Source organism: Tamandua tetradactyla, chromosome 18 (genome assembly GCF_023851605.1).
Source record: "Tamandua tetradactyla isolate mTamTet1 chromosome 18, mTamTet1.pri, whole genome shotgun sequence".
Lineage (NCBI taxonomy): Eukaryota > Metazoa > Chordata > Mammalia > Pilosa > Myrmecophagidae > Tamandua > Tamandua tetradactyla.
This window is the reverse complement of record NC_135344.1, coordinates 11,907,497-11,979,585: the sequence shown is the minus strand read 5'-3', so window position 1 is coordinate 11,979,585 and position 72,089 is coordinate 11,907,497. Positions and strand designations below refer to the sequence as shown.

At 39.3% G+C, this 72,089-nt stretch overlaps 1 protein-coding gene and 1 long non-coding RNA gene across 2 annotated transcripts; one reads left to right on the top strand and one right to left on the bottom strand.

Annotated features, from left to right (window-relative positions):
- Nucleotides 1–16,972: 16,972 nt before the first annotated feature.
- Nucleotides 16,973–59,045, top strand: SOCS6 (suppressor of cytokine signaling 6). Its single transcript, XM_077135251.1, has 2 exons — nucleotides 16,973–17,073; nucleotides 56,515–59,045. Exon 2 carries the CDS (start codon nucleotides 56,640–56,642, stop codon nucleotides 58,245–58,247), a length of 1,608 nt encoding a protein of 535 aa, XP_076991366.1. The 5' UTR covers nucleotides 16,973–17,073; nucleotides 56,515–56,639; the 3' UTR covers nucleotides 58,248–59,045.
- A 5,634-nt stretch (nucleotides 59,046–64,679) lies between these two features.
- On the bottom strand, nucleotides 64,680–66,743 carry LOC143662520 (uncharacterized). The gene is made up of 3 exons (XR_013165383.1): nucleotides 66,601–66,743; nucleotides 66,216–66,299; nucleotides 64,680–64,827 (listed from the first exon to the last, which is right to left on the bottom strand). It is a non-coding gene; the product is annotated as an uncharacterized LOC143662520 (long non-coding RNA).
- Between the last annotated feature and the right edge of the window lie 5,346 nt (nucleotides 66,744–72,089).

Below are 72,089 nucleotides of genomic sequence, written 5' to 3'. Positions count from 1 at the left end.
TTAACCATTAAATAATTCATTTTAAGCCTCTTATGTAAGAGACTAAATGGTATAAATAAGATTAGGGGGAAAATGACTTTTAGACTCTTCAACTCCCTAATTCAAATGTACAATAAAATAAAACTTCTACCAAAATCTTTTGAGACAAAGGGTGTTCTAAATTGACATTAACATTGAAATATTTAACCACAGTATTTCTGAAAATTAGCTGAAATCTAAATCTAAACCTGTGTTTGTATTTCTCTATTTGTAGTATATGGATCCACACCTCTTTTTTCAAAATAACAAGGTATAAAAAAGTTTATAATCAGAAAATAGTAACTAAGTTATAGAAAACAAAAACGGAATTTATTTCATCTCCCAGAAAATGGCTGAATTCTGTGTTCCATTACATGTGTTTAAAAAATATTTTAGGCTACTTATGTAATTTCACTTCCTATGAATAAGTAAAAAGATAGAACAGAGAGGAAATTACAAGTTGTCAGGGGTTGGGGGAAGTAGGAATGTGGAATTATTGTTTAATGTGTACAAAGTTTCTGTTTGAGGTAAAAAAAAAATGGGAGTTTGGGAAATAGATGGTGGTGATGTAGCATACTATTATGAATGTAATTAATATCACTGAATAGCACATATGACAGTGGTTAAAATGAGAAATTTTGTGTGGTATATATCTGTCACAGATTCATGTGTCAGCTTGGCCAGGTGGTGGTACCTGGTTGTCTGGTCAGGCAAATGCTGGCCTGTCGTTGCTGTGAGGACACTTCATGAACTTAAATCATGATTACATCAGCTGCATCCATTGTAATCAGCTAAGGGGAGAGTCTTCTGCAATGAGTGATGCTTAATCTAATCACTGGAAGGCTTTTAAAGAGGATTCAGAAGAGGCAATCACTCTTCCTGCTTCAGCCAGCCAGCCCCTGTTGTAGAGTTTGTCCAGACCCTTCATTGGAGTTACCAGCTTCACAGCATGCCCTCAGATGAGAGAGAAACCTGAACTTTATCAACCTTTTTGAATCAAGGTATCTTTCCCTGGATGCCTTAGATTTCACATTTCTATAGATTTTGGTACCGAGAGTGGGGTGCTGCTGTGGTTTGAAAATACCAAACATGTTGGAACAGCCTTTTATATGGTTAAGGGGAAGATTGGAAGAGTTGTGAGGCACTTGATAGAGAAGGCTGAGAATGCTTTAAAGAAATTGTTGGTAGAAATGTGGACTCTAAAGATACCTCTAACAAGGCTCTAGACAGAAATGAGGCATGTGTTATTGGAGCCTGGTAGGAAGGCGATCCTTGTTTTAAAATAGCAGATAATCTGGCAAAGTTGACTAGTGGCTTTGGCTGGAAGGCAGATTTTAAAAGCCATGAACTGGGCGGGCCGCGGTGGCTCAGCGGGCAAAGTGCTTGCCTGCTATGCCGGAGGACCTCGGTTCGATTCCCGGCCCCAGCCCATGTAACAAAAAACGGAAAAACAAAATACAATAAAACAAGAAAATGTTTAAAGATGTTTCCCTTTCTTCCTTCCTTCCTTCCTTCTATCCTTCCTTCCTTCTCTCTGTCTTTCCTTTAAAAAAAAAAAAAAAAAAAAAAAAAGCCATGAACTTGGATATTTAGCAGAAGCGATATCCAAATTAAATGTGAAAAGTGCAGCCTGGTTTCTCCTCACAGCTTGTAGTAAAAAGTAACAGGAAAAGAGATAAGCTGAGAACTGAACTCTTGGATATAAAGAAACCAGAAATTGATGTTCTGGAAAATTCTGGGCTTACAGGAAGGGAGACCCCAGAGAAAGTGCCCCATGTAAGGATTTGGCCAAATGTGGAACCAGTCAGCCATTTCAGAGAAAGCCAGGATTGGACATGGAGTTTTCCAGGAAGAACCTGTAGAAACTCCTTATGTCTGATGGGCATGATCTGAGGCTACTGCATAGAAAGCCAATGAGAGTGTTGCGTGATCTGTATAAAGAGAACCACTGCCATTCTGGACTGGGGGACTCAGAAAAGGGACAAATGTGAAGGTAAAATAACTTCAGAGGCAGAACCGTTGAGGCTGAAGTCTGAAGTCAAGGAGTCTTGGGCTACTAGAGTGGACCCACCAAAGCACGTAGAGAGGGTGAGTTTGCCCCAAAGACAGAGGATGGGCCTTCCACCTCATTGCAGTGGAAGAATGGTGCTGCCTCAGGCCTTGGAGAGGGTACAACCCATTCCTTGGGGACTGGGGAGAGCCTGGCTGCCACTATATGGAGGGGTTGAGCATGTGCCCCGGAGATGGCAGAGAGTCTGGGTGTGGCTCCAATGCTTGGGAAGGGTGGAGCCAAGAAAAAGGTGGTCTCCTCGGTGTCTCCCAAGGTTGCATTCGGAGAGAGGTGAGCCACTGCCAAAGACCCTGGAAAAGGTGGGACTGCCGCTTTCTAAATCCCCAAGTATAAATGACTCTCAGGCTTTGAAATCTAATGGAGTTGGCCCTGCAGGTTTTTGAGACTGCTTGGGTCCTGTGACTTCTGTGTTCCTTCCTCCCTATGGAAATGGGTATATGTATCCTATGACTGTTCCTCCTTTGTATGTTGCAGCAAATAACTTATTCTGAGTTTTACAGGTCCGGAGCCAGAGGAGAACCTTGCTTTAAGGACAGACCATGCCTGTAACTGACTTTGTATTGATTTTAACCTTGTATTGTATTTGTATTGTTACTGAAATGGTTTAAGGATTTTTGATATTGTGATGGAATTAATGTATTTTGTATATGGGAAAAACATGTCTTTTTTACGGTTCAGAGGGTGGAATGTGCCAGTTTGAAAGGATTTAGTACCCTAGAAAAGTCATGTTTTAACCCTAATCAATCTTGTGGGAACAACCGTTTCTTCTAATCCCTATTCTGTACTATAGGTTGGGAACTTGATTAGATTATCTCCACAGAGACGTGACTCAATCAATTGTGGGTATTAAACTTGATTAGGTGGAGATGTGTCTCCACCCATCCTAGATGGGTCTTGATTAGTTTACTGGAATCTTATAAAAGAGGAGACATTTTGAAGAGAGTTTCATTTTGAGGATGAGGAGAGAGCTGCAGAACCCATGACAGAAGGAGGAAAGAACCACAGAGTCCACTAGCCAGTGACCTTTGGAGATGAAGAATGTCCCCAGTGGAGCTTCATGAGGCAAGAAGCCCAGAAAAAAGGTAGCAAACTGATGCCATATTTCCCACGTGCCTTCCCCAGTTGAGAGAAACACTGACCTCATCAGCCTTTCTTGAATGAAGGTAACCTCTTGTTGGTGCCTTGGTTTGGACATATTTACAGATTTGCTTTAATTTGGAGAGTTTTTACAGCCTTAGAACTGTAAAATTGTAACTTATTAGATTCCCCTTTTAAAAAACCATTCTGTTTCTGGTATGTTGCATTCCGACAGACAGTATCTTACCAAATAAAATTTTTAATGTGAAAAATATAGATATCATGGTCATTGCAAAAGTATCTGATCATGTTCTGATCATGTCCACATTAAAGAGAAAACCTGGGAGGTAGATTAGAACAAGCACAGGGTCAAGGTGCGAGTTTCTTATTATGGGGAAATTGAGTTAAAAAATCAAACAGGTTTTGTATTTTGAATCCTCACAAGTAGATGATGAATGTTATTTTCTTAAAATGTTAATCAGGTTATGTAAATTAAACATCCAGTCTGTTAAAAATTAAATTAAAAAAAATCCAGGTTAATATTAATGGAGCTAAGTCTGGATAAGAGAAATACATTCCAAAAAAATTTCTTAAATAAAAAAGAGCACAGAAAAATCTTTTTTAAAAAAGCTGAATTATTATCAGAATCTAATTAAATTCAAATACATACAAAGCATGACTCTAAAAAATAATAAGGTACTTCTAATGTGCATACTTAAGTAGTGTCAGCCTCTTAGAAATCCTAAACAATCTCTTCTAGCACGCACCCCTCTCTTTAAAAAGACACAAAGTGTAATGCTTAAAGAAGGGTGCTAAACCAGAGCATGTGGGTTCAAATCTTGCTTTTCCCAGTTTTAGCTGTCCATCGCTGGGCAAGTTTTTTAACCTCTCTGTGACTGATTTTCCTCTTCAGTAAAATGGGTTGTACTAATTATCACTGGATAACAAATCCCCCCAAAATTCTGTGGCCTAAAACATGACTAATCCTACAATGCCTTAGCTGGGTGGTTCTGACTTACCATGTCTGGTAGTCGTGGTTGCAGCCAAGATGTGGGCTGGGATACAATTTTATAAAGGCCTGTTTGGGACTGAGGGGTCCAAAGCGGCTCCCCCGGGAGGTGCTGGTTGTTGGCAAGGGCCTCAGTTCCTGCCCACCTGGGCACGGCCCGGCGCGGTGACCGGTTTCCTGCGTGAGCGCTCCACACAGCAAGATGGAAGCCACATGGTTTCTCGTGATCTGGCCTTGGAAGACCCCTCTCTCCTGTTGTCAGGATCGTTGGCTGCACGCTCCACTCTCCTCACTGTGGTGGAGAATGAAATAAGGATCTGATGACCGAAAGGGACTCTCCAGGACCACGGTAGAGTCTGGCTACCAGGTGAGCATAATAACAGTACTCACACCTCATGTTTGTGCTGGGGAACACACACATTTAGTGGGTAAGTGCTTATTTAATATGCAAATCACTCAGTAGCCATGACCTATTATTATAGTGTTTATTTTCTCCTCATTGCCTCTTTTCCCTTTTCAGGGCTAACTATTTTCGGCCCATAATCAACCATTTTTCACATTAATTGAAGTTACCTGAACAAAACATCGTGCTACACTTAGTAAATGACTAAGCACGTTACACTTTATTCATTTATCAACTGCCTATTTAACATTTCACCTACATATGTCAAAGGAATTTCAAACTCATTCAAACCAAGATCAAGCATGATATTCAGTCAAAAAAATAAAAGCCAGTATCTCCTTTCTTTCTAACCAAAGAAAATACTATCCACCCAGTTATACGTATCTGAAACCCAAGTGTCAACCTTAACTCCTTCCTCTCCCCACCACTATTGTGTTTTCCATAACCAACTAAATGTGTTCCAACCCCCTTTCCTTTTCTTCATAATAACCATTCTTGATCAGTTAATGGTCATTTCCATTGAAGTACTGCAGTAGCCTTTTAACTGACCTTTTTGCTTCCACTCATGGCCCTTTTCAATCCATTCTATGGTCTGAAGGTAGATCAATATTTATTGCTTTATTGTAGCCTTCTATGACCAACTCAGATTACGTAGTTTTATAGCACCATGCATCACTACTTTATAGCACTTAGCACATTTATTTGTGTTATTTTTTAGGATCATGTTATCTTCCCTTCTAGACTGTAGATTCCATGATATTCAGGAAAACCATGGTTGCATCCTCAATGCTAACATAAAGTAGATGCCCATTATGCACTTGCCAGTGAAATAAAAGAAGCTTGATTTTCAATATCATGATAGTGTATTTGCTTTTTTCTTTTTTCTCATTTTTAACCAAAAAGGAAAATAGTTGACAATATGTGTTACTGTGGAATTTCTGTATGTTCACAAGTTATTTATACTTTAATAATGATTTGTTTATTGTGGTTACTATTGCAAAGGTATTTATTATTGGGAAAAAATAATTTTTAATTAGGGAATTCTCTCAGAAAAAAACATGACCTATTCCACAGCATTTCCCCTGTGCCTATCATTTCTAATCTCCAGGCCCAGTAGAAAGAATTTTAAACCAAGCCACACTTCCCCCATCTTTCTGCACCCAACCCTTCCCTCTAGCTGCCTTAGCTGGTTAGGCCCTCAGGGCAAGGATAGATGGGACAGAAAGAATGAGGCCTGGTTTTAAAAGATTTAAGTGAAGGTGGTGGGATTTAAGACCACTAAAATGACTTTAGTGTTGACAAGAGTCCTATGCCCTTCTTTGAATTGTTTCCAGTTACTAGATCTATGCTGCCTAAAGCTGTGACTCGTACAAATGGAAGTCTACCTTTTCCAGAGGTAGCCCTCTGCTGCCTTTGAGAAATTCCAGGGGGCAGTTTCTTTCCAATGTCCAGGTTTCGTTAGAGTAATTACAAAATCCAAGGCCTTGAACTCTGGCGCCTTGAGGGTTTGTTTTCTTTTTTTCCTTTTCCTTTGGGACTCGAGGGGTACATATATATATATATATATTTATATATATGCACTTATCATTAAGCAATTTAGATAGAGCTCTTTTAAAAATTTTTGTTTAGCTATTTGGTATTATAGTGTACAGGTAGGAAAATATACATTGCACAAACAGATACAAATAGAAAGTTAGACATACAAAAACTAGAAATACAGAACTATAAAACTCACTGATTTGAACCCTACTTTTTCATCTTTTTGGTATGCTTGAGTATTATCCCAGTTTGGGTTATAAGTTGAACTAGCTTCTGTTTTCTTTGGGTCTTCTCTATCGAGTAGGGTATTACTTTCCCAATTATTGAAATCCAGCATGGATAATGTGGTGTGCACCCTTCCAGGGAGGTAGAATAACTGAGAAATTGGATTTAACAAATGACTATGACTACTGACTCATTAAATGATTCTTTTTAGTTTCTAGTCCAGAAGGAAATACCTGAAATTGGTGAACCGTAATCCGTAATCGAGTAGCTTTGATCTTTGATAATGATTATGTAACTATATAGTATTTATTGTGATGACCATGTGATTGTAAAAACCTTGTGCTGGGTACACCCTATATCCAGTGTATGGCAGATGAGTAATAAAATAAAGACATGCATGAAAAAAAAAATTATAGGTTGGGAATATGGGGAAACTACCCCTTTGTAAACTGTAGGCAACACTTATAGTACTATTTTAATAATTTTTCATCAATTGTAACAAATGTTAACTACTGTTAAATTGAAAGCAGTAAAATTACAAAAAAATTACAAAAAATTACAAAAAAAAGTGTTATCATCAACTGTAACAAATTTTTATCATCAACGCAAGTGTTGATGGTGAGGTGGTATATAGGAATCCTGTATTTTATGCATGATTATTCTGTAAACCCACAACTTCTCTAATTAAAAAAAAAGTTCTTATTAAAAAAAAACTTTCAGAGTTACTACAGTTCAGGACAGATTATTAGGCCAATAGGCTGTTTGATCTCCTGTTTCATGCCTAAAATAAAGTCTTTCTTTGAAACCAGTTAATATCCTCTGAAAAAGAACAGTGGAAAAATAAAAGAATTAGTAAGTAATTAAGTTTTTTAAAAAAATCATGAATTTCAAACACGTGTTCTCTTTCTAATCTATCATCTTATTTATAGGTGACTTAAAATAAAGGTATCTGATTTGAAAATATGTATTGTACAGATGGGAAAGACTGACTAAATTACAAGCAACTCAAAGTTTAGTCAATTTAATGATGACTGTATAATCATACAAGACCCATCAATAAATTTCTCATCCTATTCTTATTCATAAATTGGCAATAATTTTACTAAGCACATCAAGAAATTTTGATAACAGAAATTATAAAGACACTATAACAAATGTAATGTCTATTTTTTTTTCCTTCTCTCCATTTGGTTCCATCCCAGATTTGCATTTTGACATGTACATCTTCAAGCTAAATGCATTGGCCGCATTTTTTAATTGTGCATTTTTTCAATAATTTTCTACTAAACACCTTCTGGTGCCCACTACTCTATTAGATGTTGCAGTGGTGGTTCCCACCTTTGCACTCTTGGATTTAAAGTCACTTAGGTGAGAAAGACATCTGTCCTAGTTTGCTAGCTGCTGGAAAGCGATGAACCAGAAATGGAACAACTTTTAAAAGGGGAATTCAATGAATGGTTGGTTTACAGTTCTAAGATTGTGAAAATGCCCAGACTAAAGCAAGGCTATAGAAATGTCCAATCTAAGGCACCAACAAGAGGGTACCTTCACTGAAGAAAGGCCAGTGAAGTTCAGGGTTTCTCTCTAACTGGAATGGCACATGGTGAACATGGTGATGTCTGTTAGCTTTCTCTCCAGGCCTCTTGTTTCATGAAGCTCTCCGGGGCGGCATTTTCCTTCATGTCCAAAGCTCTCTGGCTATGTGGGCTCTCGTGGTTCTCATGGCTCTGTCATGACTCTGAAGGATTTTCCAAAATGTTTCCTCTTTTAAAGGATTCCAGTAAACTAATCAAGACCCATCAGGAATGGCTGGAGTGACATCTCCCTCTAATCAAAGATCAGTACCCACAATTGGGTGGCTCACGTCTCCTTGAAGATAATCTAATCAAGTCTCCAACTACAGTACTGAATAAGGATTAAAAGAGATGCCTCTTTTAGGGTACATAATCCTTTCACACTGGCACAACATCTAACAATCTGATAAATAATTAAATAGTTGCAATCAGAAGGCCCAGGAAAGAGCAGTAACTGATAACTGCCATTTATTGAGGATTTACCATATGCCCAGCTCAGTGCTAAGTACATTAGATAGTCATTTAATCTTCTTGGCAACCAAATGAGGTAAGTACTGTTGTTAGCTTGACCCATGTCTCTTGTATGCTTTTTTTCTTACGGGAAGACCATTTCATATTGCATTTAAATGGACCACTCCATGCCTAACTCCAGGCAGGGAAGACACAAGGCTCAGGCTGGTCAGTTAGAGAAGCATTCCCTGGTTATGTTAGTATTCAAGCCAGGCTGATGAAAGCCTTCTCTTTTGGAGAAAGGTTGGCTCTCTTCTCTGGGATCACCAACAGAATGGATCAAAAGCAAAAATGACTGGAGATGCGTGCAAAGGGAACACAAAAGGAGGCTGGACCCCAGGATCCAGACACAGAGCCAAGAGTCCCACTCCCAAGCCTGCTGTCTAGGGCTCCTTAGTCCTGCATGAGAATGTGTCCAGGAGCATGCTGATGAGTGGGAGATGAGTGGGCTCTTGGTCTCCAGGAATCCCCTTAGCCCCATGGATTCTTGTGTATACCTAGAGAAGGAGGAAAGCAACTCCCATTCTCAGTAACAATACAAACTAAAGTTTCTGTCAGTCCAGTAAGATAAACACTCTGAACTATATAAAGAAATTTTAAAGTAGGACTTTTCCTGCTCATATGTGTAGTTGCTTATTCATATCTTCTCTAGGAGTAGAACTAGTATTTATATACCAGGAAGAGCAAAGAGAAGATTTAAATTTAGGTTTGACTTCAGAATCCACATGTAAACATTAAAAAAAAATTTTTTAAATATTTCAAACATGCTGAAAAAGACTGATAGAGTGAAAACCCACATACCAACCACCCAGATTTAACAAATGGTTACCATTTGCTGATTTACTTCATTTTTTTTTTCTAAAAGAAAGAATATATTATAAGCAATACAGCGGAAATCCCCTTTGTGCATCTCTCTGATGATTCTTCTCTCTGTTCCCAAAAATAACTATCTTAAGTTTGGTGTATATTCTTCAATTTATGTTTATATGCTTTTTCCATGTATGTATGTGCCCATAAAAATCTTTTATTATCAGTTTGAATGTTTCAAACTTTATTTGGTATCATGCTGCAAGTATTCTCCTAGAACTAGTATTTTTTTCATTAAATGATGTTTTGCTACATATCCATGTTGGATACATAAACTATAGTTTACTCATTTTTTGTTTGACTGTAAGTCATTTGATTTACTCCATTATCTGATTGATATACATTTGTACTGTCCCCTATTGTGCTGTCTTGACATAAACAGGGCCTCGTTGGGCAACTATACTTTATTGGCCATTCCTTGCTTTCATATAGAAGGGTTTCTTGAAAGTGTATACCCAGAGTAGGGTTTCTTGGTCAGAAAATATTTACGTCTTCAAATTTACTGAATATTTCAAGGTTGCTCTTTAAAGTGGTTAACCAATTTGTAATCCCATTAGCATTTTTAAATTTGTAAACAGGATTATAAATTTAGCTCGGAGTGTTTATCTTACTGGACTTACTGGCAGAAAATTCAATTCACCAACACCTGGTATCGTCAGTCTTTTTAATTTTTTTTTCCCAGTCCTGACTGTGTTGATTTTTATTTTGTAGTTAACTAGTTGAGTCAAGAAAATTTAGATTTTGTTTTTTGAGTTTCCATTTTTGTCTCTGAAGTCTTTGCCAATTGTCTTAGTTGATTGTCTTTTTCGTGTGTGTGCGTGCGTGCGTATGTGTGTGTGCACACATGTGTGTTCATTTGTCTTTTTATTTAGTTTGGATGTCTTCATAATATGGTAGTCTCAGGCCATTTGGACCCCTTATATGGAGGTGTTAGCTCCAGAACGAATGTTTGAGCAAATACAGCAGAGGTTACTTCCCCTTTTATGACCTTACTTCAGAAGTCGTGCAGGGTTCCTTCTGTAGCATTCTAAGGGTTTAAAGTCCATCACTATGAATAACCCAGATTCAAGGGATGGGACATAAAGAAAGAGTGTCAAACAACTTCAGGACTTATTTTATAACCTCCCAGACTCCTCTGTCCTGCTTTTAAATGAGTTGTACTCACCTGTTAGTTAGCTGTACTCCCCTGTCACCTCTTAACGTGAACCAAATCCATTCACTTTAGTTCCAAGGCCATACCTTAGTCCAAATCAGCATCACCTCATATCTGAACTCACAACTCTTCTCTTTACTTCCAACCTTTTTCTGTTAAAATCTATTCTCCATTCAGCAATGAGAGAGACTGTTTAAAAATGTAAATTAGTTTTCATCATCTCCTGATTTAAATACTTGTTACTTCCTATTGCTCTTCGAATAAAATTAAAACTGCTTACCTATAAGATCTGACAAGATTTGATCCCTGGATCCTTTCCAACCTGGATGCTGGTTTCAAAATGGCTCTCTCAGCTCCTGTGGTTCCTTTCTTCACATCTCCTGGGCGTTTTCTTTCTCTCTGCGTCCTTCGCTTGGTTTCATCAGCCTGCTCTCCGTACCTCTCTCTCTGTGTTTTCTATCTTTATTCTCTTCATGGAGGACTCCAGCCAAAGGATTAATACCCACTTTGAATTGCGTGGGGCCCCATGGCCATGGGAACAACCTAATCACAAGGTCCCACCACAGTAGGTCTGCTTGCACAAGAATGGATTAAAAGAACGTGGCTTTTCTGGGGTACATGACAGATTCAAACCAGCACACTTAGTGAGGCCTTCCTTGATCAATTCATGTAAGTTTACCAAAGCCTTCCCCAGGTACTATCTACCCCTATTTATTTCCTTCATAGCACTTTAATAATATAGATTTTTTTTTGTTCATTTATTTGTTTAATTATTTAGTGTTGGGTCTTTCCACTCCTCTCCTCCCCCAATACCATTAAATTAATCTCTTTGAGGGCAGGCACCTTGTCTTTCACATTCATTGCCATTTCCGCTGCACATACCTGGAACATATGGATGTTCAATAAAGGTTTCTTGAGTACTGAATGGATGAAAGCTGCAGTTTTGTTCTATGCATCTAACCCATCTACATGACTGGGTTTCTGCCTTCTTGAATGAAATGGCATTTGTAAGGGACCTAACACAATACTGATAACATTTTGGAGGCTCCAAAGGGAAAATTCCCTTCCCAACTCTGACTTTTCTGTGACCCCTACTTGAGTTTCTTTGCTTAGAGAGGAAGCTAGACTCAGGACTTAGATATACCCTCAGAGTCATTCCAACCCTCCTGGGAATTGAGGCCTGACAGTTAATTTCTCTGTTCCAGACCCTTTGGTTCCAGCTGCTACTTATTCTCAAGTGCCTACCACTAATGCACTGAAATACTTTCCACATAGCATCCAACATATTAGAGCCCAAGAAAGATCTAATATTCATTCTAGTTGTATAATTTAATTGCATTATAAGCTTTTTTGTTGGGGAGGATGCTTTAATCTGGGAATGTAGTGACCATTTATAACACTGCACTGTTCCTTAGAAACGTTGAATTGTAAATCTTTAAATTACAAATAAACTTGCTTAGGTAAATTGGGGAAAATTTAGATATGAAAATTAGATATGATATAAGAATCAAACAATAATATGGCAATAATATATGATCAGAAGGTAATAAACAACTGATGAAGTCCAAAAGGGCTATTGCTCCCAGGGGTTTATTTGGACTTTAATAAAACCCCAAATCTAAAGGAACAAAGCCCTAAAATAGAATTTTAGTCCGTGTCATGAGAGACACAGTATTTTTTTTCTGGATCGTTCAGGCCTTCTCAATGCTTTAGAATCACAACGGGTAGAAGTGTACTTTTTCTGTAAGTGCTGACCCTGCTATAGGTTTCTAGCATTTGAATTCAGGGAGTTAACTCACTGTCTTGTCATAGAGATGAGAATTTTCTTAAGAACTGAATTCTGCCCAGCTTGCAGTCTCACTGGGAGGGGGCTGAGGGATGGAGTTGAAGGCTTACCCTGAGCTGGCCACAGGCTTTCTGGCTCTCTTTTTTTGGTAGGGAAGAATTCCAATACTTTCTTTCATAATTGGGTTCACAAGCGAGAATTGTAGATGGTGTTATTCTGTACTGTAGGACACATCTCCTAAGTTTCCACGTGTGGCATATTCATGTTACCCTCCTCACCATTATGGAGACTTGCTAGATTTTCTCATTAACTCAGTAGGGTCTCCTCACATAGTTTAAGACTGCCTAAGCATCAGAGGAAGCCCTAGATCTGGGGAGAGGAGAGAGCAGGTCAGAGCAAGGCATTTTTTTTTTTTTTATTGTCTACAAATAGGAATCTTCGGCTTGAAATAGAAGACAGGGTAAAGCCAAGCCAGAAGTACCAGGACCCTTATCACGTGGGGAAAAGTATTTTGCTGAATTGCTGTTTTTTTGAGTAAACAAATAAGTATACATGTACTTTCTGCAGGTCTTAAAAGTCTTCCGAGTCCATTGCTCTGAATGACAAGCATCACTTTTCTGACGCCAGCATGTCCTCACCCAGCAGAACCTACCTGCTGATTGGGGTAACCCTGACTTTTCCACTCAGTGATTATACTCTGGAAAGCAGGGATTTGTCACTTCTCAGAGTATGAGCAGGACAGCCCAATGTCCTGATGTGGATATTTAAAAGGGTTTTGAAGTACATTTATCACAAGGCTATTCTCAAATAGATGGAACGAGTAGTGAAATATCTATGTTTATTCATATAGTGCAAAGATGAAAAAGACAAAGCATCTGCGTTCAAAAGAAGAGAGAGGGAAGGATTACTGTAATTCTGGGTAAAGTGTGAAGTATACTCTAAAAGAGATCGAAACCAAGGTGGAGCTTTTCAAGAGGATTGCATAATTTCTGACTGTGTAGGTCTGAGGAATCGGTATTTGATTGTACCTTGACTCATGATGAGTGAGATTTCAAACACTGAGAAGCAAGCAGGGGATAGAGGGTGAGGTGGAAGAAAATTCTAGGCAGACAGAAAAGCATGAGTTAAGTAAGGCCCTGGGCTGGGTCTGCTAGAGGACTTCCAGGTAGGACTAGTAAAGCATAGTCTAAAGAAGTAGTGAACTGGAGAGATAGGTGGGGTCCAACTCTTGGAGAGCTTTCTGCCAGGTAACTGAGTCACTATTTTACTCTTTAGGTGGAAGGTGGGTGTCTTAATTTGTGAGGCTGTGGCAAATACCATACAATATTGGCTTAAACAACAAGAATGTATTGGCTCGTGGTTTTAGAAGTTAGAAGTCCCAAATCAAGACGTCGGCAGAGCCATGCTTTCTTTGAGGTCAGCAGCATTTTGGTGATAGCAGTCCTCCATTAAATGACCATGTTCTTGGTTTCCTCTTGTGTCAATTTCTCTGACTTACTGCATCTGGATTTCTTCTGCTTCTAAAGAATCCCGATGTTATAGTCTGCTAGCTGCCAGAATGCAATATACCAGAAACGGAATGGCTTTTAAAAAGGGGAATTTAATAAGTTGCAAATGTTCAGTTATAAGGCTATGAAAATGTCCAGATTAAAGCAAAGCTATAGAAATGTCCAATCTAAGGCACCAAAAAGAGGTTACCTTCACTCAAGAAAGGCCAGTGAAGTTCAGGTTTTTTCTCTCAGCTGGAAAGGCACATGGCAAACATGCTAGCTGTTTTTCCAGGTTCTTGTTTCATGAAACTCCCAGGGACGTATTCCTTCTTCATGTCCAAAGGTCTCTGGTGGCCTGGGTTCTAGCCCTCATCATTTTTGTGACTCTAAAAGGGACTCTCTCCAAAATGTTTCCTCTTTTAAAGGATTCCAGTCAAGAACTGCCTGGAATGGGTGGAGTCACATCTCCATCCAATCAAAAGGCCACACCCACAATTGAGTGTGTCACATGTCCATGGAAACAATCCAGTGAAAAGGTTCCCACTCCACAATATTGAATTAGGATTAAAAGAAACATGGCTGCGCACACAAAATTGGATCAGGAAAAAGGACATGCTTTCCTGGGGTACATAGTAGCTTCAAACTGGCACAAGGACCCTTTGCCATCACTTTCTTTTTGTAACTGTATCACAGCATTTGTGGTCATAAACAGAAATTGGCTATCTTGAGCAAAACAGGGACTGTTTTAGAAGGCTACTGGGGGCTGGCACCAGGAACAACCTGGTCCAGGATCTGCCCCCTCCTCTCTGGCTCCTGGGCAGTCCATGCTGGCATCATTTGCTGAACAAAGTCCTGGGCAAGAGTCTGATGAGTTGGATCTTACTTCTGGGCACAGGTCTTAGCAGTGCTGGGTGTGGGTCAGCCAGAGACAAGATTCCCCCCACAGGGAGACTGAGTTGCCCACAGAAAGACAGGTTCGATGGTGAACAGCCAGAAGTATTTGGAATTTGGCCAAGCATGGAAAGTTTAATAGTATATTTAGACACTACTACGTATCTAAACTAAAGTTGTTGCTATGTTATGCATATTAACTCTATTAATTGAATTTAGTGGTTAAGAGCTGATTTTCTGAAGTTAGAATGACTAAGTCTGAATTCCAGCCCTGCTCCTTAGGTAGCTGGTGTGACTTTGGGAAAATTATTTATATTCATATGCTAAAAGCCTCCGTGTCCTCATCTATAAATTGGGGATGATGATACTGACCTCATAGATTTGCTGTTAAAATTAAAGGAGATAAAATATACAAAAAAGTTTAATGTGATGACTGGTCAACAAAATATACATTACTTAGTAGTAATCATAATGGTTCAGGCATCAAGTCTTCATGCAGCATCTCATGTAATTTTCTCAACTGTATGATATTAGAACCTCCCCTTTCCCCCTTCTACAAAATTAGAAGTTGAGGTGACACTGAGAAATTTAATTTAAGGTCACATGGCCGGTTTCAAGCCGGGATGGTGGACCAGCTCTGCAGAAGCTCAAGTCTTTATTATGCATTCCATGGTCTCCCTGGTGTTAGCTGGCTTCTGCAATCCTTCTCTGTCCCTTCCCTGCCACAATGCTGGGTTTGGTGCTAGGGGACCCTGTCGGCCCTGACGCCCATCTATTCCCCAATTTCTAATTCTGAAGGGCTTTCAATAAAGAGTGATAAGGGTTTGGAAAGTGTGCTCTTTTTCTATTATTTATAAATGCCATCAGCCTCTCACCATTCTATTTCAATCAACATTCTGCTGTGCACTGTGATTAAATATTTGAAAGTTGACTTGCATTTAAATCAGAGTAATAATAAAAGTAGCAGTTTATTGATGAATTCAAGATAGAACCAAATGACTGTGGTCAGACTGGTGACTAATACACAACCAATGACATCAACTTTATATATATTATTCAGTTATGAAATGGGTTGAATCACTGGATGATACAAGTTTTGTTATTAACCCAGATTTTGTGTTTAGATGAATATTGTACATAGGACAGTTAGAGGGATTAAGATCAATTACTTGAACATTTTTCTTAAAGTAAGAGCTTTATTGAGATGTTATGCGGATATAAATTCACATTTAAACTTTTAAAACTTTTTTCTTTAGCTTTATGTCTTTGCACTGTATTTTTCTTTTCAAAGGCCCATAATTTTTAAGAAACAACTTTTAAGGTAATGAGTCTTAAACTAGATTTTATTGCTTATCTTTAATCACTTTTCATCAAAATGAAAATTAAAATTTTCCTGTTCTCATAGACAAATTAATGCTATATAGTAGAACATTCAGCCAATATCTAAAGAAATGAGACAAAAAAAAGGGTTGATAAGATCTGGTTTAGCTGTCTAAACCCTGGATGGAGTCCTAACCATCCAGAAGGGTAATTTCTGCGTGGGGAAAAAAAGTTACGCAACTTTCCACCACACCACCTCGGAAGCCAGCGGCACTAACCATAGTGAAATACAATTTGTATAAAACCCCACTAAAGATGACTAAATGGAAAAGTAGGTGGTTGGAAGCAAGGAATAGGTGATTCCTCATCAATAAGCTAGAGGAGGTGTGGGAAGGGCGTGCCCACCAGTGGCCCGGGTCTCCCGGCCAGGTGCGGGGACCTCGCTCGCGGGGGCTCAGCTGCCGGAGCCAGGGCGGGGCGGGAGCCGCAGCCAGCCCGAGGGTCCAGAGGGCAGAAAACGTTCTTTTCCGCCTGGCCTTGCCCAGGGCCACCGAAGAGGAGAGGGAGAAAAGGATGAAGTGGGAGCGGGGGCGGGGCCGAGCGCAGGGCGGGGGGCGGCTCAGGGGGCTCAGGCTCGGGCTGCTCCCCGCCCGTCCGGCCTGCTCACCCCTCGACGCACCGGGACGACTTCGGGGTCGCCCGCCCGGCCGCTCGCCCCCACACCCCGGACCCCAGATCCTCGCACCCGCTCCGCCCCGCTCGGCTCCTCAGTCCACCACCCCGGCCCTTCCCCCCACTCGCATCCTCCGCCCCCGGCCCCTCTCTTCCCCTCGGCCCCCTCCCCCCACCCTCCCCCACCCGCGCGGCCCCCCTCCTCCCCGCCCAGCACCCCCGCCCCTCGCCCCGCCCCGCCCCGCGCCCCCCGCCTGCGCCGCGGGCCGAGTGGTGGGCGCGGGTCCGCCCGCCCGGCTCCGCCGCCGCTCCCCGCTCGGGTCGAGGCGCCGCGGCGCGCCCTCCCGGCGGCGGCGGCGGAGGAGGAGGAGGAGGAAGGAGGCGGGAGGAGGAGGTGCCCGGGAGGAGGGCCGAGCGCGGCAGTCGCGCCGGCGCTGGGCGAGGAAGCGGAGCTGCGGCCGCCGCGGGGTGAGCGTCTGCGGAGCCCGAGAGGGAGGCCGGCCCCGGCTGCGCTCTGCCTCTCGCTTCCCCGTCACCGGAAACCGGCCCGGAGACCCGGCCTCCCCTCGGCGGGGTGGGCGGGGGACAGGCGCCGGGCCGGGCTGCGGCGGGGCGGCGGCCGGGGGGCCTGCGGCGGGCCGGGGGCGCGGGGCGCGGGGGGCGCCGGCCGGGGGTACGTCCCGGGGAGGGCCGAGGCCTGCGCGGCCGCCGCTTCCGCCGCGCGCCGCTCCCTCCCGGGCCGCGCGCGAGGCCCGGCCGCCGCCTTTGTTGCCCGGCGCCCGCGGACAGAGGCCGGGGAGAGGCCGGGGCTCGGCGAGGCCTGGGGCCGGTGAGGCCTGCCTGGCTGCCCCGCCGCCGCCCGCGAGCCCCCGGCTGCAGCGCGCTGGCCGGCCCCGCCAGGTGGGCTGGGGGGCGTCGGTTCACATGCTCTGGCTGGGACCCGAGTTCCTCTTTTAAGGTGCGCGGCGGTGGTAATTTAGTTCCACGGCTGTAGGGAATGCAGGATTGGGGAGTTTTTAACCGCCCCTGGAACCGAAGCAGGCCCTACTTTCAGTTGCCTCAGTAGTTGGCAGTTTCTGGGACACCATCGTGGCCCATTTATGTAGCAGAACTACAGACATTTCTCAGCGTCAGGTCCTGGCACAAAACTTGGAATGTACAGGAGTCAGTATGCCAAGTTAACAATTAAGCAGAATGCGAAATTTGGGGTTCCTGTTCCCACTCTTTCTGAAACTAAGGGCAAGATGGGAATAGGTGGTAGAACAGCTTTCCGGTAATCAGATAATGTTGAATTCATCTCAACAAACGTTTCTTGAATGTCTACCTTCCATAAGGCAACATGCTTAAGTGTATAAGGAAGAGCTTAATAGACACGATGATAATGTGAATAAGATGCAAGATATTTTCCAAATAATTCTTTTAAAATTTTACTGTGTTCCTTCGAATAAAGATACATCTGTAATGAAACAAAAGTAAACTACCATCCATTTACAGATGAAATATCAAAGGTACCTTGACTTCTTTTGAACCCAACAACTCCCAAAACGAAATCCACTTAGATTACTTGAAGGAATTTTAACTGGGGTATTGGGTATCAAGGAGAATTAGTGTTATTTGAAAACATGAATGACATTTTTATCAGGTTTCATAGATAAAACCCTGAAAAATAATCCGTGATGCTTTCTCCTGTGCTTTCTAACCTATTCTCCTGCATCACTTAGCATGGGCATGGTGTCTGAATCCATCCTACAAAATATGTGACTGACCCTTGGTTACCAAGGCCCACTCCCTCATCCTTTTTTGTTGCCTTTGAGGGAGCTGTATGACAGTGAGGGCTTGATAGAATTTCTTAGAAGATCTCAGTATCTGTGGGTACTCCTTATGGGTAAGGGGTTTATACCCCTGAACCTTTACCCCTTTTAGGGTCCCCTCCACATCTCTTTTGAAACACCTTTTCCCCTTTTTTTTTCTTCCTTCTTGTCTTCCTAAGATACCTTCTGAATTTCTGGGACACATCTGGCCTGTTCCTTTCCTCTTGTAGTGGGAGATGGGTCGTCCTCAGGCACTGCCTCCACACCCGAGGGCACACCCTTAGGGTGTCACCTGGCCACCTGGCAACCCTGGAGTGGCGGTGCAGGGATTGGGTGGAGAAGCTCTGCTGTACTGACCGCATTCTCAGGCATTCACATTCCTGTGCTTTGATCCAATCTTGCTTTAGAACTGAAAATGTGTTCTTTTCAGTCACCCCCTTTTTAGGAAAGAGAAGGCAAGTATATTTTTACTACTGTCTTTTTCTGTGACTTCACTTATGAGAGAAACCCTAGAAGTTTTCTCCATTGAAACTTGTGTTGCTGATAGTATCTTTTATTTTGTTTATAGAAATAGTTGTGTGATCTTATTTAATTTAATATGCTCTAAAAAGGGGGAAATATGTCCATTTCTGAATTTGTGGCAATTACTGTTATACTTTTCCAAAAATGTGCAATCATGTGAAAAAGGATGATACACGCATACATATGTTGAGGTATGAGGTCAGATGCCCTCTGTTATGTATAATCTTGTATAGTTAATGGATATGTATGTGTGTGTGTGTGTGTGTGTGTGTGTAATTTAAATAATAAGGTAGGGAGGTAAATGACCTAGAGCTAAGAATATTACTTTTTGCAGTTTTCTGTTTGTGCAACTTTTATAGGAAGTGAAGATTGTCTTTTTCAGTTGTCTGTCCTCATCTCTCCTCCAGTTTTGGAAATGGCACTTACCTCTGTGGTGCCTGTGAGCACTTTTGTAAAATTATTCTTTTCACAAGGGAGAACTTTCTAATACTAGTATATGTCATTTAAAAGGGAAACCTTGCGTGAATATGTTGTCAAGATAGTAGTAAAAGAGAAACAGCGGTGAGACATACTTGTTTTTGGGTTGTATTGAGAGTGAAATTGTCACTAATGTTTTTATGGGTGATTATGCTGCTCAGCATGTTGGTTTAGCTAGTGGGTAATGGAAAGTTTAGGACCAAGGGCATGCTTTACTTTACACTGAGTACGCGCTCTTTTGGTGATCCACACAAAAATTAAATTGTACTTTAATTGGAATAATTGATTTAAGGTGGCTATTGGAAAATAGATTTAAAGAAAGTATCTGTGTCTTGGTCTTGTTTAGAGAGACTCAGATAAAGTCATTTAAGATTTCAGCCCCCACGTTACACATAGAGGGCATTTTGGAGGTGTTAGATCTGTGGGAAAAAGCATGCTTTTGCTAGCTATGTGACCTTGAACAAGTTTATATCCCCTCTCAGAGTTATTGTATGTTTTGTTTAGGGTAAAATCCAAGCCTTTTGCCCCAGGCTTCCAGGCTTCTGCCTAGTTCTGGAATGTTAACTCATTTCTGCCTTCTTCTGAGCCTCATCTTGAACAGCCCTCTGCCTTAAAAAGTTAAGCTCTAGACTTTGTGTTCCTCCACATCCCAAGCTGTGTCCTGCCTCCCCATGTCTGACGTGTCCTTCGGTTTGCCTAGATGGTCTCTTTTTAGTGGCTCCTCCTATGTTTGGTTCATTCTGGGATCTCAGTACAAGCATCACCTCTCAGAGAAGGCGCCCCTGACTACCTTCATGTTTCTTCAGTAATTTTCTTTCATCAAGTTGTATGTTTCCCTCATAACATTTATTACTGTATAATTACTTCATTTACCTGTCATTGTCCCTGTCCCACTACCACCACCCCACAGTCCCTTCCAGTGTAAGTTCCATGAGGGCAGGATGTGGTCTGTGGTCTTCTCCCTTGTGTCCCCCACACACTGCGCGGGGCGGACTGCTGAGGAGGGGCATGATATACAGAAGGTGCTCAGCCAGTTCCGCCTCCGGCACATAGGAGTTTGATAAATGGTAGCTGTAATATTGTCATCTATACATTAAAGACAAAGATGTGCTGTGTTCCTCTTAGAAATCTGTTGGGTTTTTGTATTGTTTATTTACCGCTGTCTGAGCTGGCGTGCACAGCTGAATAAATCATAGCAGTAATAAATCCAGCGTCCTTATAAACGCTGGCCCATGAGAACTGTCTGCGGGTGGGGCTGGTAATAGAGACCCAGCGGGCAGCACTCCTGGAAGAACGGTTATTTATGGCATGTGGAGAGTAACCCTTGGCGTTAACTTCCATAGCTTCTAAAGTAAAACTTTTAACTACCTGGCACTTTATGATAAGCTCTATTATCTGCAGAATCAAGCAGGAAGGAGTTAGATAAACCAAAGATCTGGAAGACTCAGGTTACAGTTGGTGAAGGCTGTCTCAGGAATTCAGATCTAGGTTTGAAGTTCAGCAGTTTGATTTTATAGGATTGGTTTTAAAAGAACGCTTTAAACCCTATTTGCCTTATCTGTAAATAAGGCGTCTTCAGGGTTGGTGTGCAAATTAGATGAGATCATGCATGCAAATTTATTAGGTCAGTGCCTGGAATATAGCAAGTGTTGATGGTAATAATTAGTTCAAAATGTTCCGTATCAGTTAAAGGGAGTGTTCTGATTAATCAGCAATATATTTAATACTCAGTGTTTCTTGTTAAGGAAGCCAAATGTGGGAAAAGGATGTGAGACCAAAGATGAGAAGAGAAATGGAAATACAAGGGGGAAGAGAGTGAAAGTTTAGAGACTCTCAGTGGTGCAGGAGTTGTGAGGATGACAGGTGGTCACACGGTCCGCAGTGATGGGCGCGCTGGGCAGTGGGTGCTGGCAGTTGGAGGTCCAGGACCCAGAGAACCACCCTTTGCCTTCTCTGCAGAGCTCCTCCTCTGGTTTCATCCTGTTTGTTCTAATGTTGTCTCATCACTCTGAGCAGTCATCACTCTAAAATATTTTTTTTAAGTTATTAAAAGGGCATCACATTTGAAGACTGTATTTGGGGACCAGAGGTGATCTCGTTTTTCCTAGCACCAGACAGTAGAGAATAAGAAATCCAGCATGTAAAAGAGAAAGGACAGAATCTCTCTGAAGGCCTGGGAGACAAGCAGTTATCTAAACATCAATAACCTCTGATGGTATCACCACTCCACCCTGAAAATTTTCAACAGGTGAATTGGGTCATCTGTAGAGTCCTCTTTCTATGCTCAGCAGTTTAATAACAGCATAAGGTAATTAATACACACATTTGTATCTGAAGTATTTGTTTTGAGAAGGCAAAAGAATATATGACTCCTAATAGGTAAGATTTCCATCAAAAAATTTCTAATATTTTAATGTTAATTTTTAGAACTCCCTAGTCAAATCATATTCACCAAGTACTGTGATAGCCAGTCATTTGGTACTGCCTAAGCTTGTACTTGTAGTGATTGTTTGCAGTAGATATTCTGACCACACCAATAACAAGCTGGGTAATTGAAATAACATAGTCAATAGACTTTTTAAGTAAGGTGAATTCTCACTGGTAGATTTGTTACTCTGTATGATTTTCCTTTTGTGAATTTTATTTTTGTGGCTGTAATAATGAAGATGTTTGATTTTAAAATTTAATTTTGATTTCTAACTGAAATGTCATTCTTCCCTCTGACCGTAGTCATTTTTATCTGTCAATGCAGTTAAAGTTTTAAAAAAATAACATTTAGGAAATAACATTATTACCAAATATTACAGATTCTGGTAGAATATTTTTTTCTTTTTAAAAACATACCAACAAACAAAAACATTCTTAACATATAATCATTCTGTTCTGCATATATAATCAATAATTCACAATATCATTACATAGTTGCATATTCGTCATCATGATCATTTATTAGAACATTTGCATCAATTCAGAAAAAGAAATAAAAAGACAACAGAAAAAAATTCATACATACCATACCCCTTACCTCTCCCTTTCATTGATCACCAGCATTTCAATCTACTAAATTTATTTTAACATTTGTTCCCCCTATTATTTATTTTTATTCCATATGTTTTACTCATCTGTTGATAAGGTAGATAAAAGGAGCATTAGATATAAGGTTTTCACAATCACCCAGTCACATTGTGAAAGCTATATTATACAGTCATCTTCAAGAAACATGGCTACTGGAACACAGCTCTGCATTTTCAGGCAGTTCCCTCCAGCCTCTCCATTACATCTTGACTAACAAGGTGATATCTACTTAATGCGTAAGAATAACCTCCAGGATAACCTTTTGACTCTGTTTGGAATCTCTCAGCCATTGACACTTTATTTTGTCTCATTTCACTCTTCCCTCTTCTGGTCTAGAAGGTTTTCTCAATCCCTTGATGCTGAGTCTCAGCTCATTCTAAGATTTCTGTCCCATGTTGCCACCCCCCTGGGAGTCATGCCCCACGTAGACGGGGGAGGGCGATGAGTTTGCTTGTTGTGTTGTCTGGTGGACTCTTTAAGAATATACCAGTTGTATTCGGATTTCAGTTGTTTTATACATTTGCAGGATTACTGTGTTTTAGAGATAGGAGGAACCTTGCTGATGGTAGACAGCCTTTTCCTTATACAGATGATGTGGAAATTGAGACCAAGAGTGATAAAGAAATTTGCCCAGAGTCACATACCGTGTTACTAGCAGATTTAAGAGTGGAACCTAATGTTTGCAGCTCTGTTTTTTTTCAGAGATATTCTTTTGCCTTTGATGAAAATGGTTTTAAAAATTATTATTAAAAACATTTTTTTTTTATTAGAGAAGTTGTGGGCTTACAGAACAATCATGCATAAAATACAGGCTTCCCATGCAGATGTCTCCCCACCACCAACACTTGTATTGGTGTGGAAAATTTGTTACAATTGATAACTCTTTTTTTGTAATTCTACTATTTTGTAACAGTTGTTGCATTTGTTACAATTGATGAAAGATTATGAAAGTAGTACTATAACTGTTGTCCTTAGTTTATATGGGGGTATCCCCCCCATATTCTCAACATCATCATCATCATTATTATCATTATTATTTTTCATTCATGTCTTTAGTTCTCCTCAACCCATATGTTTGATAAAGGGAGTGCCAGTCACAAGGTTTTTACAATCACAGTCACAGGATAAAAGCTATATGGCTTTATAATCATTATCAAGGATCAAGGCTACTGGATAACAGTTCAGTAATTCCAGGTATTTCCTTCTGGCTCTTTTAATACACTAGGAACTAAAAAGAAATACCTGTAGCATGAATCAGTAGTCATGATCATTTTTTTAAATCCTGATTTCTCATTTACACTTCCTCCCTCTCATTTGATCATTCTCTCAAACTTCAGGGATATCTGGGTAATGACAATCTTCATTTCTTCATACTGGAAAGGGATGCTGACCTTATGGGGTAGAGGAATGAAAATGTTGATGTTCTTGGAGAGACTGGTACCTCTGGGTTTCAGGGCTTATCTGGCATGGAACAATCTGGAGGCCTTAAGTCTCTGAAAAAAATATATTAAGTACAGCTGTTACAGAGTCTTAGCTAGAACACAGGGTATTTTTTTAGGGTTTTCAGAAATACTGTTGGTTGGGACTTGGCATATTGTGGCGATTTGCAATGTCTGGTTGAAGCTTGCATAAGAGTAACTGCCAGAATGACCTCTCTAGTGTATTTGAAATCTCTTAGCCACTGAAATTTTATTTTATTTCTTTTCTCCCTTTTGGTCAAGGCATTTTTTTCAATCTCAAAATGCCAGGGCCAAACCATCACTGGGAGTCATGTCACGCTTTGCCAGGGAGACCTACACCCCTGGGAGTCATGTTCCATGTAGTGAGGAGGCTAGTGAGTTTATTTGCTGAGCTGTCTTAAGGAGATAGGCCACATCTGAGCAACAAAAAAGATTCTCTGGGAGTGATTTTATGCATAATATTAAGTAGGCTTAGCCTCACTGTTGCAAATATAAGTTTCATAAGGGAAAGCCTGAAGATCGAGTGCTCGGTTTATTAAATTGGGAGACCCTAAGCTTGAGAGAATATCCGGAATTCCTTAGGTGGGGAAGTTTAATAGTTCCATATTTTTTCCCCAGCCCCTCAAGGGACTTTGCAAATACTTTTTATTTTTTTGTCCCAAATACTCTGGAATGTATCAGGGTATGACATTAACCTGTACAGAATAACATCTCATTCCATATTCTAGATTCCATGTAATTAGGTTGTTTAAGTAAACTGACCAGACACTATCTAATTAAATTAGATAGTGTACTACAGAACTAAATTTTGGACAAAACAAACATCTCTTCCTTTGGTATCACACCGATGTTGAAATTTTAAATATAGACAATATCATCCTTTACCCTGAATTCTTATTTGCCTTAGTCCTAACCAGATCTGCTTCATTCATATCTCTGATTGAATTCTGATCTTTTTTTCAGCTTCTTTAACAGTTGTTGTGTGAAGTAATGCTGACTCTTAACTCTTGAGTCTCAGGTGTCATACAGATACCTAAAGTTCCAGGGAACTACCAGGTTATACAGAAAGAGCACAGCATCTCAGAATTTAGAAATAACAGTTAAAACTCAGGAATAAATGTGACTGCTGTAAGAGCTTGCCATTTAGGAACCTTTACAGTGAGCCTTATTGAACATTCTGTACTCCTTAAGCATTGATTGCCCAATCTCTGCTCACTTTCTATCCTCTGATGACCTATGCTCTTGAATTCAATTCTCAGAGTTTGTTCATTATAGTTAATTGTAGTAGTGAGACCATACAATATGTGTCCTTCAGTTTTTGGCTTATTTCACTCAACATAATGTCCTCAAGGTTCCTTCCCCTAATAGCATGTCTCATGACTTCATTCCTTTCTGCTGCTGCTTAATATTCCATTGTATGTATACACCGCAGTTCGCCCTTCTGTTCATCAGTCAGTGTACTATTAGGCCATCTCCATCCGTTGGCAATCATGAACAATGCCCCCATAAACACCAGTGGATGCAAAATGTTTTAATTCAGTCCTGGGAGTTGGGGAATCTGGATTTGTATCTTCATGAAGGAGTGGTAGTTGAGCTGTCTTTGGGACCCATATTTGCTTGGGAAGAGATTATGGAAGACAGGAATGGTATCTCATATAGGGTGAATGGCAGGAGCCTATACCATCATTCTGGGGACTCCTTCCTCTTTCCTGTCTGGGGTAGACTGTTCCCTAGTTTACTTCCTTAATTTGAATCCTCCTGGTAACTTCTCAGAAAGGTGATCAGGGAAGTCATTTCTTTCTTTCCATTTTAGAGACCCTGTGTGTGAGAAAATGTCTTTGTTCTAAATGTTTGGTTTATAGCCTGACTGTGTATAGAATTCTAGGTAAACAGTTTAATCAGGATAGAGCAGGGTATGCTGTAGTGGCAGTTTAACCCTGAAATCTCAGCATGTAATAAAGGATTATTTCTGCCTCTCGTGAAGTCTGCTGTGTGGATAGGGTTTTGAAGGCATTACACCACTGTCTGTTTGCTTTCAGTATTACTTTTTTAAGCCATCTGTGATATTTTTCCCAATTATTTGTATATAGTTTTTTTTTTCCTCTTCAGGAAGCTTTTTAGGACTTTTGTGCCATCTCTTGAGTTCTAAACTTTCTTGGTGGTGTGCCTGATTATTGTTTTTTTTTCCGTCTGTAGATGTACTGAGCATCCCATGGACCCTTTCAGTTCATAAACTTGAGTTCCTCAGTTCTGGGAAAAATTTTTTAATTATTTTAATAATGCCTTATCCTTTGTTTTCTCTTCGGCTTCCTCTTTCTGCTCCTCCTCCTTCTCCTCCTTTTCCCTTTTCTGAAGCCCTCCTTAGTTTAATGTTGGACCTGGATTGATGTGTTAATTTTCTTAGCTTTCTTTCAAAATTTCTTTTCATTTTTTGGTCCTTTTTGGGAGGGGCAGGTGATGTTCTCACTTTGTCTTTCACTGAATTTTTAATTTTGTCTGTTGGAATTTTTGTTTTCCAGCTGTTCTCTGCTTCCTTATCTCTGCCTTTTCAAAATAAAAATGTATTCATTTCATTAATCACTTTTACATAAGCCAGCTACATTAACAATTTTAAATGATTCAAATAATGGACATTTGTTTCACGTTCAACTTAATAGGAATCCGTCCAACACAGAGGCTACATCTATTTTAGTTTGCTAATGCTGCCAGAATGCAATACACGAGAGATGGACTGGCTTTTATAAAGGGGATTTATTTAGTTACAGATTTACAGTTCTTTGGAGGAAAGGCAGCTGGCTTCCCTCTGGCTTTCTCTGTCACATGGGAAGGCGCACTGTGACATCTGCTGGCCTTCCCTCCAGGCTTCTGGGTTCAGATGGCTTTCCCTGGTACGGTTCCTTTCTGCATCAGGATCTGAGCTGCTCAGCTCTCTTTTGACCTCTCCTTTTAGACATCTAGCTAAGTAAATTAAAGGCCACTCATTGCGGAAGGCACTCCCTTTAGTGTAGGTGTAATCAGCTGTGGATGAATTTCACATGTTGATGGCTTATGCCCACTGCAGCAGAACTGGGCACCATCACCTGGCCAAGTTGACACCTGAACCTAACTACTAGCTTTGTAACTACTAGCTTGTTATAGTAAAAGGTGCTTAGAAATGCCCATGTAAGTGTCATTCTCAGTAAGTTAAACTTCTAAGTCTGTGCATATTTTTATTGTTCTTATGTGATCAGATCCTTTTAGAGGTGAATGCCATTTTGAGATCAACCTCTTATTTTATAGATGGACCCAGGAAGTAAGGAGATACACTCAGTGTCACACAACAAGTTCATCTTAGTCCTGATATTTTTTTGTCAGTGGCCTCCAAAGATGTTTTCTGGGAGTGAAACACTTGAAAATTTTTTATGCCTTTTCTTTAGTTATAAACTTATCCTTAACTTACCCAATTTTATTATATGGCAACAGTTTAAGTCCATTTTTTTTTTAACTTGGTCATCTTTAAGTTTTTTTTATCAACCAGTGTAGCCACCTAGATATTCAGATTACTTTTTGTTTTTTTTTCTGGCATGGGCAGGCTCTAGAAATTGAACCCGGCTTTCCTGCTTGGCAGGCGAGAGTTCTTGCCACTGAGCCACCATTGCACCATGCTTAAATTACTTTTTAAAGTAAAGCTTATTGTGCTAAGCTCTATAGGTCCTGAAAGAAATCAGAGCATTTTTATTCATTTGTTTTTATCTGCGTGCATGTGTCAGATACTGTGAAGGGGCTGGGATTTTACCGTACAGGCAAGCTAAGGAGTTAGTCCCCCATCTGCCACGTTTCATGGATGCTGGCAGAAGACATGAGACTCCTGGGTCAGAGGTGAAGGACTTTATTATTCAGGGTAGTAGCTATGGCCAGAGGATCAGGATTTGGGCCAGTTTCTGAGCCCCAGTTCCTATATCCTAGTCAAAGAGGGTCAGATGACAACAGGGTTGCATTGGAGAAGAGGTACACCTAGCTTAGAGAACCTATTTTTTAATGGGTAGTAAGGCTTCCTGCCTGATCTTTGCCTAGAGGGATGCAGTATCTTTATTATACAGAATAGTAAACAAATTTGCTCTCTGCTCCCGGAAGGAGATCTTACCGCTGTCATCAAGGGCTGTTTGTTCTACCGATATCCTTGAAAAGATAGGCTAGTCTAGAATAGAGTCCTTTCATGCCTTTGCAAGATATGCGGAAATACAGGAGACCAGTGGAAAAGGTCTTCCCAATAGTAGCTTTTCAGAAGTTATGGTATTTTCTGAAATTTGTAGCTTTTTTGGGATAGAATATATAGCTTCCACTCCTACTCTATGTTCAGTGGGGATGTCTTTTTTATTAAATCTAATTGTTTTAGTTTCCTAGGCTGCTCAAAGCAGATACCATGAAATGGCTTTGGCTTAAACAATGGAAATTTATTAACTTACAGGCATACAATTTTGAGGCCACGAAAATGTCCAATTCAAGGCATCATCAAGGTAATGCTTTTTTCTCCCCCAAGACTGGCTTCTGGCAGTCCTTAGCTCCTCTGTCACATGACAAGGCAATGGAAGCATCTGCTGGTCTCTCCCTTCTCTTCTGCGTTTCATTCTTTCAGCTTTGTTTCCATGTCTTTCTTTTTTCTCTCTGTATTCATTCCATTTATAAAGAACTCCGGTAAGAGGATTAAAACCCATTCACTTAAGGTGTGAGGTAGGTCATACCTTAAGTGAAGTAGCCTTATCAAAAAGTCATATTTACATAGGGTTCATATCCACAGAAATGGATTAAATTTATGAAGATCTCTTTTTGGAGTACAAATAGCTTCCAAACACCACACTGATTAACCATTTTAGTTCCTGACACATTTGCTGGCCATGAGTTTAGTTAGAGACAGGATAGCAGGGTTTTAATTCATTTAATAGTATCTGCTGTGCACCTGCTCTTGGCCAGTACCTGTTCTAAACAAAAACGACAAAAAAATGTGGCCATTGTGGACATACATTCTGCACATTGTGTGAGTATATTGGGGGTGGGAGGAAACACAGTGAACAATAAACCAGTAACTAAACAAAAGTACGTGTGTGCTAAAAAGGAATAGGTGTTGGGGATGGGGTGGGAAAGTAAGTAGAATAAAGGCAGATTGGGAATGCCAGGTGGTTGTTGCAATTTTAAATTGTGTGTTCAGGGTAGGCCTCATTGAAATTTGAGTGAAGTCTTGAAGAAAGTTACCCACTGGCAAAAGGAATAGCCATTGCAAACCCTAAGATGGGAGTGTTAAGTCACCTGGTGACTCGAAGGACTAACGGGGAGGGGAGGCCAGGGTGGCTGGAGTGATGTGAATGAGGGGCACAGTGGTAGGAGATGAGTTTAAAGAGGTAATGGATATATGGACTTACCGGTCATTGTAAGGATTTTTACTTTTACTCTATCCAAAATTAGGAAACTACTAGAGGGTTTTGAGCAGAGGAGTGACCTGACATTTTCTTTAAGGATTAGTATGGATGCTATATTGAGAAAAGACTAGATGTCAAGGTAGAAAGCAAGGAAACTAATTCTGGAGGATATTGCAGTGTGCAGGTGAGAGGGATGGTGGTGTAGACCAGTCAGTATGGTGGTAAAAGAGGTTGGATTCTGCATGTATTTTGAAGGTAACTGCAATTGTGATTTTGCTCCATTTTGTGAGGGGTATGAGATATAGGGAGGGTCAAAGATGATTCGAAGGCTTTTGATCTGGAGCAGCTGGAAGAATGCAGTAGCCATAAGCAAATGTAGCAAAGATGGCAAGTAGAGCAGGTCTGAGGAGTGGGGTGAGAAAGTTTCAGTTAAGTTTCTTGTATCTATAAGACATCCAAGTGGGAATGTCAAAAAGAGTTTTCAGAGTTAACTGGTTTGATATTAGAGAAATGTAAATTTTGGAATAAATGGCTATTTAAAGCCTTGAAAATAGATGAAATCATGTAAGGACATGCATGTAGATGGAGAATAGTTGACCAAAATCTGAGTGCTGGGTGGAAGAGAAGAAGAGGAACTAGCACAGGAGATGAGAAGGAGCCATCAATGATAGTGTGCTGTCCGTGAAACAAAATGGTAAGATTATATCATGGGAAAGGAGTGATAGGCTGTGTGAATGCTGGTAGAGCTTATGGACTGAGACTTGACACTGGATTTGGGCAATGAGGAGATCATTGGTGACCTTGAACACAACAGTTTCTGTGTTATGGTGGAGAATGTCTCTGGTATGGGTTTAAGAGAAAATGGGAGAAGAGAAATAAGAGATCTGGAGTATATAATCCTCACAGCTGTTTTGCTGCAGATCAGATTAGAGAGCTGTGACCTTACCTGGTAAGGAAACTGGCTAAAACTAGCTGATTGATATATATGAGACATATTAATTTTGGAAATGATCCAATAGAGAGGAGAAATTGGAGTCATCTGAAGGAGGTTGAGTGCACAAGTGGAGAGGAGCCTTTAGAAAGGACGTGTAGATGGTTCGTCTGTGTGGTAACGGTGGAGTAGCTATGAAACAGTGCTGGATGGGTGGAGGTGGTGGTGGAGTCTGTGACGCTTTCTTCTGATGGCCTTAACTTTCCCAGAGAAATAGGAAGCTGGACCAACAACTGAGACAGAATTGGGGAGTAAGTTAGATGCTAGAGGAAGGAAGAGAGAAGGTGTGAAATGGTCAGCTAAAAAAGTGGGGCAGGCCACGGTGGCTCAGCAGGTGGGATTCTCGCCTGCCATGCAGGAGACCTGGGTTCGATTCCCTGTTCCTGCCCAGTAAAAAAAAAAAAAAGTAAGGGTGAGCGGACTAGGGAAATGTAGTTTGATTTCAAGACAGCATTAAAATTCTACCTGAAGTTCATGGTCACGTGAATATAAACTGATATAAATCACAGTAGTTATGTTTTTCTTTAGCTACATTCATCTGAATAGGCAAAGGAGTGATATAGGCAGAATTGGATTTAACTAGTGTGGTTTTGCCAAGAGGGTTTTTCCAAGGGAGAGTGGGATGAGAGAATTGAGAGTAAGTATGAAGGATAATGATTGATCATGAAATATAAGCTGAGTAAGGAGGGAGGGAAGAGAGTCACTGAAAAACTGGTGGGTTTACTGTTCTTTTGTCATTTCAGCTTTGGATATTTAAGGCCAATTTTTTTTTTTTTATCAATATGGAAATTTTGCATATTTGTAAAAAGTGGGTTCCTTTTTTTAAGGAGAAGGGTGAGGCTTTTGGGGGTCTAATAAAATAACTATAGAGCAGCATTCTTATTTATTGATTTTTTTTTTTTTTTGGTTGGCAGTGATTTTATATCCAAAAGCCAAGAAAAGGTCTTGCATTTTGCGTTAAAATGATGGATTAACCCAGCCATTCCCTTTTTAAAAGTAATTTAAGAACAAATAAGTTCACAAACATTATTCTAATATAAACATTACATCTTCGGTATAGAATATTTAAAAAGTAAAACATTATTGAAAATAATATTTACAAAGAATCCTGTGATGCATTTAACAGTTCTGTTTCTTTCTAGTCTATTTTTCCTCCCTATTCTTTGAGACCACATTTTATATATAATTTTGTTTTCTTTGTTTTTGCACTTAACATATGAACAGTATGAACTTTTCTACTCTGTTTTTTATAACTGTATAAATATCAGTTTTAACGGTTCCCTAAAGTGTCATTGTGTAGATGTGCCAGACAGAATTTTGTTTATTCTTCTCATACTGTTGGATGTTAGGTTGATTTTGATATTTTTTAAAATTTATTTTTTTATCATAAATAATGGTGCAGGGAACATTGTTATGCTTTGGTTTCATATTATTTCCATAAGATTTGTAAAATTAGTATTATTGGTTCAGAGGGTGAACATTTTTTAAGAGTATTGCATAATGCAAATTAATCTTTTAGAATTAATTTTAAGAAACTTGGAAATATTGAATCTCATTGTTAAAAAGATCTTTGTTCATTTAACCTGTGAAAAATAATATTACCATTTTAACTTGCATTTCTTTGATTTTTGTCAGTTTTTTTTAAATAAATTATGTTGAACCAGTAGATTATTCATACGGAACAAATGCAAATTAATCCCTACCTCACTCATAAGTCAGTACAGAGATTGATTAATCAAGGAGCTAAATATGAAAACTTCAATACTTGTAGAGGAGAATGTATTTCTAGACTCTCTTCTTTTCCTTGGTCTTGGTGTCAGTGGTACACTGTCTTGGCCACTATAGCTTTTTAGTCACTTTTGAAATTGGATATTGTGAGTCCTCTTTGGCCCGCTTCCTCCCTTCAAATTTGCATTTCCTTTGCATTTCCCTATGAATTTTAGAAATGGACTATCTATACAAAAAGGCCAACTGCAATTTTGATAGGGATTATGATGACTCTAAACCAAATTTGAGAGAATTGCCATATTAATAACATTAAGTCTTCCAATGCACATGATTCTCCAATTCCTTAGATCTTCTTTAGTTTCTCTTAGCAATGGATGCAAAATTTTTCTTCTTTTTGTTAAATTTAGTCCTAGATATTTTATTTATTCTTTTTCATACTTTTGTGAATGGAATTGTTTCCTAGTAGTTTTGAAACTTGCAAGGTTTTTTTTTTTTGAGTTTAGATTTTTCCATATATAGGATCATGTCATCTGTGAATAAAGATCATTTTATTTCTTTCCAGTCTGGATGCTTTTTCCTTGAGGGCTGGCACCGATTTTTAGAACAATACTTTGTAGAAGTGGTGAGAATGGACTCCTTGTCTTGTCCCCAAGACTAGGTAGAAAGCATTGCGGTCCTTAAATCGGTTTTAGGAAGTTCCCTTTTTTTTTTTTTTTATTCCCTAAAGCAGTTTTATAGAAGTTCCTGTCTATTCTTAGTTTGTTGAGATTTTGTTTTTTTTAAGCATAAATAGTGGATGTTGAATGTTGATCATGATTTTGCAGTCATCAAGATGATATGTGGGTTTTTTTTGTTTTTTGTTTTTTCTTTTCACTTTCGTTCTCATTTATTTATTTAAAAATTTTTATTGCTATGTATTAAATATTCACATACCATGTAATCATTCAAAGTGTACAATTAGTGGTTCACAATATCATCATATAGCTGTGCCTTTATCTTCACAATTGACTTTTCTTTTTCTGTGAAAAATAACATATATACAAAAAAGCAATAAATTTCAAAGTACATCATAACAATTATTTGTAGAACAGATTTTAGAGTTTAGTATGGGTTACAATTCTACAATTTTAGGCTTCTATTTCTAACTGTTCTAAGATACTGGAGACTAAAAGAAATGTCAGTACGTTTCACCAGTTATGCTCATTTGTTAAATCCTGTCTTCTGTATATAACTCCACCTTCTCCTTTGATCTTTCTCCCACTCTTTAGGGGTATTTGGGCTATGCCCATTCTAACTTTTCATGTTGGAAGGGGCTGTTGATAATATGAGATAGGGAGGTAGATAGAACTAGTTGATGTTCTGGAGAGCCTGGCCTCTCTGCATTTCAGGATTATTTGGTCCAGGGACCCATCTGGAGGTTTTAGGTTTCTGGAAAGTTACCGTAGTGCATGGAACTTTTGTTGAATCCTAATTAATACCCTAGGTTTTCTTTGGGTTGTTAAGAATGGTTTTGGTTGGGGGTTGGCACACTATGATAGGTACAATGTCTAACTGAAGCTTGCATAAGAGCAACTCCAGAGTAGCCTCTCAACTCTATCTGAACTCTCTCAGCCACTGATACCTTATTAGTTACACTTATTTTCCCCCTTTTGGTCAGGATGGCAGTGTTGATCCCATGGTGCCAGGGTTAGGCTCATCCCTGGAAGTCATCTTCCACGCTGCCGGGGAGACTTTCACACCTGGATATCATGTCCTGACTGTGTGTTTTTTGTCCTTTAGTCTATTAATATGTTATAGTACATTGGTAGATTATATAAATCAATCTGGGATAAATTCCAATTAGTCAAGGTGTGTAATCCTTTCTAAATGTTGCTAAAGTCAGTTTGCTATTACTTTGTTAAAGATTTTTGCATCAGTGTTCATAGGCGATATTGCTCTGTAGTGATCTTGTGATATCTTTGTCTGACTTTGGTACCAGGGTGACACTGGCATCTTGGAATATTTGGTGAAGGGTTCCTTATGTCTGTCATCAGAAAGAGTTTGTGAAAGATTAATATTAAGTCTCCTTAAAATGTTTGGTAGAATTTTCCAATGATACCATCAGGACCTGGCCTTCTCTTTGTGGAAACAATTTTAATTACCGCTTCAATTTCTTTACTTTTTGTTCATCTATTCTGAGGATCTTTTTCCTTTTTAGTTAGCTTTGGTAATTTGTATTTTTCTAGGAATTTGTCTGTTTCCTCCAAGTTGTCTAATTTGTTGGCCAAAGGCTCTCTATAGTCCACCTCTAGCAGTCCTGATTTTGGTAATGTAAGTCTTATTTTCTTAGTCTAGTGTAAGGTTTTCTTTTTACTCAGAGAACCAACTTTTAGTATCACTGACTTTACTTTTTTGTTGTTGCTATTTTTCTGTTTTCTATTTTATTGCTTTTGACTCTCTCTTTTTAAATATATATTTTTATTGGGAGCTTTTCACACACATGCAGTCCATACATGGTGTACAATCAGCAGCTCACAATATCATCACATAGTTGTGTATTCATCACTATAATCATTTTTAGAACATTTGTATCACTCCAGAAAAAGAAGGAAAAAAGAAAAACTCATATATCCCATATCCCTTACCCCTCCCTCTCATTGACCACAAGTATTTCAATCTACCTAATTTTTTTACCCTTTATCCGCCCCCCCATTATTTATTTATTTATTATCCTTATTTTTTTGCACATTTGTCCATACCCTGAATAAAACACTGGATACCCTTGAGCATCAGACACAAGCTTTTCACATTCACACACCGTCACATTGTAAAAGCTATGTAGTTATACAGTTTATGTCTTCAGTAATCAAGGCCTCTGGAACATAGCTCAACAGTTTCAGGTATTTTCCTCCCCCCTCTCCAATATACCGTAAATTAAAAAGGGATATCTATATAATGCCTAAAAATAACTTCCAGGATAATCTCTGTACTCTCAAAGCTCTCTGCTACTGAGACTTTATTTTGTCTCATTTCTCTCTTCCCCCTTTTGGTCAAGAAGGCTTTCTTATTTTGATGACGCTGGTCCCAGCTCATCCCTGGAAGTCTAGGCCCATGTTGGCCAGGGAGAGTTACATCCCTGGGAGTCATGTCCCACATAGTGGGGAAGGGCAGTGAGTTCATTTGCCAAATGACTTAGAGAGAGAGACCACATCTGAGCAACAAAAGAGGTTCTCTGGGAGAGCTTGAGAGAATATCAGGAATTCCCCAGATAGGGAAGTTGACTATTTCCTCCTTTCTCTCCAGTCCCCCAAATAGACTTTGCAAATATGTTCTTATTTTCTGCCCACTTTACTCTGGCATATATCGGGGCATCACACTAATCTGTACAATCCAACAAGATCTCACATCCTATTCAGAATTCCATGTAATTACAGTATTCAAGTAAACTAACCATACAAGTTAAATTAGATAATGTGCTACCAAAAATATAAATTTTGCACCAAATAAACGTCCCCCTGTTTGAACTTGCACAGAGGTTAAAGTCTGAAAATATAGGTCATGTCATCCTTTACCCAGTATTCTAATTTACCTTAATTTTGTTGACTTTAAAAAATATATATTTTCTGAATCATTTTCTTCATGACTGCTCTAGGGATTATAAGATGCATCTTCATTTGTTATATTCTACTTCAGAATAATTCAGACAGTTCTGATAAAATATAGAAACTTGGCTTCCAAAAACCTCTTCTTCCTCCCCCTCCTTGTACCATTACTCACATGTATTATTACATCTATGTTTTTTATAACCCCAACAATACGATGTTATAATAATTGCCTTATGCAATTTCATATCTTTTAAAGAAGAGAAGAATGAGAGGAAATATGATTATAGAGTCTTTCACGTTAAACTGCACATTTACTATTTCTGGTCATGGCCATTCAGCTTGAAGAACTTTCTTTGGTATTTTTTATAAGGCATAAAAATGTCTGCTAACAGCATAGTCACTCAGTGTTTATTTAGCTGGGAATGTCCTTATTTCATGTTCATTTTCTTTTCATGTTTATTTTTGAAGGATTGTTTTATTGGATATGGAATTTCTTCATTAATAGTTTTTATTTTCTTTTAGCGCGTCGAATATCGTTCCACTGCCTCCGTTCCATTGTTCCTGATAAGTCAACCTTTATTTGTATTATTGTTTGCCTGTGTGTGATGTTTGTTTCTTATTCTTGCTCCTTTCAAGATTTTCTCAACTGAGGTGCATCTAGGTGTGAATCTTTATTCTTTTCTTTGTTCTTATCCTATTCTTTGTTCATTGAGCCTCTTAATTTGTAGTATAATGCGTTTCATCAAATCTGGAGAGTTTTCCATTCTTACTCAAATATTTATTCTGCCCCTTCTCTCATTTTTTAGAACTCCCAATATATATATGATGTGACTGCAGTTGATAGTGTTCTACAAGTCACTGACTTGCCACTCATTTTCCTTAACAGTTTTTTTTTCCTGTTCTTCAGATTGTATAATTTCTATTAATTTTCAAGTTTCTGATTTTTTTTGGCTTTTAATGCGGGGATTTATTTAGTTAAAAGTTTACTTCAGGGAAAGGCAGCTAATTTTCATCTGAAGCTCTTTGTTACGTGGAAATAGCACAGTGACATCTGCTGGCCTTCTCTCCTGGCTTCTGGGTTCCTGTGTGGCCCTTCCTGGGGTGACTCCATTCTGCATCTCCAAATGTCTGAGCTGCAAGTGCTGAGGGAAGGTGTGCTGAGCTGCTGGGCTGTGCTGTGCTGAGCTCTTTCCTGACCTCTCTTTTAAGCCTACAGCTAATTAAATTAAACATCTGATTGTTTCTTTGGCCATTTCAGATCTGCTGTTGAGCCTCTCTAGTGAGGTTTTTGTTTCCATTATTATACTTTTCAATTGTAGAATTTCCATTTTGATCTTTTTTGACATTTCTTTACCTCTTTATTGAGATTTTCCATTTATGGAGTCATTGTTGTCACACTCCTTTAACTCTGTAAGTATCTGTGATTTCCTTTATATTTCCAATCTGTGATTTCCAACTATATCTATAATAGTTGCTTTGAAATCTTCATCAGCTGTATTCAACATCTGGGTATACACAAAGACAGTTTCTATAGACTGCTTCTTTCTTAAGAATGGGTTACACATTCTTATTTATTTGCATTGTCTCACATTTTTTATTTGAATACTTGACATTTTAGGTAATGTGGTATCAACTCTGGATTCTGCCGTTTTTCCTCCTGAGTGTTATTGGTTTGTTGTTTAGTAATTTGCTTGGACTACATCTGTGAGTTCTGTCTCCCCCACAGTATGCAGCTGTTGATATCACTCTGCTTTGTTTTGTTTTGTTTTAATTTGCAAGCTTGGCTTCCTAGGGGTAGTCCCTTGGTCTGGATAGCTTAGTGTTTGGTCAAAGATGGGTCAGAGCTTGTGTTATAATACCTTAAGTTAGTAAGGCTCCCACTCTCTGCTGATGGATCTGTGTGTGGGTTAGGGAGAGTATTCAAAGATCAGACCATTTCAAGTCCTCTAGTAGTTCCTCTGTACCAGGGATGCTTAGGTCACCTGGGCCTGCCCCAGTCTTTGCTGCACATGCGCACAGGCTTTTGTCAGCTCGCAGTGTGTGGAGGGTTTATTGAGCCCTCTGAGTTCCTGAAATTCCGTGTTAAGTCTTGGGTAGACTGCAGGCTTGTTGATCTAAATAGGACCAGATCCTCAGACTAGTGGAGCCACTGGCCTTCCACAGAGGTCAGCACTTTAACTGATAGTGCTCCACATCTAGTGAATTCCCTCCTGCATCAGCAACTGAACTGCTGTTTCCACACCCTGCCCTTCCCTGGTTGAACTGCTACTTTCACAGAGCTGGGATGGGGCGTGGGGTGCAGCCCAGGCAAGACTGCGGCACACTCTCTTACCTGAAGTTTCATGAGTAAGATTCTCAGCTTGTTGCATGCTGTCAGTTTATTTCCAAAAATGTTGAAATGCTTGCTTTTGACAGTTAGATTCAGCTTTGTAGTTGCTTTTTGGAGAGAGGCTTTATTGCCAGAAGTGGATCCCTCTAGATGAATACCTTTTCCCATTTTCAGATGAGGAACTGAGACATGGAGATGGTAAATTACATGCTGAGGTCATTAGGAAGTGGTAGCTGGTATCTGAACTCAGGCAGTGTGGCTCCACAGTGTGCTTTTAACTCGAGCTTACCGTGCTTCTTGTAGTGTTGATGCACATTCCTGTAGAAGGGGAGTATGCGGTTCGTGCCCAGGCTTTGTCTATTACTCCACAACTTCCTTTGTGACTTAGGGCAGTTATTAAACCACTTAACATTCAGCTTGCTGCTCTATTCAATGGATATAAAATGGTACCTTCCAAATAGGATTCTTGTGAGGATTTAAGGATGTAAATGTGAATTTACTAGCATAGAGTCGCCCCTGAGCCCCTGAATGGTAGAGGTGGAGGAGTGGCAGAGGTGGAGGAGTGGCAGAGGTGGAGGAGTGGCAGAGGTGGAGGAGTGGCAGAGGTGGAGGAGTGGCAGATGTGGCAGTGGTGACCGGAAGCCTTCCCTGGTTCCTCCGGCTCTGGCTTGGGCATCTCCCGAATGACCTCCCCAATAACTTCCTCTGTGGGCACTATCACAGCCTACTGCCATTGTCAGCTCCCTCATATGCTACACTAGTTTCTAAGGTCCTTGAGGGTAATGACTTTATCTTTTACCCCTACATTTGCAGCCAACCGTTTATACTTTTCTAGGTAGTGCATTGCTTTGTCAGAATTGCAGGAGTGACAAAGATGTGATCAGGGTGATAAAATAAGGGAAGAGGGGACAGCACAGAGGTGGGTATGAGTTAAGAAAACTTTTGGGAAACCTAGTGAATAAGGTGGACTTGGGGGTCAAGGTAGGGGGTCAAGGATTTGGACTGAGGGTGCTTGTTCATGGTGGCAAAGGGAGCCACTGGAGGGTTGGAGTGGGGTTGATTGAAGAAGGAAGCAGGACACTGACACATGAGTGTGTGCGTGGAGTGAGAAGGGGTGAAGGAGAAGACTTGCGGCCTGAAATTGGAAGTTAGGAAGAATTGAGAGGTTTATGGGTGTGGGATTAAGGAAAGTTGTTGAGGGCTTCAGAATCCTGCTTTTGGTGATATAACAGGTACAGGAGTCAAGGAGCACAGCTGCACCTCTCCCCACCCCATAGAAGCACAGTCACACGTTCTCTCACCTTCATTTGTAGGGCTGGGGTGAGGTTATTCTTCTGTAGTAAAGTAAAATGTAGTCATGGTAAAAGCAAGTTCAGTGTTTCCTGAAGAAAATAAAGCCATTTCCTTTTCCTATTCACTGCAGTGTAATCATTGTTACTTACATATCCTTTAAGACATTTACCACACATATTTAAGCATATAAACAAATTGATCATATTTGTATTTTGTTTCAAAGCTGTGTATCGGCACATCCCTAAATCTACTTTACATTTTTGTCAGTGTGATACTTCATTGTGTTGATGTATTATAAATTATTTAACTAGTCCACAGATTTTGGACATACATTATTATTGTAGTGTCCCAACAGGTTAATTCCACTTTTTTGCCAAAAGGAATTATGCAGTAATAAGTTTTCATGGTGATGGAGGTCTGGAGTGAGTTGTTGATGGGGAACAGGTGCCTTAGTCTCTCCGAGCTTCTGCCCTCTCATCTGTGAAGTGGCGGTATCACGACGGCTTCTGATACTACTAGCTGAAAACTGTTGCCAGGTATGTGTTGCTTGGCCTTGTTGGAAGGACATCACATATATAGCCCGTTTAACCCTCACAACTATCCTGTGTGATGGGTGGTGGTATTTCTAAGATCACATAACTGTTAAGTAATGGACTGGTGTCTTAGTTTGACAGGTTGCTAAAGCAAATAAGCACCACAGATGGGCTTAAACAACAGGAATTTGTTGTCCACAGTTTGGGTGGTAGAATGCAGAATCACGGTGTTTGCAGAGCCCTGCCCAGAGGCCGTCATTTTCTTGCGGTGAGTTGCCAGTGATGCGCTGTCACAAGGTGGCCTCTCTCTCTCTCTGTCTTCTCCCGTGCCTCCTGCTTCCTTCGGTTTCCTGGGCTTAGAGGGTCTTCAGCTGTATTGGATAAAGGTCCACCTGATTGAGCTTGATTTTGTCCAGATGGGACCTTCCAAGTTCTATCTGTGGATGGATTCAGCCCCGCCACGCTGTTCCCGTGGACTTGCAGTCTGTGCCTGCACCCTGTGTGCTCACGCCATCACCCTGCGTGCTCACCCCATCACCCTGCTCGTGCCCAGCCTCACGCTCGATGGTTGTGAGGAGTCGGCGAGACCTGTTCCCTTCGCCCGTCATCCAGAGTGGTTGCTTTGTTCTTTTTAATTAATGCAGTTGTGAACATTCTTATCCATGTGTCCTTGTTTTGGGCATGAGTATATATCCCAAAACTCCCAGTGATATAACTTGATTAAAGAGTGTGTGAATTTAAATTTTGGTAAATATTATCAAACAATCCTCCACAAAGTTGTACCAACTTATACTTCAGCCTTACGTTGTGAGGTGTCCACTTTCCCATACTCTTGCCAGCTTCAGGTTTATTAACTTAATTTTTTTTCAAACTCATAGGTGACTGAAGTAATCTTGTTTTATTTTGAATTTGTTTTTTAAGTGAATTTTAAAAATTGGGCTGTGGTTTTCCTACAGTAAAATTCTCCCTTTTTAGTGAATAGGTTGTTGAGTTTTGGCAAATGCATTCAGTCATAACCACCATCACAATCAAGATAAGAAACAGTTCTGTGACCTCCAAATTTGTTGAATTTCTTTTTAATGAATGAACTGATAATCTTTTAAGGTGTTGTCCTAGTTTGCTAGCTGCCAGAATACAATATACCAGAAATGGAATGACTTTTAAAAAGGGAAATTTCATGAATTGCTAGTTTGCAGTTCTAAAGCTGTGAAAATGTCCAAATTAAAGCAAGTCTATAAAAATGTACAAATTAAGGCACCAACAAGAGGTTACCTCCTCTCAAGAAAGGCCGTTGAAGTTCAGGGTTTCGCTCTCAACTGGAAAGGCACGTGGCGAACTTGGTGATGTCTGCTAGCTTTCTCTCCAGGCTTCTTGTTTCATGAAGCTCCCCCAGGGGTGTTTTCCTTCTTCATCTCTAAAGATCTCTGGCTGCGTGGGCTCTCGTGGTTCTCATGGCTCTCTTGTAGCTCTTTTTCCAAAATTCTTCCTCTTTTAAAGGATTCCAGTAAACTAAAGACCCACCTGAAATGGGTGGAGTCACATCTTCCTCTAATGAAAGGTTAATACCTGCAATTGGGCGTGCCACATCTCCTTAGAGATAATCCAGTCAAATTTCCAATCTATAGTGCTGAGTAGGGATTAAAAATGGCTGCCTTTCTCGAGCACATAAGCCTTTCAAACCAGCACAGGTGTTGATTGAATTTTTCTCTCTTGCTTGCTTGATGTCTTTCTTGCTTGTTTTCTTTCCTTTCTTCTTTCATTATTTTTGTGTGAATTGGTTGTTGGCATATTTTGCCCATTTTATTATAGGATTGTTTGTCTTTTTTAAAATTAATTTCTGAGAACACAGCATGTGGTATGGAAATTAATCCTTTGTCCTATGTATTCACAGTTTCCCCTCAGGTTTTTTGCCTTTATGGTATATTTTGACTATTCAATAATTTGTAAATTTGACATTGTCAAATTTATCAATCTTTTCCTTTAGGGATTCAAGATTTTATGTTATGAATTGAATAGTTATTTTTAAGAATAGCTTTCTTCTACAACTTTTGTGGGGTTTTTTTGTGTATTTGATTCTCCCAAGAGCCCTGCCTTCCCACTATCCCCAAATGGTTACCTACCTTGCTTGTAACCATTTATTGAATAATCTTTCAATAAGATTGAAATTGAATAATCTTTTCCCAATTAGTTTAAAATGATCTCTAATCATATACTCTTTCCATGCGTCTCAGTCTGTTTCTTGTTTTTCTGTTTTGTCCTTTTGCTCTCTTTTATTTCTCTTAGTTTTAAGATGTTGCAGTGTTTTAACATTTTGCATGATCTTTTAGACCATTAGTCTTGGTCTTTTAGAATTTTTTTTCTGGGTGTTTTTATTTAAACATCCACGTTAGCTTCAGTATCATTTTGTGTCTCCCCAAGACCTTATTAATGTTTCATTGGGATCTTGAGTTAATATTTTGGCAGTATTAGATTGTCTTACCTAATAACAAGATGTGACTTTCTATACAGATGTTATTCTGACCTTCTCAGGAGTTTTAAAGTTATTTATATAGTTCTGGACATTTCTTATTAGTTTCATCTTTTTTAAAGCTATTATAAATAGGTTCTAGTCTTTTGTTATATATTTTGCTAGTTTTTAAAATATAGAATTCCAGTGATTATTACATAGGAATTTTGTAGTTGGTCATTTTACTGAGTTCTCTCTTCTTTCCTAATAGATTTTCAGGCTGCACTTATTGTTCTTTTTGCTGTATGTGTATATTGTTAAATGTTCTTCTACACCTAATTTACAGAAGGATTTTTTTGGGGAATCAGGAATTGATGTTTAATTTTTCATATCTTTTTATGATTAATAGCTTCAATCATATGATTTTCCTCTTTTGACCTATGATGAGTTATATTGATCAGTTTCCAAACACAGAGCCATGCTAGCATTCTTGGGATGTACCGTATCTAGTTGAATTGTCCCCCTTCCCCTGCCTCACTCCCAGTGTTTGCTAATATTTAAGAATTTGTACTTCAATATTCATTTGTGAGAGCTGTTTGAATTGTTTTTTCATTGTGTTATCTTTATCAAATTTAGCTATCATTGTTCTTTTTACTCCAAAAATAACTTGGCAGCTTTGTTTTTCTTTTTATGCTTTAATAATTCAGAGTATTGGAATTAATTCTTTGTGACCTGTCACTTTGTCTCCCCAAGGGAAGGGAGCCCAGGTAGTTTTGTTATAAACTTTCTCAGTTTCTTTGATGGTTCTTAGCCTCTTTTGGCTAAGAGTCTTTGCACTTCTGATGCAAATTTTGGTAATACATATTTTGCTATAATATGTATAATATTAAAATATTACCCATTTCTTCTAAGTTTCAAATTAATTTTCGTAGAATTTTTCAAAGTCCTCATATATTTTAATTTCTTATTAATCTGTGTTTTTTTTTCATTTCTAATTTTGTGCATTTGCATTTCTCTTTAATTTCTTGTTACTTGCTTACATATTAAATTTTCTGTTGTTTATTCAAAGCATTAACTCTTGTAATGTTTACTGCCGTTTTTTCTGTAATTCATAATTTATACTTTATCTTTCTTCCCCTTTTTTTTGTTGTTGTTTTTTCCCTAACTTCTTAAATTGAATGCATGATTGGTTTCTTTTAATTCCTTACTGTCTAGGTTTGTAAAGATTTAAAGCTTGACTTTTTCTGTGAATCTAGTTTTAGGATCTTGCAGAATCACCTAGATTTTGATAGGTATAGTATGGTGTTTTGTTGGTTTCCTGATTTCCTCTTTGCTCAAGCATCATTTAAGAAAGTTTGATGATTTTAATTTAATTCATTTACATTTTTTTGTTTTTCCTATTTAGTTGTATTGCATTAATATTTAAAAGTTTTCTATTTTAGTTTCTAATAGGATAAATGTCAGTAGATGTAACACATATATGCGAAGCTTTTTGTGTCTTTAATAATTTTTGAGAAGAAGATAAAAGGGCTCTCAGACCAAAAAGTTTGAGAACTACTGATTTAAGAAATAATAATTGCTGACAAGGCAACTTTAGTATAGGAAAAGAGTGCGAGCTCTGGAATAAACGGCCACGTTCAAATTCTGGATCTCCTGTTTCCTGGTGGCAAGTCTTGTAACTTTTGGGGGCAAATTTTCATCTCCCTGAGACTCAGTTTTCTCATTTGTAAAATGCAGATAAGAAAAGCTGTTTTGTTCTTTGAAGGTTAAGTAGTTGTTTGATATTATCTTTAATTTTTTCATTACATTCTGTATTGACTGACAGACACAAGTACCTCAAATCATTTCTTTAATAAAGTTGTGAAATTATTTAGTGATGTTATCTTCTGTATGTATGGATAAAATATTCATGTCCAAAATCTTTTCCTTTATTGAGCTTTTATACACATTTTCAAGTATATGGGTAAACTAAAAAATTTATATTAGAAAAACAGTAAAACTAATCCAGAACATTTACTTAGGCTTGAGACAGATGGTAGTACTAAAAAAGATGGTATTTATTTTTGGAAATGCAGACAGAAAAACATATACTCTTAAAAATTCCAGAGTAATATTTGCCTTAAAATGAAGGGAAGAGATAAAAGACCATATGGCTTAATAGAACTTGTTATAGTTTCTGGTGTCTAGGATTGAATTTTATTTCTTTAATATTGGTATTGAGTTGCATATGAATTTGGTGATTAAAAAAGAAATAATTATCAAGTAGGAGCTTATCAAATACTTGTACTGTGTTTATAAATCTTTGCTTTCTCTGATATGATGGGATAATGGGAAGCAGAACCATTCAAATTCCAAATTTAAATTTAATTTGGGGCATTTAATTTAAATGTGAATATTTATCCCCTGAGAATCAGTACTGGTTCTGCCACCAGGGCAATTGTGTACATGGCCACCACATTTTTACTGGTGCTGTGGATTTTCTTGGGTGGAGCACCTACAGATTGCTCCCCTCCTCCAGGCTGTCCCCAGGCAAAGCTAGAGATTAGTCTTTGTTTTTGACCCTTTCCAGCCTTCCTTTACTTTTACTCGTCTCATTTTATTGACTAGCCTACCACCCTGGAGCCTTGTTCTCATTCATTTTACTCAGTTATTCATTCGACATATACTTGTTAGGTACCTTCTTTTGCCAGGTAGTAGGTGCTGGGATAAAATGTTGAAGAAAAAAAATGAGCGGGGGTGGGGGGGTGGTCTCTGCTTTCATGTAGTTTATAGCCTGCTGGGGTGATAGACATTTATCAAATAATTATTCAAATAGGTGTAAGCGTACATCTGAAATAAAAGTTATAGGCAGGATTTTGAGATCCTGTCATTGGGGAATTTCACCTGGTCCGGATACTTGGCAGATGAACTGAGATTTGAAGGAATTAATGAAAGGGGATTGAAAAAAAACATTTCAAGTCAAAGGGGCACAGTGTGTTAAAAGTCCTGTATTGGGTGGAAATGTGAGTGTAAAACTCTCCAATGTGAAAGTAGCAGAAGTTCCCTGAAGGAATGGCCAGCTCATGCTGGCCTGTATAGACCTTGCTTAAGAGTGATATGGCTTCATCCTAAGTACTGGTAGATTGGTGCTGGAGGTATGGGGTGAAGGGTGCAGGTAGTTGGGCATCTGAACACCACACCTGATTAGGGTCTCATATTCCTTTACTGAGATAATTACTGTGCACCTCCTGTTTTTGTATTCCAGTTCTAATAACCTGGGAGATGGTGAATAAAGCAGAATAAAACCCCCCGCTCTTGTAAAGCTTTCATTTTTTAATGTAAGGAGCGGGGGGAAAGACAAAAAAAACAATAAATAAGAAAGTTCTGTTGTGTGCTAGAAAAAATAACAGTCATTTACAGGGTAGAGGGGGATCTAAAGTTGAGAGTTGTTGTAATTTAAAATAGCATGGTCAGGGAAGGTCTCATTGAGAAGGTGACGGCTGAGCTTAGACTTGAAGGCAGTGAGGGCATCAGTGATACACATTTGCAGCCAGTGCAAAGGCCCTGTGACACCAGCCTGTGTGGGGTGTTCTCAGAGCATCAGGGAGGCCTGTGAAGTGGGCAGGGGCAGAGTAGTCAGAATAGGTTGAGAAGGGCTGGGGAAGTCAGATCAGGAGGCCCAGCAGGCTTTTGTACTGGGCCTTACAGACCAGTGAAGACAAGTTTTTTACTGAGTGAGAAAAAAATCATGAAACTTCTAGATTGAAATCCAGTTGCCTTGATCTCTTATAATGATTGTATAGCCCTTGTCTTCTACCCCTGTGATTGTAAAAACCTTGTGACTAACCTTCATTTGTCCCCAGTAATCAAGTTTTTCAACTTTAGTCTTATCACCACTAAAGATAGCCCCTAATGTTTATTAATGAAGAACGAACCCACCCCAAATCCAAAGTTATTTTGATAACTGAGACTGGATCTAACCAAAGTGGGCCTGCCTGACATGCGTAGTAGCTTAGACCTACAAATCACTTATATCTTATTCTGCCGTTTCCTTACTTTTGTTCTCTAAGCATGTAATCAATCTGTATATGCTCAATAATTAGATCACTTCTAATTACATCATCTGGGGTCACTGTGCTCATTATCCTAAACATTGCCTATCTTTTGCTAATTAAGCTCTCTGAATTACTGCAGTTCGAGGAGAGAGATTTTAGGCCAATGGGTCATTAGTTCTCCTACTATGCACCTAGTAATAATTTTCTCTTGGAAACCCTGGTGTCTCAGAAATTGTTTATTGAGCATGTCGGTCATAAGAATCCACAGCCTTTGTCTGGTAACAAGTATGTGTATAGAAGATGAGGCTGTTGGCTTCTTAGAAGCTACCCATGTCCTCTAACGGAGCCTCTAACTCAGACCTACTTTCAGTTGGTTTTTTGCTCTGAATCTTTCTTTGTCTTCTGTATCTGCTTTTCACATCTTGTCTATATTGTGAACCCCTAAAGCCTAAGTTTGCTGCTCTTCCCCCCCCTTCATCATATTTCTAATGTCATTGAGTAGTATACCCACAGTTGATGAATCTAGATGGGTCTGCAGCTGTTAACTGTCTCCTATCAGGTATCATGTTTATACCATTTAGTAATTCTGAATAAGGTTGAACGTTGTTGTTTATGTTATTTTAACACCACTAAAATTATAAATTATTTGCAAAAGAAAATTAGGTATGAATAAAGCCTTCCTGTGCAGTTAAGCATGTTTGAGTCCCATCCTGTGCCTTCTGTGTTGAGCTCGGGCCATCTCAGCTCCCTGTGTGAATTACTAGGGAAACTTGGACAGCCCTGATCTAGAGCCGCAGATAAGTGCTTTAGAGACTGGTAGCCTCATTTTACATTTTAAGAAACTTTATTTTTTTTTAGGTCAGGCGGTTTGAGAACACTGGCTTTTGGTTGTTTTGTTTGCCAAAGTTACCTTTCTGGTGGTTTATGTGTTACTGGGGAGGATGATAGGTGGGCTCCAAACTGGGAAGTGCACCTGAGAATTTCATAAATTAGACCAGGTTGATAGTTAAAACCTTTTATTACTTTTCATTGCACTTAGAATGACACCCACATCCCTCACATGGCCGCCTCTCCAGGTGGAGAGGCCCCATCACGTGCCTCCCTCATCAGCCGGTTTCCTGAGCGGCCTTCCCTGGCCACCGAGTCTGAAGTGGGAACCCAGTGTTCACTCACTGCCTCTTTCCCTTCGTGACGTTTATCACCACGACCTGCTCTGATGTCCTTGGTCTGCTCACATAGTGTCTGTCTGTCCTGCTCACACTGCCTCCCACTGGGCAGCAAGCACCACAGCAGCCAGGACTGTTGGACCTCTCACCAGCAAGGGGCATTTTTCTTAACATTTATACAATTTTATCTGAAGCAGCCCTCCACGTGGGCCACAGACTCCTTTGAGGATCTGGGTAGAGAAACTCACCTGTACAAAGTGCTGTCTGAGTTCCCGGGGCTCACAGAATAATTAAAAACAATGTGGGTTTCCCTAGCCATCCATTTACTTAATAGTAAATATTTATTTGGTTTCAAAGAATTTAAATTTGGAGAATTTATATTCAAAATTTAGTGGTATTTTCCAGTTAGGAAAATAAAAAATGAATAAGATATGGTCTCTGTCTTTGATGTTACAGTCTATTTGGGGAGATAAAATATGAATAAAACACAAGCAATTCTGTGTTGTTATGTGACCCATGCCCTTAACGAGATACAGACTGAGTGTGTGTAGTCCAGATGAGGGAGAGAGAGCTTCCTTCTGGCTGGGTGATCAGAAAGTGTTCTTGGAAGGAAGTTCCTGAAAGGTGGGTTAGGAAAGAGGAAGAGAACTTTACAGGAGGAGGAACTAGAAAAGAAAAGTCCTTTGCAATTCAAACTAAGACCTGTCACTCCCTGAATGTTATCTGGGCCTGACCCTGTAGGCCAAGTGTGTTCGTTAGATTCTGCTGTCAACTTGGCCAGGTGAGCATACCTAGTTCTGTTGCTGCGGACACAAGCCAATGGTACGTGAACCTCATCTGTTGCTAATTACATCTGCAGTCGGCTAGGAGGCGTGTCTGCTGCAATGAGTGACGTTTGACTTAATTGGCTGGTGCTTAAATGAGAGATCGCAACGTAGCACAGCTGGCAGCTCGGCATTCCTCATCTCAGCACTAGCAGCTCAGCCCAGGCCTTTGGAGATGCAGAAAGAAGTCACCCCGGGGAAAGTTGTTGGAACCCAGGGGCCTGGAGAGAAGACCAGCAGAGACCATCTTGTGCCTTCCACATAAGAAAGAACCTCAGTGGAAAGTTAGCTGCCTTTCCTCTGAAGAACCAACAAAATAAATCCCCTTTTATTAAAAGCTAATCCGTCTCTGGTGTGTTGCATTCCGGCAGCTAGCAAACTGGAACACCAAGTTTGAACTACATTTATTTGCTTGCTTTTGAGATATGCTGGCATGGCACAGCTGATGGACCAACCAAAATGTAGGTCATCCTGGAGATTCATCCATCCATGTAGTTTAGAGTTTGCTGATTTTCAAAAATTACTGTAAACAGTACTTTCCTTTCAAAGTCTCTGTTGTTGGGACTAAACGTGTTTTTCTCTTGTATTTACATCCTTTAGTTTTATGGATACTGGTAATTAAATTTTCTTTATGTTAATTAATGCCCCAGTTTTCAAAATTGGGTTCTTTGCTAGTGAGCAGGAAATAACACAACATAGGAAGGTTTTATTGTCTTCTACTCGCCATTTTCAGCCTAAGATAAATGCAGACAATTTCTCTTATCAGGAAGAGTTGTACTTAAAGTTGTCTCTGATTAAGAGAAGGTAATAGAGCTTATGGGATACTCAAGTTGGCATAGTTTTCTTAGCTCCACAAGAGAATTTGACAAGTGAGGTTCAGCCCCTTTTCTCCTTTTGAGGAGCCTTTTCAGCTGAAGTTTTGTTATTTATGCTTTTTGTGCCCTAAGAAATTCATCCCTATCTCAAAATCGTAGAGATACTCTATTTTTTTCTAACAACACTTTGCTTTAGCATTTAAATCTTTAATCTACTTATATTTTTGTGGATGTTCTATAATTTTGTGGATGGTGTGGAATGTAATTGTTTTTCCAAATGCATAACTGGTTGTCTCCACATAATCTCTGTCTCTTTTTTTTTTTCTAAAATAGCATGTTTTATTCAGTGAGTGCTGAGTACCAGCAAATGGGGGAGCTGCTCTGTGGATGTTGCTTATCTGGATGTTTAAAGAAAAGGAGAGTGAGGAAGTAGAGGGAGGAAGTAAAAGGGGGAGTGAGGGAGTGTATGAGTTAACCATGTCAGAGTATATGCATGGGCAGGCAACAGTGTGTTAATCAGCAAGCTGCAGAAACAGGATGTCTGTGCAAGATCCAGGCCACCTGGTGACTGTCAGCTGGTCCTTATCACCGACCTTGACTTGCCTATACAGTTTCCCTTCTTCACAGAGGAAAAGGCCTACAGCATCACCAGGCAGGATCACTGATATGTCAGCCTAGCTGGTTGGCCTCCTTCTGTCTCTTTTTTTTTTTTTATGATCATTTCTTAGAACATCTGCAATTCAGAAAAAGCAATAAGAAGAAAACAGAAAAAAATTCATACATGCCATACCTCTTACCCCTCCCCTTCACCGATCACCAACATTTCAATCTACTAAATTTATTTTAACATTTGTTCCCCCTATTATTTATTTATTTTTAATCCATATGTTTTACTTGTCCATCGATAAGGTAGACAAAAGGAGCATTAGACACAAGGCTCTCACAACCACACAGTTACACTGCGACAGCCATATCATCATCTTCAAGAAACATGGCCACCGGAGCACAGCTCCACATTTTCAGGCAGCTCCCTCCAGCCTCTCCATTACACCTTAACTAAACAGATGATGTCTATTTAATGCATAAGAATAACCTCCAGGATAACCTCTCAACTCTGTTTGGAATCTCTCAACCATTGACACTTTATTTTGTCTCATTTGTTCTTCCCCCTTTTGATCGAGAAGATTTCCTTCTTCTCTTCATAGTTCCTGGGTAAAGTGGAAGCTCAAGGAAATCAAGATGATTTCTTACCCTTAACCATTTCATTTTCACATATCCTCCTTTTAGTCTTGGGAGTCTCAGGACTTCTTTAAGATCAAGGGGGTTATCTTGTTGATTAAGGCTCCAGTAGCCTAGGAACACAGATGAAACAAAAGACAGTTCAGTGGCTACCTGCTGTTGAGACGTGAAATCTGTGAGCCACGGAGGATGACTGGGCCGTGGAGAAGCAGGAGCATGAGCACAATTGGGGGGATGTGAATACCATGAAGCACCAGAAGGTAGAAAGCCCTTAATGGACTCCCGAAGGTCCCCTGGATGTTGGAGCACATTGTACGAACATTTGGCCTCCCTGCAGATTTCTTGAATGTTTGTTTCATACAGTCCAGAGGTGTTAACCCAGGTGTTTTTGTATGCCAAAGCTGCCAGAAGGCAACACACCAAAGATGGACTGGCTTTTTAAAAAAGGGGATTTATTTAGTTAAAAACAGAGGAAAGGCAGCTAACTTTCACCTGAGGTTCTCTCTTACATGGGTAGGCACAGGGTGATCTCTGCTGGCCTTCTCTCCAGGCTTCTGGTTTCCAACAGCTTTCCCCGGGGTGATTCCTTCCTGCGTCTCCAAGGCCTGGGCTGAGCAATGAGTGCTGAGATGCGGTATGCTGAGCTGCTTGGGCTGTGCTGTGTTGTCATCTCTAATTTAAGTACCTGCCAATTAAATCAAACATCATTCATTGCAGCAGGCACTCCCCCTAGCCTATCACAGATGCAGTCAGCAACAGATGAGCTTCACATGCCATTGGCTCATAGCCACAGCAACAGAACTAGGCACCTTTACCTGACCAAGTTGACACCTGAGCCTAAATACCACACCGGGTATAGCAGGAAGTATTGGTTATAGCAGGAAGTATTGGTGACAGCACATATCTGTCCTTCAGCTGGCAGGTAGTCTAGTGTGAGCCTGTTATCCAAAACTTCACTATTAGCAGGGGAATTAGGAGAAAGCTGTAAGCTTGGGGATCTTCCAGAGTTTGCTGTGCAGTTTTTCAAGGGTGGTGGTGGTTAGATTGGTAAGAGTATGTCTGTGATGGGTGAATCCAACCCATGGTGCAGTCATTCCAACTAGAGTCCCAGTCCCAGCAAGGTTGAGCCCACTGGCTTGCCATGAGCACATATGGCTCTGGTGAAGGTTAAAGTTGGGGTATATTACATGTCTGATGAGCACTTTCCTCTAAGAAGTATTCTCAAGACAATGGAAAGCAAGAGCTCCTTAGGTGGAAGTGAACAGAAAGATATTCCAGCAGGCAGACAGATAGTCACATTTTGATTGGAAACTTCAGGTGGGGAGAGGTTGTAACGGGGAGACAAGGTGAGGTTACATGATGTCCACTCAGAAATGAGGGAAGGGGCAGTGCTTCTCTAGGAGAAAGGTTTTGTTGAGAACACTGGGAAGGCAAAAACTTCTTCCAGGGGCCCTTTTGCCACAGAATTAATTTTTTTCTGATAAATTTTATCAGTGGTGATACTGATTTTGAAGCAGGGTTTTTCTGGTTTAGGATTAGCTGCTCTGAATGAGCTCATTGGCTGTGGCCCCAAGTTTGTTAGACACGAGGGTTTGGGGGGCCAAAGAGTAAAGTTAGCTAGTGGAATTCCTCTGGGCACCGGGACAGAAGCTTGAGTGTTGGTGTGAAAGACCCATCATACAGTAAAGTTTTCTCCAGTAGCCACAGTCTGGGTAGTTGAATGATAGCTTTATTAGACCTGTGTTTGAAACAAAAAGAGAAAGGAAGCATTAGGATGAGGAAAGAATGAGAGGGTTTGGAGCTAAGCTATTCACTATGAAGTGGCTTAGTGGACAAGGGTGGTAAGGAGAATAGATATGGAATAACAGCTTGATTGGACCTAGATAAGTATTGTTATGGCTGGCACAGCTAGGATAAGATAGCAGTGTCAGCAAGGTCTTGCTGTTTGGGAGGAGGAGTAGTTAAACTACTTAGTTAAGGAAAAAGACAAAAGAATTTTAATATATTCAGCCCACACCTGAAACTTTGGAAGGCAGTCTACTTCTGATGCCTTATTAAGATGTAAGGTCAGCTCTCCCCTGGGCTCAGATACTTGGTAGGTGGCTGGAGCTTTCTTTAGGTGTGACAGGTGTATCCAAAGTCTGCGCCCTTCAGATGTGCTGCAGTAGGAAGGAGGTGTCAGGAGAACAGGGTGTGGTTCTCTTCACCATGCTTTGAGAGACTGTTTCCTTAGTTGAAGTTTCTGGTGTACCCATTCACTGGGATATGCTGGAAGGTCTGCATTCACTAGTGCACCTCGACTCCAGAGTTTCTTCATGGAGATACTTCTTCCTCATTGAGGTGGAGAAATTCAGCTCTAGATGAGCCAAGAACTAGGTTGGATTGTGTTGACCAGATGTTGGCAAGACCCTGACCTCTCAGTGGTGGTGGTCGGGCCCATTTCCAACAACCACTGCCAGAGAGATCACTGGAAGGCAGGAGACCCCTGAGGGTTCCTGGGGGTGCCCTGGAGCTGGGGCGAGCTGAGAGAAGGGATTGGGGAGACTCAGACCTGAGACCCCTACCCTGCTTTCTCTACAGAGCAAGTCTATGTTCCCAAGTTTTCTTTTGGAAATGATACCTCTGTGAAATAATGAGAAGAAAAGACAGTTGAAAACCGCTGCTTTGGCGCAGGGTTGGAGGGGGAGGACAGAGACAACAGGCTTATGAAACTCCTCCAGGGGCATCCGCAGGCCTGGGGTTGGAAAGGGCTGAGGACCAGGCCGAGGGGTCAGACCGGATGAGGCTTAGTGGCTAGACGGGAGGAGGACCATTTTCGGTGCTCAGGCCCACTCGGGGCTTGCTGGGCACCCCACAGATCACAGCGCTCCCGAGAAGAAGGGACTCTTCACAGCATGATCTCCTTAATAGTATACTTTCCTCTTGGCTGACCGTGCTGTTGGATGTCAGGTTTCCACATGCGCGTGGATCATCTGCTCCTGGGTGTGATGGTGTTTCTTTATTTACAAGACTTTTTATAAATATTTCTATGATATGCATTTCTAGCATTATAAAAATGTTTTATATTTGTCTGGAATATCCTTAAGTAGCAGCAGCAGAATTTGTAACTAATTCTCTTAAGGTTCAAGCATTTTGGAAACTTAGTACTCTTGAAAAGGAGAATGAACGGCAACGTTCAGGTTGCATGAAAATGTTTTTGTCTTCCTAAAGTATTTCTGGAGAAAAGCAAATTGATGCGAGGTTAGTTTGAGCGCTGGGCCTGGTGAGTCCCGCGCGCACTGACCCGGCCAGCAGACCTGACCTGCCAGACGCAGGCTCTACCCGCTGGCTTCTACCAGAAAGCCACTTTGCCAATTTTAAACTCACCTTTCAGATTATTTTACTTACTTTTATCAGCTGCTTTCTAATGACACGTAGTAAGTATTTCACTTATGTTAACAAGTGACAGTTAAAAGAAATTAGGTTCTGGAATCTGTCTTGCTTTTGGGTAAATCGTAGCTATCTGTACAAAAATAACGTGTCAGTTAAAAATATTCTCAGTGTATTATATATTTCTTGTTATGAGTGGCCATATTTCTGTTAAACAAAATATATATTATTAACTTAAGTGTCATTTTGCCTTGGTATAGGATAATTGACTTGAACAGTTGAGTTCATCATATATCCACAAGTTAATTTAATGTTTAAAGTAACAGGTACTCCAACATTGCAAATATAATTAAATACCACCGAATGGTATTCTTGAAAATGGTTAGAATGGGAAATTTTATATTGTATATATGTTGCCACAATAGAAATTTAAAAAACAATAACAACAGATAGAACTGAACAGTACAAAGAGTGAATCTTCATGTGAACTATGGAATTTAGTTAATTATATAATAACATGGGTTCATCAGTTGTAACATGTAGTCACACTACTGCAAAATGTTAGTGATAGGGAAAAATCATGTGAGTGTGTAGAGGGTTGTATGGCAACTCTGTACTTTGTGCATCATTTTTCTTTAAACCTACACCTGCTGTGAAAATTTAAGGCTTTGAAAAGTAGCTGGTGCTCCAAATATCTGTATTATTTTCTTTTAAACACTTAGTATGTGACGATAAGATTTTTAAAAATCACTTTTTCCTTTATGGAGAGGATATTGATGATCCCGATAGGTTGTCTGATCTGAGTGGTTTTTAGTAAGAAGAATGATTTTGTTGTTGTTGTTGTTGTTTTTTATTTTTTTTAAATACCAAAAAACACAAAGCAAATGCAAACATTCCTATTTTGATCATTTCGTTCTACATATATAATCAGTAATTCACAATATGCTCACATAGTTGCATGTTCGTCATCGTAATCATTTCTTGGAACATTTGCATCTATTCAGAAAAAGAAATAAAACGAAAACAGAAAAAAAAATTTATACATACCATACCCCTTACCCCTCCCTTTCATTGATCACTAGCATTTCAAACTAAATTTATTTTAACATTTGTTCCCCCTATTATTTATTTCTATTCCATATGAAGAAGAATGATTTTATGCAGATTCCATCTACTGCTCATTAAATCATTATTTTATAACTAAAGGTAGATATTTGTAAGATACCTATCCCTCCTCTCAACTCCTGCATCATGGTATATTACTAAGGGGTTGGTATTCTAATTTATCCATTCATGTGTGTCTGTCTCCTACTAGATTATGGGGGCATAAACAATTTTTTAATCTGTATATTATGTCACACATTGCCAGGCATGTAGTAGGGGCTTAAATATCTGTGGAAGATCAAAATCTTGCCTTTGTTTTTTTATTTTTGTTTTTGTTTTCTGTGCTGTATGGTGGGGGGTCACATTTCATTCTTTTTCCATGTATCCCCTTTATTGCAGCACCACTTGTTGAATTTTTATTTGTTTGTCTGTTTGTTTGGGAAGTGCATGGGCTGGGAATTAAATCCGGGTCTCCCATGTTGCAGCTTGCTTTAGTTTTATTAGCATTTGCTCAAGTTCACGTAAAGCCCCTTGTCACACCACTGTACTTTCGTGGTTGCAGAAAAAGCAGAACATAGCCACAGAGGAAATAAAACAATAATGACTAGTTTAAATGAATGTTTTTGTAAAGCAGTATTACAGTAAACAATTAATATTTAGTGAACCAAAAATTTTTCCTATGAAATGACTTTCAGGAAGTCTTTAGAGAATTGAAATCCTATCATTTCAATCTTGGAACAGTGTACCAGAAAAGTTTAGAAAGTGTATTTCCGGATACAGAAGTAAATTATGGGGGTGCGGGGGTAGTTCAGTGGTAGAATTCTTGCCTGCCATGCGGGAGACCTGGGTTCGATTCCTGGGCCATGCACTTCTCAAACAAACAAACAAGGAAAAACAAACAAAAAACAAGTAATACAAAAAATCCAACAAAATGGTACTGCATTTTGTAATGGGATACTTACATGGAAAAATAATGAAATGTGACCTGCCATACAGCATACGAGAAAAAAAAATAAATTAGGAGAAAATAATTCTGGAAATATTCTTCATTCTTCTTCCAAATAGTTCTAAATTCGGCATGCCTGGTTTTTATGAGTACGCTATAGAGGTGAACATTTCTCAACCTGCAGACTTCCTCCAGCACTGGGCTGAGCGTTGGGAAGTGACAGTGAGGGAGCCCTATTCTCATGGAACTTGAGAATATACAGTACAGTGTCTAGGCTTCTCCTGATGACATCACAGATTATGGAATTCCTTTTAATTAGTTTTTCAAGTGTGTAAATATTTTAAAGTATGTATAAGTTGTTGAAGAATTGACTTTTCTTGTCCTGTCCATTCTACTTAGTCCTTATTCAGTGTTTTATTGTTAACTATACTCATGAGTGGGCAGAGGAGAAGCTGTGAATTAGTGCTGAAGCTTTCTAGAATGGAGAAGACTGAACCATGCATTAAGGATAAAATAAAAAGCAAGGGGTAAAAAGAAGAGGTAGATTAGGGTTCATTCTTTAAACATAAAATATTTATTGAATGCCTATTATATAGTAGGAAGTAGTTTATGGTGTTGGGTGAGATAGAAAAATTCCCTTGTCCTCCCAGAGCTTGCATTCCCAAGAAAATATTCAGGCACTGTTGGTCAGAAGCTAAAATGAAAATTGTGAGTAAAATAAAACTTCTGTTCAAATTTTTTTTTAATGTGACTTTTTTCTCTTCCCCCAGAAAATGGCTCCAGAGGTTAAATGAAGCTGGAAAAATACATAGATGCAGCATTGCAGCCTCTCCAGATGTTTGGGGATAATATTCTACAGAGGAATTGATCCCCCTGGATTAGGTAACCAGTCACAATGAAGAAAATTAGTCTTAAAACCTTCCGTAAATCTTTTAACTTGAATAAAAGTAAAGATGAAACTGATTTCATGGTAGTTCAACAACCATCGCTAGCTGGTGATTTTGGAAAAGATGATTCCTTATTTGGTAGCTGCTATGGTAAAGATATGGCCAGCTGTGATATCAACAGTGAAGATGAGCGAGGAGGGAAAAACAGATCAAAGAGTGAGAGCCTCATGGGCACGTTAAAGAGGCGGCTTTCGGTGAAGCAGAAGCAGAAAGGCAAGGGCGGCGCGCCGCCCGGCCCCTCTGCAGACGAGGACACCTTCTCCTCCTCCTCGGCGCCCCTCGTCTTTAAAGACGTGCGAGCGCAGAGACCCATCCGGTCAACTTCCCTCCGCAGTCATCACTACAGCCCTACCCCGTGGCCTCTCCGGCCCACAAACTCGGAGGAGACATGCATCAAAATGGAGGTGAGGGTCAAGGCCTTGGTTCATTCTTCCAATCCGAGTCCAGCCCTGAATGGTGTGCGGAAGGATTTCCACGATCTGCAGGCTGAAGCCGTGTGCCAGGAGCAGAGTACGTCCTTAAAGAGCTCGGAGTCTCAGAACGGAGACTTGCGTCTCCACCTTGATGAACATGTGCCTGTAGTTATTGGACTTATGCCTCAGGACTACATTCAGTATACTGTGCCTTTAGATGAGGGAATGTATCCTTTGGAAGGGTCACGTAGTTACTGTCTGGACAGTTCTTCTCCCATGGAAGTTTCTGCAGGTCCTCCCCAAGTGGGAGGGAACTCTTTCCCTGACGATGAGGGTCAGGTTGACCAGGACTTAGTCGCTGCCCCAGATATCTTTGTGGACCAGCCCGTGAATGGCTTGTTGATTGGCACCACAGGCGTCATGTTGCCAAGCCCGAGAGCGAGTCACGACGACATCCCTCCACTCTCACCATTGCTACCTCCAATGCAGAATAATCAAATCCAAAGGAACTTCAGTGGACTCACTGGCACAGATGCCCATGTGTCTGAAAGTATGCGGTGTCATTTGAATTTTGATCCTAACTCTGCTCCTGGGGTTGCGAGAGTTTATGACTCTGTGCAAAGTAGCGGTCCTATGGTCGTGACAAGCCTTACAGAGGAGCTGAAAAAACTTGCAAAACAAGGATGGTACTGGGGGCCGATAACACGCTGGGAGGCAGAAGGGAAACTAGCAAATGTGCCAGATGGTTCTTTTCTTGTTCGAGATAGTTCTGATGACCGTTACCTTTTGAGTTTGAGCTTTCGCTCGCATGGCAAAACACTTCACACTAGAATAGAACACTCAAACGGTAGGTTTAGCTTTTATGAACAACCAGATGTGGAAGGACATACTTCTATAGTTGATCTAATTGAACATTCAATCAGGGACTCTGAAAATGGAGCTTTTTGTTATTCACGGTCTCGGTTGCCTGGATCTGCCACTTACCCTGTCAGACTGACAAGTCCAGTATCCCGGTTCATGCAGGTGCGCTCTTTGCAGTACCTGTGTCGTTTTGTTATACGTCAGTATACCAGAATAGACCTAATTCAAAAACTGCCTTTGCCAAACAAGATGAAGGATTATTTACAGGAGAAGCACTACTGAAAGATTATGAGAACCCTGCATCTTGCACTTTGGGAACAAGTGAAAAAGAGATTGAAATACAGTTTACAAACTTTCATTGCTATCAGAATCTTTTGCTGCCATAACTATTTCAGTTTTATGTGTAAAAGATTAGTCATTTTGTTTGGGGGCGGGGAAGTGTCAGCAAGGTGTCATGGGTTTATTTTGGTTCTTTAAAAAGAGAAGTCTTTGAGGTTTCAGAAGTGTGAATTATCTTTCATCAATGTGCAAAATAATCACAATGTGAATGATCAGATTCTCCCTTTACCCCCCTCCAAGTCCTTTGCTGCTATCCACTGTGATTTTTATGCATTAAAAGCACATTTCATGTGTATTCAACCCTAAGTAAGTTGAATGAAATGTAATAGAATGAAAACTATGTCTCTCTTTAAATGGCCCATTTTAAAAAGAAAGTGTTGAAGAAATACACCCGTGTGATAAAACACAGGACTTATGTATACACTGAAAGTGATTTTTTTTTACTCTCATTCTTTAGAAAGATGTATTTAGAATTACAAATTGACATAATTTGGGGTAATGAAACACAGATCTGCAACATACTTTTACAACGCTTTTTTTTTTTTTTTTGGAATTCATTTTGCATCTTGGGGTTTGTCTGTTGTTTTTTTTTAATGGCCTTACATTAAAAAATCTTAAAGAAATGTATACCACCAATTTAGAAATTGTTGCCTTTTCTGCCATTAAACTTTGGTACAAATTGGCATAACATAATGACCTATGGAACTAGAACTGCTATTAAAGAAATATTAGATGATCATAGTTTCCTGTGATACCAATTTTTTGTTATCAATACTTTTACTTTTCATAAAATGTTTTCTCTGTGATTTATTTAGCTTAGTCAACATTTTCTTGGGTAAAACTTGATTGTGCAACTAATTTTCATAAATGAACTGGATTCTCTTGCAATATTAAAGTTAAGTTTTCCCTGGTACTCATATAATACATGTTTTTAATGTTTCCTGGCATCTAAAGTTTTGAATTGATTTGGATAGAAAACTTTGTTTTGAAATTAGATTTTTATTTTTCTTTTTAATATAACTATTAAAATGTGCTGATTAGACCCCTCCTATTCCCCCACATACCCCCCAAAAAATGATTCTAGTTGACAAAGTGTGGGTATTGTGGAGCATTATGGAAAACTATTAAAACCATATCAGATATGTGGAAGTCTCATTGCCTACCAGAAATACTTGCAATTTAAAAATAGTGGGTTTTTTGGTTTGTTTCTTTTTAATTTAGCTAAGTCTCAACTAATTTGGGATCACTGTTAATCATTCTCTCTGCATCAGTCCTCAGGCTGATGGTGGGGGAATGGTGGTGGGGTTCTTGCCAATATTTTTCAGTTATTTTGAAATGCAGAGTGTTTGTTCATTGCACAGTACTATCATGTAATATTTTGGATTGCCCTGTACAGAAAATGATTCTACTTACACAGCTTTAAAGGAAAATGTTTCCATCTCAGATGAGACATTTCTTCCTTCTTTATTCATCACTTCTCCTGTCTCTGACTCCATTTAAACTCAAGAGTAAACATCTTAGGTAAAAGCTAATGGCTTTGTCATTCAAACATATCTATATCCCTATTCATGTCTCTATTTGCTTCTTAGGGTCAGAATTGAGATATTACCAAGAAAAATATATGTCATAATTATCATGGTGTCCTGGTATTTTGACTTAAAGGGGAAAAGGTACTTAATTTTAGTGGAATGTTGATTGTACCTTGTTAGGAAGTCTCTTCGTTCATTTTCTGATGTTTTCACCTAATAAGATGGAATATAGAGAATACTGTAATAAGTATTCACTATAAGCTATTTGGATTAAGAACTATTACAGAGTTGTAAACTTGTTATCAAATTAATGCAAGACATTTAAACTATTTTTTTGCAAAATTATTTATTTTTAAACAATTTAAAATATATCTGGGGTGAGTTAAAAGTCCCTGTGCATCTATATTAGATGCAAGTATTGTCAGAGAGTCACTGTGTATTAATAATAAATGTTGAGATGGCTTCTCTGTTTCTAGAAGCATTTACATGTACTCTTTGTGAAATCGTGGTGCACAGAGGTCTTTGGACTACCCTGAACCCCGCCTCATCATGTGGACATAGCCTGTCCTTCCTCTCCCCCCACCCCGTTTTCCTCATGATGCCATGTGTTTAAGAACTAGCCAGTTAGCATCAAGAAAAGATTATTCTGATTTTCAACTACATGTATTTAAAATTGTACTTTGTGTTTATTTGGCGGGCAAGACTTCATATGGTTCTAATTCAGAAAGCCAGTTTTTAATGTGCTTTTGGATATCCATAATATAAAATACCCTAGAATAGTATGCCCTGCTACCATCTAATGTGGAATCACTAGGTTCTGATAGTGTATTGCTGAAAATCAAAGTATTTGCCAAGAAATTAAGTTTATAAACAGAAAAGAAGGTATTACAATATTTTCTATTTTTGTATGAAGAGATACCCATTCGGCTTAAGTAGCATGACATAATATGAAAGATTGGTTTTATACAGTAGTAAAACAGTCTGGTTAAAAATGGAAAGGAAAAGAGATAGTCATCCTGTAATTTGGCCTAGATATAATTTCATTACATTTTTGGATCCTATTGAAAGATGGCTTAGATGACATATGTGGATGAAACCTCTAAGTGACTTTTCAGTATGTTTCTAACAATCTGTGCTTAAAGCAAGAAAAAGAAAAAAACAGGAAAGCTGTACCCATTTGCCATAACAAATGGATCAGAGCTTTTAGTGTTTTTTTTTCTTAAATCAAATGCTTCATCACAAACATCTTGGAAACCAGAAACTATTTTCAGACTTGCAAGGACACTATTATGCATTTTTAAAAATGGTAAGAAAGCAATAGAAAGTACTTGAAAAATCTTTTTCTAAGGAAAACTGTTTTCTTTCTACTTGGTACAATAATCTAAGAATTTAGATATGGAGGATCAAAAATACTTATCACAGGAAATGATGACAAAACTAAAAATAATTTTTAAGGAAACCAGCTACACAGGGCAGCCACTTTGCTCTTGAAGAAATTCAATGCCAAAAGGCTAAATCATTGGCATATAGGAAATAACGTATAAAAATATGCTTTGTCATTTCTGGGCCAGTATTATTGAAACAGGATAAAAGTTATTAAAAATCTTAAATAGGTTATATGCAATGCCTCTGCTAGTGCTGCAAGTCTAAATGTTTCTTAAAACTTTCAGAAATGCCAATTTTAATTATAACAAGCCACACTACAGATGATGAGATGAGAGATGTTGCTTTATGAATGATTCATAATACTATATTTTCAGTTAAATCTTAATTTGCATTTAATCAAATGTGAATTCTTAATTTGAAAGTGAAATCACACTACCAGCAATAGACAGTTTGGTTAAATACTTGATAAGGGAGCAATCACCAGTTCCATAAAAACTTTAAAATTCTCAAGTATTGGTACGCTAGTAATCACAAATATGATTTCTTTTAATACTTTTTTAATCCTGTAAGGAAGATTTTTTAATAAGCATTCTTTCTATTAATCATAACATGGCAAAATGTGTAGTTGCTGTTTCTGAAACGTGTTCCAAAGTCTATATCCAGAGATACGAAAAATTCTTACAGAATTTTGTAATAAGTATACATGTTGGATTAAAGAAATTTTATAGTCATGTTGGAGTGCCATGAAATTAATACTTGCAATCCAGATTGCTGTAGTTTACACTTTTTCTCTATGTTTCAAATCAGGTGTATACCATTTGTATGAGAACACCACAAAGTGAATTATCCAAAGTCCATTGATTTTAATATGTTTTTTGGTTTGTAAACAAATTATAGTAATTTCTTGCACATTTTTGGAAATTAATTGTATAAGAATTTATGTATCTGCTTCTAGATACAGTGTGTAAATAAAAATTTCATTCACAAAATATGCCTTGTAATCTATTTAATATCCTGATACAGTCGGCTACTAATTAGTATACGGTTTACTAGATGAGTTTTGAATGTCCCAGGTTAGAGGAGAGGCAGCAAGTTTTAGTAAGAAAAAAGTGAAATGATGCCACTGTGGTGTTGTTGTTTTAACTCTTGAGGGATGTCAAACAAATTAGGAACCCACCAACATTTATAGTGTCCTAAAGCCATTCAGTATAAAAGGCTGAAGTGAGTTGGCCATACATCCAATAAAAGAACTAAATTAAAAAAGAACAGTAATAAAGCCTCATGAAGAGGTTAGCCTGAGTTGATGAAATGTTTGAATTGTGACATTTTAAACCTGTCATATAATGGTATTTTGTGGAACTAGAACCAGGTCATCAAGGTCAATCTGTGTAGAAGTCTTTGGAAATGCCGTTGTATGGATCTAATTATATCTGCTGAATTTAAATGTATGTTTTTAAAGGTCTGGAACATCATGTTGGGTTGACCATTCTTTTAATTTCTTTCTATTACGTTTAACTTATCTTTTTTTTTTTAATCATAGAATTTCAGCATGACCTTGCTCAGAATATACCACAAATTTTGAAGCTGTAGCAACGTTGTGACATCACACAATAGAAGATCAGTCACAAGCCCCAAGATAACACTTTGGATCTAAAGAAAGAGTGTACCTGTGGTATATTAGGATATGATGACAGGAGAGGTCAAATTCAGGGATCCTGGCCTGGCGCTGTCTAGGGACTAGGTAGTAGTGAGCACCTGGTAATTGCCACCTGTGAGCTCAGGTGAGTTCTGCAGCCAGGTTCTGGAACTGCTGCTGTTCCAGGCTGCATTTCTCCCTGTTTGTACAGGCAGCCCCAGCAACACTTCTGCAAGGGTGGAGGGAAGAGGGGCCCCCTTGGGAAAGGCTCCCTCAGATCCTAAAGTCAAGGAGAGGATGGCTGCCACTGGGGGGCTGTGAATTGGGCCAGCTGCCCTTACCAGAGGCTCTTTTGGGCTACCCAAGCCTGCCCTTGGTAGCTTTGACTTACAGATAAGGGTAGAACTTCAGTTCAAAAGGAAGTCTTAGTTTTTGATCATGAGTCATGGGTTGCTCCAGACCTATTCTTTAATTTTTAGAAAATTAAAAACCTTTTAATTTTTTTCTTTCATTTTTTTTAGAGCAGTTGTAGGTTTACAGAAAAATCATGCAGAAAGCACAAAGTTCCTACATATCCCTCACAGTTTTCCTTAATATTTCCATTAGCATTGTTCCTTTATTACAATTCATGAAACAATGTTATTATAATTATGGTTTACATTAGGGTTTACTCTTTGTGTTGTACAGTTCTATGGCTGTAAAAAAAATGTGTGCAGGTAACATATACAATCTTAAATTTCCCATTTTAACCACTTTCAAATATATAATTCAGTGGTGTCAATTACATTCACATGTTGTGCTACATTACCACCACCATTACTAAAACTTCCATCACCCCAAACAAATTACTTACACCAAGTAGGTATTAATTTCCCATTCCCTAGGCCACTCCAGCCTGTAGTAACCTGTATTCTAGTTTCTGGCTATGAATTTACACATTTTAATAATTTCATGTGTGCTAGTTTGAAATGTTGTGCACCCCATAAAAGCCATGTCCTTTAATCCCGATTCAGTATTGTAGGCAGAAACTTGATTATCCGCACAGAAAAGTGACACCCCCAATTGTATGTGTGACTTTTTAATTAGATGGAGATGTGACTCCTCCCATTTTTAGTGAGTTTTGATAAGTTTACTGGAGTCCTTTAAAAGAGGAAACATTTTGGAGAAAGTGGGGAGCAGTTGTAGACTCTTGGAGAACAGTTGCTTCAGAGTTAACCGAGACATGGATGTTTGGAGATGCCTGGAGTGCCAACAGAGAGAGCAGATGCCTAGGCATGGGCAGAGCCCAGTAGACGTCACCATGTGCCTTCCCATGAGATGTTAAGCGAGCCAGAATCCAGAGTTGTGTCCCAGAGGAACTGAGTAAAGGCCCACAGAAACCAAGTGAAGAACCCGTACAGGAAACAAGCTGAGAGCCTAGGAGCAAGGGACTAGCAGATGCCAGCCATGCGCCTTTCCGGCTGACAGGTGTTCAGGATGGCATCAGCCTTTCTTGAGTGAAGGTAACCTTGTTGGTGCTTTAATTTGGATACTTTCATGGCCTTAGAACTGCAAACTTATTAAATTCCCTTTATAAAAGCCGTTCCATTTTTGATATATTGCATTCTGGCAGCTTGGCAAACTAATACATCATGTAAGTGAGATCATACAATATTTGTCCTTTTGTGTTTGTTTTATTTCACTTAAAATGATGATTTACTTAAAGATTCGTCTATGATGTAGTATGTAATCAATTTTAACTTGTCGCTCTATTTTCAGTTTTACTCATAGTATTTGTTAGGGTAAACCATATGTGACAAAAACCCAAAATAAGAGTAGTATCAATGAGATAGAGATTTATTTATTTATTAACAGGTCAAGCTGTCATGGTGTTGTGGAACACAAAGTCATCTGGGGCTCGTGCTCCTTCTCCTACACTGCTCTGTCATCCTTGAGAGTAGGTTTTGTCCATGTGCTTCAAGTACTTCTTGAACTTGGGGTGCCATATTTCAGCCAGTGGAGAAAGGGAAAAGAGTATGATGAGGGCAGCATACCTTTTTCTTCAAAGGCATGACCCAGAAATTCCATTTCAGCTCATATTCTGTGGCTCAGAACTTAGTACAGATAAAGGGGAGAAGAATATAGAGTTGTGCTATCCAAAATGGTAGCCACTAGTCACATGTGGCTGTTTAAATTTAAATTTATTAAAATTAAATGACATATAAGATTCATTTCCTTAGATGAACTAGCCCCATTTCTATTGCTCAATTGCCACAAGTGGCTAGTGGTTATTATATTGGACAGCGTAGGTACCATTTCTATCATCATTGAAAGTTACTAGATAGAGCTGATATATGCAATAAACAATCTCATCCGTATCCCTCTAATCCATTCTCCACACAACAGCAGAAGAGAACTTCCAGATACTTAGCTGATCACCCCATTTACCCAGTGGCTCTTTACTGGCTTTTTCTGACCTCCAATTTGATTCCCAGAGACCATCTAGGGACATTAGGATTGGGTTATACAAGCCTAGGTCACAGTATGAATTGATAGAGTTTCCTTAAATCTTTTGAATTCCATTCCAGGCCCACCTTAGAGAACAGCTCTCTTCCCTTGCCAAGACCTGCCCCCTATCCAATAAATAATCTGCCCTTTTGTCCCTTCCTACCCATCAGTTTCAAATGTCTCTGGCCTTCTCCATGAGAAATTTCCCTCTGTAGCCACTTATTCTCCCCCAAATGCTTCTGCCTTTGCAGCCCCTTTTCTCGTTTCTCTCTGTGGTCCTTGATAATCTTGTTTTCTTGTAACTGGCTGGCAATAAGCCCCATTTGGCCCAGAGAAGAACTACCAGTCTAGTAGGGGCTGTGGGATGTGACAAAGTTCCCAGTAAACCAATAATTGCTTTTTTTTCTTTAACACAGAAGAATCCATTGCAATAAACTAAGGTTCTCTTGGAATCTACTCAGTGAAATCATCAGGTAAAGCTAGAGAGCTGGATTTTGCATTATTTATCTCTAAATAATAGTAAACACAAAAATTATACTTAATGTATACTGGTATGGTAATACCTAAAATAAACAACTCCTTAAATCCTCAAAATCCTGTGCAAGGCAGGCACCTTTATCCTCATTTCATAAATTTGGAAGCTGAGGTATGGAATGAGCCTACCCAAGACCACAAAGAGTAGTTTGCTTCCACACTCCATGCTTTGGTCCCAAGCGCAATACTTCCTCTAGTCACAGTTTTTAAAAATATGTATTTAGGATTTTTTCTCTGGATGGCAGGGGGAAAAATTTAGGCATAGCAAATTTCTTCTTCTTCTCCAGGGAACTGCTATATAATTTTACAAAAGAAAAAAGATAAGAATGCAGAGCTTACCATATGCAGAGACCTGACTGGAAGCTTGGCTGATGGGCTTCACCTCTTGCTGAGAAAGGAGATGCTGCTTTCTCTTTTTTGCCCCTGAAAAGATAGATAAATTCACTTAAAAAGAAGACTGCCTAACATCCTAATATGGGTACAAGATAAGGTGGAGTTGAATTGTAACTCAGAAGGACCTCCATGTCATTAACTGTAAGGAAAAGGGTAATTCCACTTTCAGCTCAATTCTTTTGGCCTCTTTTCATCCCCAGCCCTACCCTCCAAATGTCTCCCATGGAGAAGGATTTGCTAATGCATTTGGTCAGTCTGCCTGAGGCATTCATTGTGCCCTGTTTGAATAGGAGGCACAGTTTTATGCATTATATCAGACAAAAGACTCCACCCTTTCTCTTTGACTTCCTGGCAGTCATGCTCAGGAGGATTTTCTTCCACGTCCTGGCATTTGATGGTAAGCACACCCGGAGCAGAAACTTCCTTCCAGAAGCTGCCCTAGCTATACTTATACTCCATGTGTGTTCAAGTTTCTCTGCCTGCAACAAAGTGGGTGGGAAATTCCACCACCTGTGTTCATGTGGCTAGATATGACAAAGCCAAGTGAAACTCCACTCTCCACTCCTGTTCTGAGAAATAGAAATTTATTCTCCACCTAGCTCAATACCATTAAAATAGACTTTTCCTTTTTGTTATAAACCTTGACACAGTTGTCCTAAACTCTACCGGCAAATATGGTTAGCCTGGAAAAATTAGGGAATTAGGACAATTAAAACTGAAGGCAGTTAAGTGCTATTGAAAACACACTGGACTATTTTCAGACAGTGCACATATGAGGGCAGTGAGTTCTCTCACCTTTCATTTAACTGAAATATCTTTGCCCTCTTATTGAAAGATGTTTTCACTGTATCTAGAATTCTGAGTTGATTTTTGCTTTCAGCACTTTAAAGATACCATTCCTTTGTCTTACAAACTCCAGTGTTTCTGATGAGAAATAATCTGTTTGTATTGTTATTACTCTCTAAATTATGTGCAATCCTCTCCCTCCCAGAAGCTTTTCAGATTGTTCTCTTTATCTTTAGTTTTAGTAGTCTGGTATTATGTGCCTCAGTGTGGTTCTCTTTGTATTTACCCTCGGGGTTTGTTGAGCCTCTTGGCTCTGTAAATTGTTTTTTTCACTAACTTTGGGACAATTTTGGTCATTATTTCTTAAAATACTTTTTCTATTCCTTTCTTACTCTCCTCTCCCTCTACAATTCCAATTTCATGTATGTTAGACTATTTAATATTTTCCTAAAAATCACCAAGGTTCATTATTTTTCAACCATTTTTTTTTCTCAGACCTTCAGATTGGATAGTTCTTGTTGCTCTGGCATCAAGTTAACTACCCCTCACATCTGCAGTCTCCAGTTTGCTGCTAAGCCTATCTAGTGAATTTTTAAATTTCAGATATTGGACTTTTTAGTTCTGGAGTTTCCATTTGGTTCTTTATGGGAATTTCCATTTATCTGCTGAGATTTCCCATGCGGGTCCACATTTGTACTCTGTTTTTACCCTGTTGTCTGGTTTAGGGTCCCTTAACCCTATTATATTTAGCATTACTTATAAATTTTTATTGGGTGCTGGATATTGTGGATGAAATATTTTAGAAGCTCTGGACTGTTACTACCTGCCTTGAAAGGGGTTTACATTTTCTTCTGGAAGCTAGCTAGAATATTGGCAGGTTTTTGTTTTTTTTTTTAAATACTTCTGCTGATAAATCTTCAATACATACATACATTCCCTGCAGGGTGTACAATCAATGGCTCACAATATCATCACACAGTTTAATATTCATCACAATATTGGCAGATTGTTTTAATCCTTCTGAGGCTCGACTGTAGACATTTTATGACTGGTCTGTTTACATTTTCCTTCTACTCCTGGGGCATGGCCCTGGCTTCTCTGAGATCTCCACAAAAGGTCAAATGTTTACCGACGCACTCCTTGAACTCCAACCTCTGTCTTCCCCAGCACTTTACAGCTGTACAGTCTCTAGCTTTTTAGCCTCCCAGTTGCTGTTTTCTTCCAGGGTTCTGAAGTTTTGCTCTGTGCATGAAAATTTTAAGAGTCAGACAATGGCTTGATGGGAATTTGCATGTAGATTTTTTAACTCTTTCTCTGATTTCCTCCTTTCTCAGATTTTGGCCCTCAAATACAGGATTTATTCACTCCAAATGCTGACCTTTGTCTCCACCTGATAAGACTGCTACTTTCAGCTTCTCTTTCTCTGTGCAGCAAACTGAAAAATTTGCCGAGAGAAAAAGCCAGAGTAAATGTAGAGCTCATCTCATGTATTCTTCTCTCTTGAGGACTGTAACCCAACAAGTCTGCCTGACTTGGTTTCTCTCCAGTGCCTTCTCCATATTTTATATGTAGTTGTTTCTAGTGGGTCAGTTAATCAGATGCAAGTTAGTCTGTCATGACTAGAACCCAGTTCTCCAGCTTTTTAAACCAATGTCTCCTCCTCCATTTTTGTAGCAATGGCTCCTCTTTCCATAGGAGCTCACTTTCTTTAGATCATGCTATACTTAAGCTGAATATATTGCCCAGAAAAGATGATTTGCTTACTGAGCTCTGTGAGGATGTCTCTCAATGCCAGCTCTAATATCCAGTTCCCTTTCAGTTACCGTGTGATATGGTCCAGCATTAACAAACTAATTCATGGATTCATTCATTCAGAAAGTTATTTATTGAGCTCCTTTTATGTACCAGGACTGAAAGAAATTATAAGTAAATGAGTGTTAAGGAGAAGGTAGGGTACAATGGAGACTAACCTAATTGGGGAGGGGGTTTGGAATCAGAACAGAGTAAATACTTCCCCAAATCATAGTTGATTTTATGTTTGGTGGAAATCTCAGGAATTGAAGCCAAGAATTCCATGCTGTCCTGACCTCTCACCTCCCCTGGAGTCTCTGCTTCTCTCCGGATGTCTGCTTTTTCTCTTTAGCTTTTCCATGAGATGAGAGACCTACCTAGTTCCTGGCAGTCCTAGAGTCACATCTGTTGAGTTTTGTGACCAGCAACGAAAAGGAGACTCTTTGCTCTTAGGTCCAGCCTGGAGATCCTAGCCAGGACTCCAAGCTGTTTAAACTGGATCGCATGCCCACCCTTGATCGTGTTGCTGGTGGGAGGAGAGAGTTCTCAGATTGGCCCAGCCTGGCTTGTGTGGCTATTGCCGTGCTCAGGGGTGAGAAGTCTTCCAGCAGGGATGCTCCCTCCTCTCACTGGAGAAGGGATTAAAAGTTTCATTTAAAATAGACATGGTAAAACATAAAGAAAACATGCTAAATAAAATCCAGAGTTTTAAGTGTAAAATGTGGACACCTTCCCACCACTAATAATTTTGTATTAAATATGATCACTTTATATGAAGCATATTTAAATATTGAGGTAGAGCTTTCATATTCTTTTTTTCTTACGGAATTAAGTGCTGTTCTATGGGCATAATTAGATTTTATTTGTAGACTAGAGTAGTGAGTTTATCTAGCCAACTCTGCATGGCAGAGATGAGGAAGCATATGCTGGTGTTGACCGTTTCTTGGGAAATTATGTGAAAACATTTGGAATCCTTTAAGTGCAATGTGATAAAAAAGAAAATATCACCTCTCATTATTGATGATCCTTTAATGGCTGATATAAATGTACTGATATTGAAAAATTTTCTTTCTCTGCCCACTCTGAGAGAACCCACCTCTAGTCAGAATTGTTTCATTACAGTTTTCTCCAACTAGATCACATCTGTAAATACACATCAAGTTTGGATGAGGATTGAAGAGAATGTAAAATTCATGTCAGAATAAAGCCTTTTCTGTGTTTGGGGTAGGGGATAATAGAAAGGGAGAAGAAAAAGGAACACAAAATTCAGAATTCTTGAAGAGCCATTCGGTGACTTTTAAGGAGCATTACGATGTGTAGAGAAAGGAGATAAACTTTATCTTGTGTTTTGTTACATTTTAAATTTAATAAAAATTGCTTACAATAAAACTTATTAAAATAATAAAGTATTTTAATGAAGAGTAACTCTGATTAACAATCTTGCAATAGCTAATAATTTTCTGGAACATGAATTGGAGAATAGATACCAGAATCCTTTGGCAAAAAATTTCCTATGTCATTTGCATTTTCCATTTTCATTTTTTTTCCCTAAAGAAAACTGTCTGCAAATGTATAAAGATTCTGCAGTGCCCAGAGCATTCACTCTTTTGAGCAAAATCAGGTATTGCATGTACCTTTTTTTTTGCATGTACTTTTTGACCCATTTATGGAAATAAAGAAGTCTTTGTTTTATTGAATTATTAGAAGAGTCAACTTGAACTTTTATTGTAACAAAATTAAGAACTTTGTATTGCTTAATGGGCAGAGTTTAAATTTTCTCCTATTGAGTTAAATGTTTAGTTGCAATAATATTTTTGCATGGTGTGTGTGGCTGATCCTGTAATTGGTGTTTTGTTTGCTTAAAAATTGTGGAAAAACCCAGTCCATAACAAAGAGGTCCCCCCCCCCCCCCGCCCCATTATCTACGTAGGTAAATTTGCTCTGGTGAATGGAAAACATTCTGGCAATTAATTTGCTTTTATTCTGTCCTTGCCACTTTCAACCCGGGATTCTTCTGACTTTAATTCAGCCTTTTCTTCTCTGCAAATTTGGTATTTTTACTAATTCTGCATCATGTTTGTGCTGTGCATGTTCCAGTATCTAACAGTATTCTCTTTTCAAACATAAGTGATGCTTTTCCTTTTTTAGGGGGAGATTCAATTCCAAAATACTTCCTCCAGTCTTAGTATATGAACAGATTAAAGGTAAAAGAAAATATAAGTTATTGAAATTATTCCATTGAAGTCTAAAATCTACAAACTTTCCCTTCCTCTGATACAGCACTACTTTTCTTTACGGAATCCAAATGAAACCATTTTAATGAAAACGGAATGAGACAAAAATGTACGTCAAAACTTTTCTCGGCTATGAAGTTGGCGATCTCAGTAAAATGCATTTTCTGTGTCCCTAAATAATTTGCAAAATGATTTTTCATGGCTTTGATCACTTTCTGAGCTGGTCCCTTGATTTACCCAGGCAGTGGCCTCAGTTTCACATGAGAATGGCTTTTCAGAAAACAACATGGTTGTGAAACCAAACTTTGATCTATATCCTTTGATTGTGGGAAAATACAAATGTAATTCACTTAATAGAAACCATGTAATTTTTGGAGCCTTCAGTTGGCAAGAAGTTTGTGCTTATGCCTTTGGGGACATACTTAAGAAGTTCTTACTTCCTAATCCTAACTCCAAATTTCCCAGGTGATGATGGCTGATGGTTGGTCTGTGAGTGCTTTGAAACAGGATTAGTTTTCTGTGTGCTTTTTTTTTCCTACTACTTCTGAGGAAGTTGTTTTTCACTGTTTAGAATTTGAAAACAATTGGTGGAATCCAGAAATTCAGCAAATGCCAACTAGAAGGGAAATCTGAGCTTGAGTTTTTAGAACAATTTAAACTAGATATTGAGTTTTTCCTTTCTGCCTTATGTACTGAAATAGCTATACATTTGTATTATTTCCAGTCATTTCTGACTTTTCCGGCTACCTACATTGAGAATGTGATGGAAAGATTAAATGTGAAGTGTGAATGTAATTTATTTAATAATTTAATTAATATGCGTTCTTAGCTCAAGAGCATGAAAGAACACATCCAAGTACATCAAATATGGAACATTTATCAACTAATAAATTGCTAACCCTCATTGCTGGTTGTTAGGACTTTGGATTTTAACCCTGTTGTTAATCTGTTGAAAAGGTTTTCCTCTCTATAGGAATCAGTTGATAAGGCTGTAGCAGGGTGGGAATGT

Bases quoted from the DNA above. Each gene is read 5' to 3' on its own strand.
- SOCS6 (XM_077135251.1), top strand. From the start codon at position 56,640: ATGAAGAAAATTAGTCTTAAAACCTTCCGTAAATCTTTTAACTTGAAT.